We start from the raw sequence: 72089 nt of genomic DNA on the forward strand, positions 1-72089 counted from the left end.
TCAGGCCTTTCGGAGGATGTGCCCGGACGCGGCCCTGGAGGGGACTCCTTGCCCCCGGTTGGTGGGGGATTTGGTGACAGTCGATTGATGCCCCTTATCCAATCATCGGTAGCGGCTGCTACTTGGACAGGACACTGTAAGGCGTGGGGTGCTTGGTGGGGCCTGGTTGCTGGACGACCGGTTGAAGTCTGTGGGAGTCCCGCTTATCGGTAAGTTTTTATTTTAAACTTTTGGGTTGGGAAGATGTGACTAAGTGTTTTTTAATTCAGCAGGCGCTGAAGGGTTAGCAGAGGACCCACGTCCGGCGGGAGCGCAGTCGTCCGGTTTCCTATGCCTTGTTGGTGGCACTGCTGGCGGCAACGGGGGAGTGTTGTCCTTCTCAATTTGAGTCGTTGCTTTTTTCTGCTGCTTTTTGTGCCGCGTTTTTTGGCGCCTTTCGGGTCGGTGAGATGGTTCCTGCGTCCAAGTCGGGCTTGGGTGGTTTGTTTGAGGATGTCGTTTGCTCAAACGGCATCTTGCAGTTTCGTATCCGCAGGTCGAAAACGGATCAGATGGGCCAAGGGGCATGGGTTAGTTTGCGGTCCGTGGACGGGGAAGCGTGTCCTGTTCTGACGGTTCCCCTCTGACGCGCTACCAGTTCCAGGCAGTTTTTAAGCGGTGCCTTGGGGTTGTTGGTGCCCCAGTGGCTGAATTTGGCACACATTCCTTTCGGATTGGTGCGGCAACGGAGACGTCGCGTGCCGGGCTGGCCGTAGCGGACATTCAGCGCATTGGGAGATGGCGCTCGGTGTGTTATGCAGGATATTTTCGTCCGGAACTGCTTCTTTAAATTTTTTTCTGTTTCAGAGTCTCCGGTGGCTTCTGTGTTCTTCCTGGGGCATTCATATGTCCACCGGGCGGCCCAGAGGGCGAGTTGCCGTCCTGGCGGAAGATCGTTGGGTGTTCCGAACATCGATGCCCACTGGCGTGGTATTCCAGGCATGCGTTGGCAGCAAATTCTTTCAGAAGCGGTGGGCATTGCTGGAATGGTTCGATCTCCGGTGATCTTGGTCGTTCCATGACGGTGGGAACGACCTTTGTTTTACCCGTTTTCCAGAGCTCATCACCGTCATGAAAGTTGATGTGGAGAGGTTATCTGGCTTCTTTACGGAGCTGGTTTTGGTATGGTCTGAGATTGTACCTAGGGTCAAGTGGCAAGGGGCCAGGGACGCTGAGGCCATTGAGCGGTCTCGCCGCCTGGTCAATGCCAGAATGGCTCGTTTTGTTCGGTCCAAGGGTGGGGTGGTGGTCCGTCACCGCGAGCTGGAGGGTGACAATCTGCGATTCATGATCGCGGATGGGGTCCACCTCAATGATATTGGGCTGGACATTTTTCTATCGGGCCTGCAGGATGGTCTGGAGCAGGCCCTGTTCCTGGTGAGTGGCGGTCGGAGCTCCGTGTAGGGATACATGGGCTCCTAGTGGCATGGAAATGTTATGACCTGAGAAGATGGAAGATGCCGTGGGCAGTCATGCCCGTCGGGGATCCGACGGTTGGCACTCCTCTGCGGCTGTGGAACAGGTCAATATCACCGTTTTTGTTATCTGGTTACTGCTATGCAGTGTTGAGTTAGAGTTGCACGCTATAGTGCGGTTTATTACTATTAATAAATTTGGAGCTGTGACCACCACCTCAGCCCACTAAAAGAGAAGCACGGTGTCTGTCGTTATTTACTCAGCGGGGGGAGGGCAAAAGTTTGTAGAGGTAAGGTGTGTTCAATGCAGTCACGCTGAGATACACCGACAGTATTGCACACGACGGGCTTAAATACACCAGCTCGGCAGACCGTATCACACACACGACATGCTTAGATACATCCGCTCATCAGACCGTATCACACAGTATAGGTTTAGATACACCAGTGCTGCAGCATCTCTTCAGGTTAGATACGCTCTCTCGACAGGAGGAAAATACGTTAATAAATTGGGAAATCAGGCGGGAGAGATGCTTACACATTATACCAACAGGAAATGCTGGGACTTGTAGTTCCACGGTGTTTACCGTGCGCAGGTATATGTACGTATAATGATTTTATGGGGTCAAACTCCACAGCGTTGTATGGCAATAAGGAAGCGGCTGGGGGGTGAAGGAGCGGACGCTCTCCTCTCACTTCATCTCTGCTCCTATAGCCTGCGGGGTCTCCCTTTAGGTTTAACCCTTTCCTGACTCTCTCCCCCCTATAGCCATGTGTACGGGAGACTGTGCCAAGTTTATTGGGGCCTCGCTGTACCCCTTCTGCGCCCTTTGTATTATCTGTAACCTCTTACTGCTCTTCCCAGGCTGGACCACCGAGGCCGTCCAGGACCCCCAGGAGAAGCTGACCCCCGAGGTCCTGTATCTGGGGGGATTCTTCGGCAGTGGGCTTCTGGTAAGTACGGCGTTTGCCTCCAGCTGTTGCAAAACTACAACTCCCAGCATGCCCGGACAGCCGTTGGCTGTCCGGGCATGCTGGGAGTTGTAGTTTTGCAACAGCTGGAGGTGCGCTGGTGTGGACAACACCCAGCGTGCCAACAGCTGTGGCAGTTCCATGTGGGCTACGTATGGCAGAATTATATTGGCACTATATGGATTCTTCAGCAGGGCATTGTATATTGTTAGGGAACAATACTGCGGTGTTATGAGGGCTATTGATATATATATATGCAACAATTTCTTGGCACAATATGGCGGTACTATGTGGACTGTATATGCCAGCATTATCTTAGCACTATATGGCAGTATTATCAGAGCACTATATGGCAGTATTATGTGGACTGTATTTGGCAGTATTATTATAGCACTATATGGCAGTATTATGTGAACTGTATATGGCAGTACTATTATAGCACTATATGGCAGTATTATGTGAACTGTATATCGTGGTATAGTCATAGAACTATTATGTGGACTGTATATGGCAGCATTATCATAGCACTATATGGCAGTATTATGTGGACTGTATATGGTGGCATTACCATAGTACTATTATGTGGACTGTATATAGTAGCATTATCATAGCACCATATGGCAGTATTATGTGGACTGTATATGGTGGTATTATCATAGCACTTTATGGCAGTATTATGTGAACTGTATATCGTGGTATAATCATAGCACTATTATGTGGACTGTATATGGCAGCATTATCATAGCACTATATGGCAGTATTATGTGGACTGTATATGGTGGCATTACCATAGTACTATTATGTGGACTGTATATAGTAGCATTATCATAGCACCATATGGCAGTATTATGTGGACTGTATATGGTGGTATTATCATAGCACTATATGGCAGTATTACGTGGACTGTATATGGCAGTATTATCATAGCACTATTTGGCAGTATTACGTGGACTTTATATAGCAGCATTATCATAGCACTATATGGCAGTATTATGTGGACTGTATATAGCAGCATTATCATAGCACTTTATGGCAGTATTATCATAGCACTATATGGCAGTATTACGTGGACTGTATATGGCAGTATTATCATAGCACTATTTGGCAGTATTACGTGGACTGTATATAGCAGCATTATCATAGCACTTTATGGCAGTATTACGTGGACTGTATATGGCAGTATTATCATAGCACTATATGGCAGTATTACGTGGACTGTATATGGCAGTATTATCATAGCACTATTTGGCAGTATTATGTGGACTGTATATAGCAGCATTATCATAGCACTTTATGGCAGTATTACGTGGACTGTATATAGCAGCATTATCATAGCACTATATGGCAGTATTATGTGGACTGAATATGATGGTATTACCATAGTACTATTATGTGGACTGTATATGGCAGTATTATGTGGAATGTATATGGCGGTATTACCTTGCACTATATGGCAGTATTATGTGGACTGTATATGGCAGTATTATTTTAGAACTATATGGCAGTATTATGAGGACTGTATATGGTGGTATTATCTTAGCACTATATGGCAGTATTACGTGGACTGTATAAGGCAGTATTATTTTTGAACTATATGGCAGTATTATCTTAGCACTATATGGCAGTATTATGTGGACTGTCTATGGCAGTATTATCTTAGCACTATATGGCAGTATTATGTGGACTGTATATGGCAGTATTATCCTAGCAATATATGCAGTATTATATGGACGGTGTATGGCAGTATTATCTTAGCACTATATGGTGGTATTATGTGAATGCTTTAAGAAGATTTTCTTCGGACAGTGTATATCATTGGGGAACTATTGTTACGCCTAGCGCTCCGGGTCCCCGCTCCTCCCCGGAGCGCTCACGGCGTCTCTCTCCCCGCAGCGCCCCGGTCGGTCCCGCTGACCGGGAGCGCTGCACTGTCATGGCCGTCGGGGATGCGATTCGCACAGCGGGACGCGCCGCTCGCGAATCGCATCCCAGGTCACTTACCCGTCCCGGTCCCCTGCTGTCATGTGCTGGCGCGCGCGGCTCCGCTCTCTAGGGCGCGCGCGCGCCAGCTCTCTGAGACTTAAAGGGCCAGTGCACCAATGATTGGTGCCTGGCCCAATTAGCTTAATTGGCTCCCACCTGCTCCCAGACTATATCTGATCACTGCCCCTGCACTCCCTCGCCGGATCTTGTTGCCTTGTGCCAGTGAAAGCGTTTAGTGTGTCCAAAGCCTGTGTTACCTGAACCCTTGCTATCCATCTTGACTACGAACCTTGCCGCCTGCCCCCGACCTTCTGCTACGTCTGACCTTGCCTCTGCCTAGTCCTTCTGTCCCACGCCTTCTCAGCAGTCAGCGAGGTTGAGCCGTTGCTAGTGGATACGACCTGGTTGCTACTGCCGCAGCAAGACCATCCCGCTTTGCGGCGGGCTCTGGTGAAAACCAGTAGCCTCTTAGAACCGGTCCACTAGCACGGTCCACACCAATCCCTCGCTGACACAGAGGATCCACAACCTGTGAGCCGAATCGTGACAGTAGATCCGGCCATGGATCCCGCTGAGGTGCCGCTGCCAAGTCTCGCTGATCTTCCCACGGTGGTCGCTCAGCAATCGCAGCAGATTGCCCAACAAGGACAGCAGCTGTCGCAGTTGACCGCCATGTTACAGCAACTTCTGCCTCTGCTACAGCAGCAACCATCTCCTCCGCCAGCTCCTGCACCTCCTCCGCAGCGAGTGGCCGCTCCTAGCCTCCGCTTGTCCCTGCCGGACAAATTTGATGGAGACTCTAAACTCTGCCGTGGATTTCTGTCTCAGTGTTCCCTGCATATGGAGATGTTGTCGGACTTGTTTCCTTCAGAACGGTCTAAGGTGGCGTTCGTAGTAAGCCTTCTTTCAGGAAAGGCCTTGTCTTGGGCCACACCGCTCTGGGACCGCAATGATCCTGCCACAGCCACAGTCCAGTCCTTCTTCGCTGAAGTCCGTAGTGTCTTCGAGGAACCAGCCCGAGCTTCTTCTGCCGAGACTGCCCTGCTGAACCTGGTCCAGGGTAATTCTTCAGTGGGCGAGTACGCCATCCAATTTCGTACTCTTGCTTCCGAGTTATCATGGAATAACGAGGCTCTCTGCGCGACCTTTAAAAAAGGCCTATCCAGTCGCATCAAGGATGTGCTGGCCGCACGAGAGATTCCTGCCAACCTGCAAGAACTTATCCATTTGGCTACCCGCATTGACATGCGTTTTTCTGAGAGACACCAAGAGCTCCGCCAGGAAAAAGACTTAGATCTCTGGGCACCTCTCCCACAGCATCCTTTGCAGTCTACGCCTGGGCCTCCCGCCGAGGAGGCCATGCAAGTGGATCGGTCTCGCCTGACCCAGGAAGAGAGGAATCGCCGTAGGGAAGAAAATCTCTGTCTGTACTGTGCCAGTACCGAACATTTCTTGGTGGATTGCCCTATCCGTCCTCCACGTCTGGGAAACGCACGCACGCACCCAGCTCACGTGGGTGTAGCGTCTCTTGGTACAAAGTCTGCTTCTCCACGTCTCACGGTGCCCGTGCGGATTTCTCCTTCAGCCAACTCCTCCCTCTCAGCCGTGGCCTGCTTGGACTCCGGTGCCTCTGGGAATTTTATTTTGGAGTCGTTTGTGAATAAATTCCGCATCCCGGTGACCCGTCTCGTCAAGCCGCTCTACATTTCCGCGGTCAACGGAGTCAGATTGGATTGCACCGTGCGTTACCGCACAGAGCCCCTCCTGATGTATATTGGACCCCACCACGAAAGGATTGAGTTATTCGTCCTTCCCAACTGTACCTCTGAGGTCCTCCTCGGTCTGCCGTGGCTCCGGCTTCATTCTCCCACCCTTGATTGGACCACCGGGGAGATCAAGAACTGGGACTCTGCCTGCCATAGGAAGTGCCTCTCCCCCCCTCCCAGTCCCGTCAGGCAAGCCTCTGTGCCTCCTCATGGCCCCCGTCCTGGTGTCACACTGCCCCGTGCCAGGCTTCGCCCTCTGCCCTCCCTCCCCATTCCCACTCCTGCTGTGCTGCCTGCCGTTGAGGAAACCCTCCATTCTTTCCCGGTGTCCTCATCCCAGGGGAGGCAGTTACCGGACAAAGAAAAGGGGATACCTAAGGGGGGGGGGGGTACTGTTACGCCGAGCCCTCCGGGTCCCCGCTCCTCCCCGGAGCGCTCACGGCGTCTCTCTCCCCGCAGCGCCCCGGTCAGACCCGCTGACCGGGAGCGCTGCACTGTCATGGCCGTCGGGGATGCGATTCGCACAGCGGGACGCGCCCGCTCGCGAATCGCATCCCAGGTCACTTACCCGTCCCGGTCCCCTGCTGTCATGTGCTGGCGCGCGCGGCTCCGCTCTCTAGGGCGCGCGCGCGCCAGCTCTCTGAGACTTAAAGGGCCAGTGCACCAATGATTGGTGCCTGGCCCAATTAGCTTAATTGGCTCCCACCTGCTCCCAGACTATATCTTCTCACTTCCCCTGCACTCCCTGGCCGGATCTTGTTGCCTTGTGCCAGTGAAAGCGTTTAGTGTGTCCAAAGCCTGTGTTACCTGATCTTCTGCTATCCATCCTGACTACGAACCTTGCCGCCTGCCCCGACCTTCTGCTACGTCTGACCTTGTCTCTGCCTAGTCCTCCTGTCCCACGCCTTCTCAGCAGTCAGCGAGGTAGAGCCGTTGCTGGTGGATACGACCTGGTTGCTACTGCCGCAGCAAGACCATCCCGCTTTGCGGCGGGCTCTGGTGAACACCAGTAGCCTCTTAGAACCGGTCCACCAGCACGGTCCACGCCAATCCCTCGCTGACACAGAGGATCCACTACCTGTGAGCCGAATCGTGACAACTATATGGAAATATCATAGCACTATATGGTGGTATTATGTGGGTGCTTTATGAGAGTTTCATTTGGAGAGCGAATGCCAATCTGGAACTATATGGAGGCATTGCCATAGAACTATATGGAGGTATTATGTGGGTGCTTTCAGAGGGTTTTATTTGGGAAGTGTACATCATTTGGGCACTATATGGCAGTATTATCTTAGCACTATATGGTGGTATTATTTGCATGACTTCAGACAGTTTTATATGGATTGAGTATATCATTTGGGCACTATATGGAAGTATTATCTTAGCACTTTTATTTGGATAGAACATTTTAGGGAACTATATGGAAGTATTGCTTTAAGAGAGTTATATGGCAGTATCATAGTACTATATGACAGTACTATCTTAGCACTATGTAACAGTGTTATGTGGGTGCTTTAAGAGAGTTTTATTTGGATAGTGTATATAATCTGGGCACTATATGGCAGTGTAACCTTGTCATTATATGGCAGTATTATCTGGACTGTATATGGAAGAATTATCTTAGTACTATATGGTGTTATTATGTTGGTGCTTAAAGAGTTTTACTTGTATAGTGTACTTTTTTTTTAGCATTATATGGCAGTATTATGTGGGTACTTAAAGGCAGTTATATTTGGATGTTGTATATCATTTGGGAATGATATGGCAGTTTTATGTGGGTTCAATGAGGCAGAATTACCTTGGCACTAGATTATGGTATTTTGTAAACTGTATATAGAAGAATTATCACAGCACTATGTGGTGGTATTCTGTGAGCTGTATATGGCAGAACTATCTTAGCACTTTGTGGCGGTATTATGTGAGCTGTATATGGCAGAATTATCATAGCACTATGCGGTGGTATTCTGTAAGCTATATCTGGCAGAACTATCTTAGCACTATGTGGCTGTATTATGTGAGCTGTATATGGCAGAATTATCTTAGCACTATGTGGCTGTATAATGTGAACTGTATTTGGCAGTATTATCTTAGCACTATGTGGCTGTATTATGTGAACTGTACATGGCAGAATTATCTTAGCACTATGTGGCTGTATTATGTGAACTGTATATGGCAGAATTATCTTAGCACTATGTGGCTGTATTATGTGAACTGTATATGGCAGAAGTATCTTAGCACTATGTGGCTGTGTTATGTGGACTGTATATGGCAGAATTATCTTAGCACTATGTGGCTGTATTATGTGAACTGTATATGGCAGAATTATCTTAGCACTATGTGGCTGTATTATGTGAACTGTGTATGGCAGAAGTATCCTAGCACTATGTGGCTGTGTTATGCGGACTGTATATGGAAGAATTATCTTAGCACTATGTGGCTGTATTATGTGAACTGTACATGGCAGAATTATCTTAGCACTATGTGGCTGTGTTATGTGAACTGTACATGGTAGAATTATCTTAGCACTATGTGGCTGTATTATGTGAACTGTATATGGCAGAATTATCTTAGCACTATGTGGATGTATTATGTGAACTGTATATGGCAGAATTATCTTAGCACTATGTGGCTGTATTATGTGAACTGTATATGGCAGAATTATCTTAGCACTATGTGGCTGTATTATGTGAACTGTACATGGCAGAATTATCTTAGCACTATGTGGCTGTATTATGTGAACTGTACATGGCAGAATTATCTTAGCACTATGTGGCTGTATTATGTGAACTGTACATGGCAGAATTATCTTAGCACTATGTGGCTGTATTATGTGAACTGTACATGGCAGAATTATTTTAGCACTATGTGGCTGTATTATGTGAACTGTACATGGCAGAATTATCTTAGCACTATGTGGCTGTATTATGTGAACTGTACATGGCAGAATTATCTTAGCACTATGTGGCTGTATTATGTGAACTGTACATGGCAGAATTATCTTAGCACTATGTGGCTGTATTATGTGAACTGTATATGGCAGAATTATCTTAGCACTATGTGTCTGTATTATGTGAACTGTATATGGCAGAATTATCTTAGCACCATGTGGCTGTATTATGTGAACTGTATATGGCAGAATTATCTTAGCACTATGTGGCTGTATTTTGTGAGCTGTATATGGCAGAATTATTTTAGCACTATGTGGCTGTATTATGTGAACTATACATGGCAGAATTATCTTAGCACTATGTGGCTGTATTATGTGAACTGTACATGGCAGAAGTATCTTAGCACCATGTGGCTGTATTATGTGAACTGTATATGGCAGAATTATCTTAGCACTATGTGGCTGTATTTTGTGAGCTGTATATGGCAGAATTATTTTAGCACTATGTGGCTGTATTATGTGAACTATACATGGCAGAATTATCTTAGCACTATGTGGCTGTATTATGTGAGCTGTATATGGCAGAATTATCTTAGCACTATGTGGCTGTTATGTGAACTGTATATGGCAGAATTATCTTAGCACTATTTAGCTGTATTATGTGAACTGTACATGGCAGTATTATCTTAGCACTATGTGGCTGTATTATGTGAACTGTATATGGCAGAAGTATCTTAGCACTATGTGGCTGTGTTATGTGAACTGTACATGGTAGAATTATCTTAGCACTATGTGGCTGTATTATGTGAACTGTATATGGCAGAATTATCTTAGCACTATGTGGATGTATTATGTGAACTGTATATGGCAGAATTATCTTAGCACTATGTGGCTGTATTATGTGAACTGTATATGGCAGAATTATCTTAGCACTATGTGGCTGTATTATGTGAACTGTATATGGCAGAATTATCTTAGCACTATTTGGCTGTATTATGTGAACTGTTCATGGCAATATTATCTTAGCACTATGTGGCTGTATTATGTGAACTGTATATGGCAGTATTATCTTAGCACTATGTGGTTGTATTATGTGAACTGTAAATGGCAGAATTATCTTAGCACTATGTGGCTGTATTATGTGAACTGTATATGGCAGTATTATCTTAGCACTATGTGGTTGTATTATGTGAACTGTAAATGGCAGAATTATCATAGCACTATGTGGCTGTATTATGTGAACTGTACATGGCAGAATTATCTTAGCACTATGTGGCTGTATTATGTGAACTGTATATGGTAGAAGTATCTTAGCACTATGTGGCTGTGTTATGTGAACTGCACATGGCAGAATTATCTTAGCACTATGTGGCTGTATTATGTGAACTGTATATGGCAGAATTATCTTAGCACTATGTGGCTGTATTATGTGAACTGTATATGGCAGTATTATCTTAGCACTATGTGGCTGTATTATGTGACCTGTATATGGCAGTATTATCTTAGCACTATGTGGCTGTATTATGTGAACTGTATATGGCAGAATTATCTTAGCACTATGTGGCTGTATTATGTGAACTGTACATGGCAGAATTATCTTAGCACTATGTGGCTGTATTATGTGAACTGTATATGGCAGAATTATCTTAGCACTATGTGGCTGTATTATGTGAACTGTACATGGCAGAATTATCTTAGCACTATGTGGCTGTATTATGTGAACTGTATATGGCAGAATTATCTTAGCACTATGTGGCTGTATTATGTGAACTGTGTATGGCAGAATTATCTTAGCACTATGTGGCTGTATTATGTGAACTGTATATGGCAGAAGTATCTTAGCACTATGTGGCTGTGTTATGTGAACTGTACATGGCAGTATTATCTTAGCACTATGTGGCTGTATTATGTGAACTGTGTATGGCAGAATTATCTTAGCACTATGTGGCTGTATTATGTGAACTGTATATGGCAGAACTATCTTAGCACTATGTGGCTGTATTATGTGAGCTGTATATGGCAGAATTATCTTAGCACTATTTAGCTGTATTATGTGAACTGTACATGGCAGTATTATCTTAGCACTATGTGGCTGTATTATGTGAACTGTATATGGCAGTATAATCTTAGCACTATGTGGCTGTATTATGTGAACTGTACATGGCAGTATTATCTTAGCACTATGTGGCTGTATTATGTGAACTGTACATGGCAGAATTATCTTAGCACTATGTGGCTGTATTATGTGAACTGTATATGGCAGAACTATCTTAGCACTATGTGGCTGTATTATGTGAGCTGTATATGGCAGTATTATCTTAGCACTATGTGACTGTATTATGTGAACTGTATATGGCAGAATTATCTTAGCACTATGTGGTTGTATTATGTGAACTGTTCATGGCAATATTATCTTAGCACTATGTGGCTGTATTATGTGAACTGTATATGGCAGAATTATCTTAGCACTATGTGGCTGTATTATGTGAACTGTATATGGCAGAATTATCTTAGCACTATGTGGCTGTATTATGTGAACTGTATATGGCAGAATTATCTTAGCACTATGTGGCTGTATTATGTGAACTGTATATGGCAGAATTATCTTAGCACTATGTGGCTGTATTATGTGAACTGTATATGGCAGAATTATCTTAGCACTATGTGGCTGTATTATGTGAACTGTATATGGCAGAATTATCTTAGCACTATGTGGCTGTATTATGTGAACTGTACATGGCAGAATTATCTTAGCACTATGTGGCTGTATTATGTGAACTGTACATGGCAGAATTATCTTAGCACTATGTGGCTGTATTATGTGAACTGTATATGGCAGAACTATCTTAGCACTATGTGGCTGTATTATGTGAGCTGTATATGGCAGTATTATCTTAGCACTATGTGACTGTATTATGTGAACTGTATATGGCAGAATTATCTTAGCACTATGTGGTTGTATTATGTGAACTGTTCATGGCAATATTATCTTAGCACTATGTGGCTGTATTATGTGAACTGTATATGGCAGAATTATCTTAGCACTATGTGGCTGTATTATGTGAACTGTATATGGCAGAATTATCTTAGCACTATGTGGCTGTATTATGTGAACTGTATATGGCAGAATTATCTTAGCACTATGTGGCTGTATTATGTGAACTGTATATGGCAGAATTATCTTAGCACTATGTGGCTGTATTATGTGAACTGTATATGGCAGAATTATCTTAGCACTATGTGGCTGTATTATGTGAGCTGTATATGGCAGAACTATCTTAGCATCATATGGGGGTCCCCCAACCTAAAAACATGAATCTTTATAAGCACCAATATCATTTTACATTCTCCCCTTAAATTTTCAGTCCTGTCCTCGCTGCTGTTCCCTGCTGTCAGCCATTTCAATCTAATGTGCGATCTAAGGGTGGAGCCAGGGGTGTGTTCACCAATAGGCCAACAAGGCCCGGGCCTAGGGCAGCGGTTGTAGGGGGGCAGCAGAAATTAAACGTTGCTCAGAGGGTGAGGGAGGATCAGAGCCATGTTGTGTACACAGGTTCCGAGTCAGTAGAGGGCGCTACAAACTGTAAACTGACTCTAGGCCATCTCCTCAGCTGACACCATAGTATGTTCCATAGGCTCCGACCCTTATGTCTCATCTCTAAGGGGCCACTCCAGCCCCACTAACACGTCTTTTCCTTCTTCTAGGTCCTCATCCCTGCAATATGTATACAGTATACCGGTCGGCATGGAAAACTCAACAACCGAGTTGGGGTAAGATTATAAAGATACAACCAGAGCAGTGGTTTCCCAACCAGTGTGCCTCCAGCTGTTGAAAAACTACAACTCCCAGCATGCCCGGACAGCCAACGGCTGTCCGGTCATGCTGGGAGGTGTAGTTTTGCAACAGCTGGGAGCACCCTGGTTGAGAAACCCTGGCTGGGAGTTGTAGTTTTGCAAGGGTCCATAAAAGGGCTTGTACTTAACCCCTTAAGGACTCAGCCCATTTTGGCCTTAAGGACTTTTTCCTCCTCGCCTTCTAAAAATCATAACTCTTTTATATTTTCATCCACAGACTAGTATGAGGGCTTGTTTTTTGCGCGACCAGTTGTCCTTTTTAATGACATCACTCATTATATCATAAAATGTATGGCGCAACCAAAAAACACTATTTTTGTGGGGAAATTAAAACGAAAAACGCAATTTTGCTAATTTTGGAAGGTTTTGTTTTCACGCCGTACAATTTCTGGTAAAAATGACGTGTGTTCTTTATTCTGAGGGTCAATACGATTAAAATGATACCCATTATTATATACTTTTATATTATTGTTGCGCTTAAAAAAAATCACAAACTTTTTAACCAAATTAGTATGTTTATAATCCCTTTATTTTGATGACCTATAACTTTTTTATTTTTCCGTATAAGCGGCAGGATGGGGGCTCATTTTTTGTGCCATGATCTGTACTTTTTTTTGGTACCACATTTGCATATAAAAAACTTTTAATACATTTTTTATAATTTTTTTTTAAATAAAATGTATTAAAAAAGTAGGAATTTTGGACTTTTTTTTTCTTCGTTCACGCCGTTCACCGTACAGGATCATTAACATTTTATTTTAATAGTTCGGACATTTACGCACGCGGCGATACCAAATATGTCTATAAAAAAAATGTTTACGCTTTTTGGGGGTAAAATAGGAAAAAACGGACGTTTAACTTTTTTATTGGGGGAGGGGATTTTTCACTTTTTTTTTACTTTTACTTTGACATTTTTTTAAATTTTTTTTTACACTTGAATAGTCCCCATAGGGGACTATTCATAGCAATACCATGATTGCTAATACTGATCTGTTCTATGTATAGGACATAGAACAGATCAGTATTATCGGTCATCTTCTGCTCTGGTCTGCTCGATCACAGACCAGAGCAGGAGACGCCGGGAGACGCACGGAGGAAGGAGAGGGGACCTCCGTGCGGCGCTCTGAATGATCGGATCCCCGCAGCAGCGCTGCGGGCGATCCGATCATTCATTCAAATCACGCACTGCCGCAGATGCCGGGATCTGTATTGATCCCGGCACCTGAGGGGTTAATGGCGGACGCCCGAGAGATCGCGGGCGTCGGCCATTGCCGGCGGGTCCCTGGCTGCGATCAGCAGCCGGGATCAGCCGCGCATGACACGGGCATCGCTCCGATGCCCGCGGTTATGCACAGGACGTAAATGTACGTCCTGGTGCGTTAAGTACCACCTCACCAGGACGTACATTTACGTCCTGCGTCCTTAAGGGGTTAAAGGGGTACTCCAGTGGAAAACAATTATTATTATTATTTTTAATCAACTGGTGCCAGAAAGTTTAACAGATTTGTAAATTACTTCTATTTAAAAATCTTAATCCTTCCAGTACTTATCCGCTGCTGAAGTTCTTTTCTTTTTGAAATTCCTTTCTGTCTGACCACAGTGCTCTCTGCTGACACCTCTGTTCATGTCAGGAACTGTCCAGAGTAGGAGAGGTTTGCTATGGGGATTTGCTTGTACGCTGGACAGTTCCAGTTTGACTGGGGCGGTACACCTGTCAAACAGTAACGCAGGTGTCCTAAGGCGAGCTCAGGGAGGACAGACACCTCCCGTGGAGCAGAAGGGCAAATCTCCCCCAAAGTGCGAAATGTTGTCATGAGGAGAAAGTGATTTGACCTATAATCACACTTAAGGTGTTTTATAGGGATTTGAATTGTTGCTGCATTTTAGCTGTTATTTTTTTTATTTTATTTATTTTTTTGCAGCAATTTCTCAAAATTGAGGTAAAAATTACAAATGTTTACCACATTTTCACAATTTTGGTACAATATCTCTTTTTTTGCCATGATTTGGGGGGAAAAAAGCAGCAAGAAATGCAACATGAAAACAAAGCCTCAGGGAAGGTATATAACTACTATATATACTGATCCCATAGAGATAGCAGCAGTATACAGATAGAGCTGGAGGAGAGGTGTATAACTACTATATATACTGATCCCATAGAGATAGCAGCAGTATACAGATAGAGCTGGAGGAGAGGTGTATAACTACTATATATACTGATCCCATAGAGATAGTAGTAGTATACAGATTTAGCTGGAGGAGAGGTGTATAACTACTATATATACTGATCCCATAGAGATAGTAGTAGTATACAGATTTAGCTGGAGGGGAGGTGTATAATAACTATATATCTTGATCCCATAGAGATAACAGCAGTATACAGATAGAGCTGGAGGGGAGGTATATAATGACTATATATCTTGATCCCATAGAGATAACAGCAGTATACAGATAGAGCTGGAGGGGAGGTGTATAACTACTATATATCCTGATCCCATAGAGATAACAGCAGTATACAGATAGAGCTGGAGGGGAAGTGTATAACTACTATATATACTGATCCCATAGAGATAACAGCAGTACACAGATAGAGCTGGAGGGGAGGTGTATAACTACTATATACACTGATCCAATAGAGATAGCAGCAGTATACAAATAGAGCTGGAGGGGAGGAGTATAACTACTATATATTCTAATCCTATAGAGATAGCAGCAGTATACAGATAGAACTGGAGGGGAGATGTATAACTACTATAGAGATTGATCCCCTAGAGATAGCAGCAGTATACAGAAAGAGGTGGAGGGGAGGTGTATAACTACTATATATTCTAATCCTATAGAGATAGCAGCAGCAGTATACAGATAGAGCTGGAGGGGAGGTGTATAACTACTATATAGACTGATCCCATAGAGATAACAGAAGTATACAGATAGAGCTGGAGGGGAGGTGTGTAATTACTATATATATCCTGATCCCATAGAGATAACAGCAGTATACAGAGAGAGCTGGAGGGGAGGTGTATAACAACTACTATATATACTGATCCCATAGAGATAACAGCAGTATACAGATAGAGCTGGAGGGGAGGTGTATAACTACTATATACACTGATCCAATAGAGATAGCAGCAGTAGACAAATAGAACTGGAGGGGAGATGTATAACTACTATATAGATTGATCCCCTAGAGATAGCAGCAGTATACAGAAAGAGGTGGAGTGGAGGTGTATAACTACTATATATTCTAATCCTATAGAGATAGCAGCAGCAGTATACAGATAGAGCTGGAGGGGAGGTATATAACTACTACTACTACCCATAGAGATGGAGTTGGGAGGGTTCTGGGAGCTAGTAAGAGAAGAACTGATGGGTGATGTCATCCTGACATCCTGTTGTGTCCATTAGGCACTGGAAGATTTGGAGAGTCAGACTGGTGACCACATGACCAAATTACAATAATAAAACCCCGGATGAAGCTGTGCTGAAATAAAACAGATTACACAGAAGGACTAGTGAGGGTGAGTGCGCGTGATATAAGCTAGAAACCCAAAGAAACATTTCCTCTGGTGAACCCAAACTAGCCATAAAGCTTTATAAGTCATCGATATATCTCCAGGGCTTTAAACTCTCGGCAACCCAACTGATCACCTGATAAAAAGGGGGTGACCCATCAAAGGACTCAGGCAGTGGTCTCAAACTGTGGCCTTCCAAATGTTGCAAAACTTCAACTCCCAGCATGCCCGGGCAGCCAACGGCTGTCCGGGCATGCTGGGGGTTGAAGTTTTGCAACATCTGCAGGGCCACAGCTTGAGACCACTGGACTAGGGGATCTTCTGAGGAGACTTTGGTGTAGACCATCATCCACATAGGAGTAGACCATTTTTTGGGAACTTAATTTGCTACTATGGTCAGCTGCAAGTACATTGTGAGCATCACATCCACCTCCAGCTTCAAGGTCATCTCCAGCAATCATTGCAGCTCTGTTTTGCCGTCCAGCTCCCTCTCTGAGAGCAGCCCCCACCCTCCTGCTCTGAGCAGTAGAGAGAGGTTCAGTGTCTGATTGGCTGAGGCTGCACACACTTCCCAGTTCTCAGCACTAAAGAAAGCATGACTTATCAGTGCAGGGCAGAAACCACATGGTCTGTGTATCTTAGGAGGGTGGGGGCTGCTTTCAGAGAGGGATTTGGACAGAGACAGAGTGGATTTCTGGATGATGTCATTCCCTCACTGCCCTACATAGCCAATGGATGATATTTAAACAATTAAATAAGTTGATGAGTGGGAAAGGATGGGCTATGGGTTTAGTTCCCCGGAGTACCCCTTTAATGTTGATTACGGTATATATTCTTATGGTATAGAACCTGAATGAATCTCATTGACCTTGTCTTCTCTCCGTAGATGTTGGTCTCAATAGTCCTGGCGGCAGTCGCGGTTTGCGGATCCATCTATGGATTTGTCACGTCCTTGTTGGGTCTTCTCCACGGCCCTCAGTGTTATTACCAGTTCATCAGCGGAGACCGTCGCTGGACGTCCCCCTTTAAACGAGAATGGGAGTATCTAGAGTAAGTGTCAAGAAGGAAAAATTCTAAATTTCATAAAGCCATACCGAGATGGACCCTAATAAAAGGATGTGAGGTCATGTGATGATGTTCTCTCTTCACAGATTGGAGCGCAGCTACCTGTTCCACAGGGAGGTCTGGAGCCGTTGTACCATACCGGTAGGAGTGGTTGAGTTCAATGTCATCTTGTTCTCCACTATCATGGTGGCCAGCGCGGTTCAAGTCGTCCTCTGCACCATTCAGATGATTAATGGTTTGTTAGGCTTCCTCTGTGGGACCTGCCAAAGGAGACGCGGGACAGTATAAATGTGAGTAGATGTGTTATAGTTACTGCTGGGTATTAGGTGTTATTTTTATGAATCTACTAGCAGAGTACACAGTGTTACCTGGTCTTCCTACCTAAACCTTGTGGGAGAGGAAAAGTAACAATGATGCTCTTGTCCTCATATCTCGTCCTCATATCCCGTCCTCACATTCCAACCTCATTTCCCATCATCATATCTCGTCCTTATATCCCATCCTCATATCCCGACCTCATATCCCGACTTCAAATATCCCGACCTCATATCCCGACCTCATATCCCGACCTCATATCTCGTCCTCATATCCCATCCTCATATCCCGTCCTCATATCTCGTCCTCATATCCTGTCCTCATATCCCGTCCTCACATCCGGACTTCAAATATCCCGACCTCATATCCCGACCTCATATCCCGACCTCATATCCCGACCTCATATCCCGACCTCATATCCCGTCCTCATAGCCTTCCCTTACACTAACCATTCTCAGCATGATGTTTAAAACTCCCGGGCAATCTTTGCAGCCCAGGAGTAACGTGATAAGTAAATGAACCAGAAGTCCCATCGTATTGCATGGGACTTCAGACAAAAAAAAACACCCTCGCATAAGAAGGTGGGTTAAGGTTAATTTAACTCTTCTTACTTTTTAGTTAACATATAAGTAACATGTGTGCAAGGTTTTATCAAAATATCTCCAGCCATTTGCAAGCTATGCTGGAATATACATATATACATATATACATAAATAATTATATACAAACACACATATATACATACATAATTATATACAAACACACATATATACATACATAATTATATGCAAACACACATACATACATAAATAATTATATACAAACACACATACATACATAAATAATTATATACAAACACACATACATACATAAATAATTATATACAAACACACATACATACATAAATAATTATATACAAACACACATATACATATATAATAATATACAAACACACATACATACATACATAATTATATACAAACACACATACATACATAAATAATTATATACAAACACATATATACATAAATAATTATATACAAACACACATACATACATACATAAGTAATTATATACAAACACACATACATACATAAATAATTATATACAAACACACATAGATAAATAATTATATACAAACACACATATACATAAATACTTATATACAAACACACATACATACATAAATAATGATATACAAACATAAATATACATTAATAATTATATACAAACACACATATACATACATAAATAATTATATACAAACAAATTTACATAAATAATTATATACAAACATAAATATACATAAATAATTATATACAAACACACATACATACATAAATAATTATATACAAACACACATATATACATAAATAATTATATACAAACACACATATATACATACATAATTATATACAAACACACATACATACATACATAATTATATACAAACACACATATACATATATAATAATATACAAACACACATATATACATATATAATAATATACAAACACACATATATACATATATAATAATATACAAACACACATATATACATATATAATAATATACAAACACACATATATACATATATAATAATATACAAACACACATACATAAATAATTATATACAAACACACATTCATACATAAATAATTATATACAAACACACATACATAAATAATTATATACAAACACACATTCATACATACATAATTATATACAAACTCACATACATACATAAATAATTATATACAAACTCACATTCATACATACATAATTATATACAAACACACATATACATATATAATAATATACAAACACACATATACATATATAATAATATACAAACACACATATACATATATAATAATATACAAACACACATATACATATATAATAATATACAAACACACATACATAAATAAATTACCGTATTTATCGGCGTATCACACGCACTTTTTAGGCTAAAATTTTTAGCCTAAAGTCTATGTGCGTGTTATACGCCGATACACCCCCAGGAAAGGCAGGGGGAGAGAGGCCATCGCTGCCGGTTTCTCTCCCCCTGCCTTTCCTGGGGTCTAGAGCGCTGCTGCCGGCCCTTCTCACCCCCTGGCTATCGGCGCCGCTGCCCGTTCTGTCCCCCTGACTATCGGTGCCGGCGCCCCATTGCTGGCGCCGCTGCCCCGTTGCCTCCACCCATTCCCGGTGGCATAATTACCTGTTGCCGGGGTCGGGTCCGCGCTGCTTCAGGCCTCCAGCATGCGTCCCCTGCGTCGTTGCTATGCGCTGCACGACGCGGCGCATGACGTCAGTGCGCCGCGCCGTGCATAGCAACGACGCAGGGGACGCACGCCGGAGGCCTGAAGCAGCGCGGACCCGACCCCGGCAACAGGTAATTATGCCACCGGGGATGGGGGGAAGCAACGGGGCAGCGGCACCGGCAATGGGGCACCTGCACTGATAGTCAGGGGGACAGAACAGGCAGCGGCGCCGATAGCCAGCGGGAGAGAAGGGCCGGCAGCAGGGCTCTAGACCCCAGAAAAGGTAGGGGGAGAGAAGCGGGCAGCGACGGCCCCTCTCCCCCTGCCTTTCCTGGTGGTGTATCGGGGTATACACGCGCACACACGCACCCTCATTTTACCATGGATATTTGGGTAAAAAACTTTTTTTACCCAAATATCCTTGGTAAAATGAGGGTGCGTGTTATAGGCCGGTGCGTGGTATACTCCGATAAATACGGTATATACAAACAAATTTACATAAATAATTATATACAAACACACATTCATACATAAATAATTATATACAAACACACATACATAAATAATTATATACAAACACACATACATAAATAATTATATAAAAACATAAATACATACATAAATAATTATATACAAACATAAATACATAAATAATTATATACAAATACACATATACATACATAATTATATACAAACACACATATATACATACATAATTATATTCAAACATAAATACATAATTATATACAAACACACATACATATATAATCATATACAAACATAAATAATTATATACAAACACACATATATATATATGGTACATATATAATTGTATACAAATACACATATACACATATTTAATTATATACAAACACACATATATACATACAAAAATACTTATATACAAACACACATACATAAATAATTATATACAAACATAAATACATAAATAATTATATACAAACATAAATGCATAAATAATTATATACAAACACACACATATATACGGTACATATATAATTGTATACAAATACACATATATACATATATACTTATATACAAACACACATATATACATACAAAAATACTTATATACAAACACGCATACATACATACATAAATAATTATATACAAACACACACATATATACATACATAAATAATTATATACAAACACATATATACATAAATACTTATATACAAACACACATATATACATGCATACATTCTTATATACAAACATACATACATACATAAATAATTATATACAAACATAAATATACATAAATAATTATATACAAACACACATATACATACATAAATACTTATATACAAACACACATACATACATACATAATTATATACAAACACACATAGATAAATAATTATATACAAACACACATACATACATAGATAAATAAATACTTATATACAAACACACATACATACATACATAAATTCTTATATACAAACACACATATATGCATACATAAATACTTACATACAAACACACATATATACATACATAAATTCTTATATACAAACATACATATATACATACATAAATACTTATATACAAACACATATATACATACATACATAAATTCTCATATACAAAAACACACACACACACATATATATATATATATATATATATACATAAATTCTTATATACAAACACACATACATACAGATGTGAAGTTTTATACATATATAGATGAATAAATATATGCTAAGAGCACAGTGACCACTAGATGGCGATAAGATACACATTACAGAAACCAAAGTCCAGGGCTGCAATCTATTATGTAAATAAGCAATAAAATAGTCAGAGATACCCATAATGTATCATATGTTATGGAACATGTGGAATAACCCCCAAAAAAGCTTTGATGTACCCCAAAAATTTAGAATACAAGACGGGTAATTCTAATAGAGAACTGCTATACGCATTACCACCATTAGATGTCTCCACTTCTCTCTAATACAGACAGCTATGGACATATTGCTGCAGCCGCGAGATGCTACATGATCTTAAAGCATAATCTCAATGGGGGGAAATATTGTGTTGGGTGATTTGTGATGATATAGTTACAAAGTGTTTTCTAACCAGGGTGCCCCCGGCTGTTGCAAAACTACAACTCCCAGCATGCCCGGACAGCCGAAGGCTGTCCGGGCATGCTGGGAGTTGTAGTTTTGCAACAGCTACAAGCACCCTGGTTGGCCCCCAGTGCTATAACCTATGATTTTGCCACACTCACGGTCACCCCGTTTTCACACCCTTCTAGTGATTTCATTACAGCCTGCAATACACACATTGGCCACTAGGTGGTAATAAGGCAGAAAAGTCTCCCTCCCAGCAATATATCCCATTATACAAGGGGGTTTCCTAGCACCTAAATTATCTATAAAGTTATAATATTTAAATATAAGAATCTTTTTATTCTTTTTCTACTACAGGATGAAGCAGCAGAAGCTAAGTCTTTCGGATCCCTACTCCCATCGTCCTGACTTCTCGTAATGGGAGAACCGGAGAAAATGGTCATCACCAGTAGATATTGATGCATGAGAAACTGGAAATAAAATCCATCTCCTATCTGTAGCCAGGGGGCGCTATGTATAATACTAGTAATATAATCATTATACTGTATATCCTTATCCTCATTATTTTAAAAGAGTATATATCGTATTAGCTGAAAATGTTTTATTCATTTGTAAATATATGTAATCTCTCATATTGTACTGATCCTGAGTTATATCCTGTAACTCTTTTTATTATAAAAATGAAAAACACACCTGATACAAAACATAAAACAAAAACAAGCTTAACCAGCTATAACAAAAATAAAATTACAAAAACAAACTCTGCCTAACCGGCCAGCCCAAACTTACTAAAATACACTTTTTTTTTTCTTTTCCCCATACCAATACAACACACACAAACACTCATTCCAAAAAAAATGAACATAAAAATAGCCCAACTTGGCTTATAAAAATATATAAACATAAAATTCAGCACAACTTGGCTATAAAAACAAAACAAAAGAAAAGGAACATAAAAGTAGCACAACTTGGCTATAACTGAAAAATTACCCTTACCCAGGGGATAAAATAAATAAATAAAAAATAAATAAATAAAAAATGAATAAATAAATAAATAAATAAATAAAAAATAAAAAATTGCTCAGCACAACTTGCTAAAAAAACAACGCTCTGCCTCCCAGCCAGAGATCCACAGGTGAAAAAAGGGCAAGGAAAAGCAGCGCGGAGATGCGGCCGGAGAGAGGGCCCAAAGAGCCCAGCCCCACGCACCGCCCCCGCACGGCCGCAAGGCCCACGAAGCACGCCCAGCACGGCAAGGAGCAGAGGACGGCCAGAGAGGATCTGCGCGCGGCCCAGAAACCGGCGAGCGCCGGACCCAAAAATAGCAAGCCACAACCGAAGAAAAGGACAACACCGCCGAAAAGAGAGACCGCGAAGCCGGAGGCGAGGAGAGCAGAGACACCGGAGGGGAGCAGCCCCCCCAAGGAGGGAAAAAAATCAAAATACACAAACATGTGTACATGCATACAAGCATACACACATATATATATATATATATATATATATATATATACATATCCATACACATATGACACCGCTTTTTTACTGGCCCGACTGCCACTATACACTATATAATATAAATCAATATAAATACAAAACACAATATATACAAAAACCACAGAAAATGTATACAAAAATATAATAAATACACTACAGAAAACACCTACACTAAAACTGTCCCCTCACCCACACCACCCCTCCTGTACATGGGTCAGAGTCCATACCGTCCATACAGTTCTCAAAGTCCAGTCCTTAACTGACCCATGTCAGGACCCCAAAACACCACTCAAAAAAAAACACCACCCACAAATACACCCTCCCCACCTAACACTCCTCCCAACCAACTTATATACAAACTTATACACTCATAACCACAACCCCCTTTAGGCCCAAGTTTGGTTGCCTGTAAGCCCTTCATACCATGTCAACTGAAAACAAAACAAAAGCTTATGTGCACATGCATCAGCCCACCACCAGGGAGAAGGATGGCAGACCTGATACATAAATCATTTTATACTCTTTCCCTAACTCCCCCTACAATTCTCCCTAATTCTATCCCTACAATAAATCTGACCCTGCCCTCACCCTATCTCTACCCCTATAACACTGCCCCTAACCAAAATAAAAGGTACTCTACCCAAAAGGTTTAGTACCTAGGGCACATGAAATGAGAAACCTCTCCACAGGAGAGATGCCCTACTGGTACCAAGACTGCCATACTCCAAAGACCTGATCTTCCCGAGGTCACCAGTGATGTTCCTACAGACCTCCACCTCGGAGAGGATTTTCTGTTGGGTCGACACTAAGCACCGTGCGTTCCACGTGTAGTACCTAACCACTAAACTAACTAAGAATAAAGTGCCCCGATCTCGGCCACCCAGGTTCCTGAATGCCCCATAAGCCCACTCCGGATAGGTAAGGCCGGCAAGTTGACTCCAGCCGATGGAAGCGCCCACCCTGTTGTAGACCCCTATATTAAAGGGACAATGAAGCAGGAAGTGGTCCATGCTTTCCAGCATGTCCCCGCACTCTTCTCGGGGACACCCCCGGTCATCAGATCTCCTACACTTCAAATTGTCCCTCACATATAGCTTCCCCTGAAAGCAGCGCCAAGCCAAGTCCCAAAACTTCTGGGGGATCCTTTTCATGTTTAAAAGATACAACCCCACCCTCAGATCCTGACCTGGGCAGTCCCTGAGCGCCAGAGGCTTCTGGAAATGGGTCAACAGAACCCGTTTGTCAAGGAACTGCCTTGACTGGGTCCTGATCTCCCACACTCCCAGACCCCACCGACGTACCGCCTTCAGAGTCAGGGTAGCGTAAGCCGGAAGATATCCATGGGGCGTACGGAGGTCCTTCACTTGCCCTCCTGTCTCCAATTCCTAGAAGAAAGGCCGAAACCACTCCTTGCAGGAGATTACCCACGGAGGAGCCCTCTCTTTCCAGAGCTATGGGCCTCCAATTCTCAATCTGGCTAGGATCTTTACCCTTTGAGAGAAGAATCAGGGCTGACCTCCTCATTGACTTCGGCAGAGTGCCCGAGGAGAGACACTCATTGAATACCTCAGTCAAGAGGGGAGCTAAAGACTCCTTAAATGTCCTGTACCACTCGGATGTTAAGCCATCCGGACCTGACGACTTCTTAGGGGCAAGCCCCTCGATCGCCAGTCTCACTTCCTCTTCCCTGATTTCTTCTGCCAAAACCTCAAGAGAGGGGTCTACCCCTGGCTCAGGAATAGTTTCAGCCAGGAAAGCCGACATCCCGATCGATCTAGATCCTTCCTTCCCAAGAGGTGCGAGTAGAAGGATCTGACGACCTCCAGGATCCCCGATCTGGACCGATTCAGAGATCCCGTACTATCAATCAGTCCTGAAATGACTTTACTACTCACTGACATCTTACAGTTCTTGTAAGGGTCGGGCGAGCGGTACTTCCCGAAATCCCTCTCAAAAACCAAAGATGCGTGCCTATCGTACTGACACCTCATCAGCAAGGACTTCACTCTGGAGATATCCTCTCGGCTACCTCCAGTCGAGACAAGGAGCTTGAGTTTCCTCCTCAGACCCTGATACAAGCGATACCTGTTCAGGGACCTGAGGCTCGAGAGCTGGCGGAAGAACCCCGCAACCCGCTTCTTGAATATCTCCCACCACCCTGACTTACTACTACATAGGCCCAGTAAAGGTACCTGACTCTGAAGAAAATCCTCAAAGGACTGTCTTATCTCCGCTTCCTCCAGGAGGGACGAATTCAGCTTCCAATAACCTTTACCCATCCGAGGGGTCTCTGAAACATTCAAGGAAAACAAAATCATACAGTGATCGGAGAACTCCACCTCAACCACGGACACTGCGGAAGCTACGGCTTCCTCCTTTAAATAAAAGGATGATAGGTGAAACCCACGTGGCCTCAGGGGCGGATCCAGAGTGGAGTCTCGGGAGGGGCACTATTAGAGTATTTTGTGTTGGCGGACAGAAAACAAGGTGTTGCTTACGGAACTTACAATATTATTAAATGTATCATACAGTCCTAACCTTGTTTAAGACTCTTAGGCCATGTTCACATGTCAGAATAATTATCAAATATACCAATTGCCACAGAATGGGAAAGTGCTAAAGAAGTTTTTACCATTTAAAACTACAGTTTCCAGTATGACCTAAGCAGTGGTGAGGGGATGCTGGGAGTTGTTGCTTCACCCATCATTACTGCAGAACTTCTTCAGTGACTACAGCTCTGATGGGACACACACAGGAGGATACACAATGATATCAGTGACTACAGGTGACGTCTTCTCTATAGTCTTTCCTTATCTAATTCAGATGTACTTACCACGGGACTTGTTTCAGCTAAATGTTCTCCCTGCAGAACTTGACGCCCAGACGTCTCCTCACTATGTCAGCAGATTCTGATCCTCTATATGAAAACAATAATTATTATAATACTGCCACACACTGTATTCTTCGAATATAATACTGGTACATACCTTCTGAATATAATTCTGACACACTGTACCTCCTGAATATACAACACACTGTACCCTCTGAATATAATACCGCCACACACCGTACCCTCTGAATATAATACTATCACAGACCGTACCCTCTTAATATAATACTACCACACACTGTGCCCTCTGAATATAACACTACCACACACTGTGCCCTCTAAATTTAACACTAGCAAACACTGCACTCTCTGAATATAATACTACCACACACTGCACTCTCTGAATATAATACTACCACACTGTGCCCTCTAAATTTAATACTACCACACACTGCACTCTCTGAATAGAATACTACCACACACTGCACTCTCTGAATATAATACTACCACACACTGTGCCCTCTAAATTTAATACTAGCACACACTGCTCTCTCTGAATAGAATACTACCACACACTGCACTCTCTGTATATAATACTACCAAACACTGCACTCTCTGAATATAATACTACCACACACTGCACTCTCTGAATATAATACTACCACACACTGTGCCCTCTAAATTTAATACTACCACACACTGCACTCTCTGAAAATAATACTACCACACACTGTACCCTCTGTATATAATACTACCACACACTGCACTCTCTGAATATACTACCACACACTGTACCCTCTAAATTTAATACTACCACACACTGCACTCTCTGAATATAACTTGCTGTGCAGTGCACCCTCTGAATAAAATACCCAAATGTATTGTGGCCCATAAAAAAACGTACCACCCCAGAAATTCCTCATAATCTACAATATACTTCTGAAATGCAGAACACTCTGTGCCTTCACATATAGTAATAATGCCCCATCTTGTGCCCCTAAATATAATAATTATGACCCGTCCTGTTCCCCCCACATAATAATGCCCTGTGCCCCTAACATATATTGCCCCGTGCTGTGCCCTTCACATATAATTCCCCGTTCTTTGCCCCTCACATATAATGCCACCATCATGCGTCCCTCACATATAATGCCCCCTGTGCTGTGCCCCTCACATATAATGCCCCCCGTGCTGTGCCCTCACATATAATGTCCCCTGTGCTGTTCCCCTCACATATAATGCCCCCTGTGCTGTGCCCCTCACATATAATGCCCCCCATGCTGTGCCCCTCACATATAATGCTCCTGTTATATGCCCCACACATATAATGCCCCCTGTGCTGTGCCCTTCACATATAATGCCCCCGTTCTTTGCCCCTCACATATAATGCCCCCATCATGCACCACTCACATATAATGCCCCGTGCTGTGCCCTTCACATATAATGCCCCCGTTCTTTGCCCCTCACATATAATGCCCCCATCATGCGCCCCTCACATATAATGCCCCCTGTCCTGTCCAGTCAGGGGGCATTATATGTGAGGGGCACAGCACAGGGGGCATTATATGTTTGGGGCACATGACAGGAGCATTATATGTGAGGGGCACAGGACAGGGGGCATTATATGTGAGGGGCGCATGATGGCGCATTATATATGAGGGGCACAGGATGGGGGCATTGTATATGAGGGGCGCATGATGGGGCATTATTTGTGAGGGGCCCAGCACAGGGGGCATTATGTGTGGGGCACAGCACAGGGGGCATTATATGTGATGGGCACAGAACAAGGGGCATTATATGTGTGGGGCACAGCATGGGCATTATATGTGAGGAGAACAGCACAGGGGACATTATGTGTGGGGCACAGCACAGGGGGCATTATATGTGTGGGGCAAAGCACAGGGGGCATTATATGTGTGGGGCACAGCACAGGGGGAATTATGTGTGGGGCACAGCACAGGGGGAATTATATCATATAATGCCCCCTGTGCTGTGCCCCACACATATAATACCCCCTGTGCTGTGCCCCACACATATAATACCCCCTGTGCTGTGCCCCCCACACATATAATTTATATGTGTGGGCACAGCACAGGGGGCATTATATGTGAGGGGCACAGCACAGGGGGCATTATATGTGTGGGGCACAGCACAGGGGGCATTATATGTGTGGGGCACAGCACAGGGGGAATTATGTGTGGGGCACAGCACAGGGGGCATTATATCATATAATGCCCCCTGTGCTGTGCCCCACACATATAATACCCCCTGTGCTGTGCCCCACACATATAATGCCCCCTGTGCTGTGCCCCCCACACATATAATTTATATGTGTGGGCACAGCACAGGGGGCATTATATGTGAGGGGCACAGCACAGGGGGCCCCCCTGTCATGTGCTCTTAACATATAGTGCCCCCAGTGCTTTGCCCTGCAGCACCTCACATTAAAAATTCCCCTTTCTCTCCCCCCCCCCCCAAGTTTTTAAACCCCCCTCCCCCTTCGGTACAGTGCCCTTAACAGTGGCACATATTCTGTCCCCCAAATCCCCTGGGCCCTGAGCATACTCTTCTTACTTACTGTATGCTGGCCGCGGGGGCGGGATTTCCGGGCGCCGGCGCGATGATGTGATGTCGGCCTGCAGAGGATCGCGTCCCCGCAGCTCCCACGCTGTGTACTCACAGCGTGTGACTGCCTAGGTTAGTGAATGGTGGAGCGGAAGCTTACAGCTTCCGCTCCACCATTCTAGGGGGCGGGGGGCAGCAATCTCGGGGGGGGGGGGGCAATTGCCCCGTTGCCCCCCCCCCCTGGATCCGCTACTGCGTGGCCTGAGGGGCTCCGGATGTGGGCGTCCTTTAGGCGAGCTTCCCTAACTATATTATTGAGGGCCACGCTATCGTAAGCCAGCGGACCATTGGAGCCTCTCCTATCTTGGGACCTCGTGACATTATTGATGTCCCCTCCAAAAATCACTTGCCGGCTAGTAAAAAGGAAGGGCTTAATCCTCATAAAGAGATCTTTACGGCCTCGCTTAGTTTGCGGGGCGTAGATGTTAATGAGCCGGAGCTCTTGCCCCTTCATGAGGACATCTAAGATCAGGCACCTCCCCATTTCTAACTCAATAACCTATCGGTTATCGGTAAAAAGGACCGCCACCCCACTATACGGCTCAGCCGCAAGAGACCAGTGGGAGGGCCCGCGCCTCCACTCTCTTCTGGCTTTAACCAGAGAGGCTAGATCTGACAACCTGGTCTCCTGTAAAAAGAAAATGTCGGCTTCAACACGGCCGAGAAAATCAAAGGCTGCGAATCTAGCCGTATCTGATTTTATGCTGGCACAGTTAATGGATGCCAACGTCAGTGGGGTGAGTGCCGCCATCATGGGTGATTGAGTTAGACGGCCTCATCTTTATTTTTTCTTACCCTTGTTCTTCATCCCCTCATCCCCAGAAGAAGAAGAAAGGGCAGGACCGCTTTTGCCTCTTTTTTTGGACTCACTCTGGTCCATATGGTCCCCGTCTCCGTCTGACCCCGGTCTAGCCCTGCCCTCCGAGGAAGGTGCCTCAATAGGACAGGGCCCAGTTCCCCCCAGAGGCTCTTTCTCCCTAGGCACCTCGTTGTGGTGGTCTGCCTCCTGCTGTTGCATAACTACAGCTCCCAGCATGCCCTTTTTGCATGCTGGGAGCTGTTGCTAAGAAACAGCAGGAGGCTGTCACTCACCTCCAACGATCCACGCCGGAAAGTCAGTCCCTCGTAGTCGCCGCCGCCGCCGCTCCTGGGGCCCCGATCCCAACATTGACGCTGGGGATCGGGGTCCCCAGCACCCGGGGTGCACGTCCCGCACCCGCTCACGTCCTCCGGAAGAGGGGCGGAGCGGGTTGCGGGAGTGACACCCGCAGCAGGCGCCCTGATTGGTCGGCCGGTAATCCGGCCGATGAATCAGAGCGATCGTGAGGTGGCACCAGTGCCACCTCACCCCTGCAGGCTCTGGCTGTTCGGGGCCGTCAGAGACGGCCCCGATCAGCCAGTAATTCCGGGTCACCAGGTCACTGGAGACCCGATTGACCCGGAATCGCTGCAGATTTGAATTGTCCAGCGATCTGCGGCGATCGCCGACATGGGGGGGCATAATGACCCCCCTGGGCGATATGCCGGGATGCCTGCTGAACGATTTCAGCAGGCATCCGGCTCTGGTCCCCAACCGGCTAGCGGTGGGGACCGGAATTCCCACAGGCGTATGGATACGCCCTTGGTCCTTAAGGACTCGGAATGCAGGGCGTATCCATACGCCCTATGTCCTGAAGAGGTTAAAGAGACCGCTCCCCTCCAGTATCTCCGCTCTCCTCGCCTCCAGCTTCACAATCTCGCCTTTCAGCGATGTTATCCTTCTCTTCAGTTCTGGCTTGCTCTTTCTGGATCCGGCGCTCATCAGACTCTGGGCCGCACGCAGATCCTCTCTGGCCATCCTCAGTTCCCTGCCGCGCTGATCATACTCCGCAAACCTTGCGGCCATGCGGGAGCAGTACGAGGAGCTGGACTCTCCGGGCCCACTCTCTGACCACATCTCCACACTGCTTTTCCGTGCCCTTCTTCCACCTGTGGATCTCTGGCTGGCACCCGTAGCCTGGGAAGCAGAGCCTGCATTTCTGCAGACTCTGCCAGATCTTCTCCCGTCCGGAACAATGGCTGTCGAAGTTTTCACTCCTCTCCCCGCCAGCCTAGAACGGGAAGTGGAGCCATTAGGCTCCATTGCAGGAGGCTCTTCCCCAGGAATCTGCCACCTTCCTGGGAAAGCAGGTGGAAAAAATCAGCCTCTTTCCACTGGAAGTCTGGAGTCTCAGGAGCTCAGCAACAGATAGACACACCTAGTGACCATACCCTCCAGAGCTGTACTCACTATTCTGCTGGTGAGGTCACTGTGTACATACATTACATTACTTATCCTGTACTGATCCTGAGTTATATCCTGTAGATCTTTTATTAAAATTTCAAACATAACAATAAAAAAATTACAAAACATAAACATATCATATCCGACAGAACATATCAATATAACGATCATAAAACCAAACACCATAGCATAAAATACAACACCGGTCCACCCCACACTCATTCCTGCACACAAACAAATATATACAATATTTACAAAAGACATATTCCTATAATACCCATAATACCCATACCATACTAATAAACTATATACACTAATACTAAATGTGAATTTCCTGGCCCAGTTGCAATACCAAAAACCCAATACCAGTAATATACCAAAAAGAATAACAACAACAACAATAATAATATATACAAAATAATAAAAACCAACACAAACAAAATAACACCACTTTTTTTTTTTTTTGGCCCTGAGCTGGTCCCGCATCCCATGCCCCCAGTACATGTTACCAGATGTCCATGAACCAGTCCAGGATTTTCTGTATATATAAAAGTCCCATACAAACCCCCTCCCCCCTTTTTAACCCACCACCCAACCTAAACTAAACCCAAACCCCAGGTGGCATCACACAATATGTACAATATATACATTACATAAAATATACACAGACTAACAATATATACAATACATAAGTATACAAATAGACTACAACAATAAATACAATAACAAATACAATAACAAACACTATAAGCCAAACAACAAACCCCTAAAGCTCAAGTTCAGCGCCTGCAAGCCCTATATTACCATAAACCAACTGCTCAAAACAAAAAGACTAATGTGCCAGCATCAGCCCACCACCAGGGGGAGACAACAGGCTAAGGCACTTTAAAGGCAGAGCCCCTCCATAGACGAGAGGCCCTGCCAGCACCCAGCCTCTCGTACTCCAGAGAACGCACCTTCACCAGGTCACCGAGAATGTTCCTAACCACCACATCCACAGGGAGGATTTTACGCTGCGTCGACACTAAACACTGTGCGTTCCACGTGTAGTACCTAACCACTGAGCTGACTAGGAATAAAGTGCACCGGTCCCAGCCTCCAAGGTTTCTGAATGCCCCATAGGCCCATTCCGCATAGGAGAGACTGGCCAGCCAAGGCCAACCAATGGAAGCGCCCACCCTGGTGTAAACCTCTGTGTTAAAGGGACAATGAAGCAGAAAATGCTCCATACTTTCCAGCATGCCTCCACACTCTTCGCGGGGACATCCCCGGTCATCAGAGCTCCTGCACTTCAGATTGTCCCTCACACACAGTTTCCCGTGGAAGCAGCGCCAAGTCAAGTCCCAAAACTTCAAGGGGATCCTGATAGAATTCAAAAGCTCTAAACCCACCTCCAGATCCCGACTTGGGCAGTCCTTGAGCGCCAATGGCCTCTGGAAATGAGAAGACAGGACCCTCTTGTCAAGGAATTTCCTCGACAGAGTCCTAATCTCCCCCATCCCCAGACCCCACCGACGAATAACCTTCAGAACCGGGGTAGTGTAAGCCGGGAGATGCCCGTTTGGTGTGCGAAGATCCTTCACTTGCCCTCCTGTCTCCCATTCCTGGAAGAAAGGCCAAAACCATCCCCTACAGGAGGATACCCACGGAGGAGCCCTCTCTGACCAGAGGTTTGCTATATTGGTCTTAAGAAAGGTATTCACTAGGAACACCACAGGGTTGACCATACACAACCCCCCTAGTCTCCTCGTACGGTAAGTAACCTCCCTCTTCACTAGGTTCAGTCTGTTCCCCCATAACATCTGGAAGAACACACTGTAGACCCGGGTCCAAAGAGGTTCTGGCAACATGCATACACTGCCCAGATATATCAGTAAAGGGAGCAGGAATGTTTTGATCAGGTTAACCCTTTCCCCGAGGGTCAAAGACCAACCCTTCCACTGATCCACCTTCTGAGCGGCGATCTTAAGCCTGCTGTCCCAGTTTTGTTTGGGGTAATCCCCTTGGCCAAATTCGATGCCGAGAACTTTTGCAGATTCCTGGGGCTCTGGAAGGGCGTCCGGGAGATCAAAACCAGGATCTCCCCCTCCCAGCCAGAGACTCTCGCACTTATCCCGGTTGATCTTGGACCCGGATGCCTCCGAGTAGCGGTCCACCTCTGACATCACCCATTGGCCTTCCTCTTGTGAAGAGACAAACACGGTGACATCATCAGCATACGCTACCGCCCTCAGAGCCAAATCCGGCACCGCCAGGTCCATTCTCACCCCCGCCAACGGTCCACAATCAATCCTCCTAAGGAAAGGATCAATTGCAAACACGTACAGCAACGGGCTCAAAGGACAACCCTGACGGACGCCAGACCCAACCTCAAAAGAGCGGCCAATCCAACCATTCACAAGCGGGAAACTCTCTGCCCCTGCGTACAAGGTCTTAAGCCAATCAACAAACCCCCCCGGCAGGCCATATCTCAGAAGAACAGACCAGAGGTATTCATGGTTAACCCGATCAAACGCTTTTGCCTGATCCAAGGACAGCAAGTACCCCTTCCAGTGGCCAGCCCTACCCTGCTCCACAGCCTCTCGGACACTGAGCACAGCACTAAATGTACTGCGGCCCGGAACAGAGCAATGCTGAGCCCCCGAAAGGAGCCGGGGTGCAAACTCCACCAGCCGGTTAAACAGCACTTTTGCCAGAATCTTTCGGTCCACATTGAGAAGCGCTATGGGACGCCAATTCTCAATGTGGGACGGGTCTTTACCCTTTGACAGGATGATCAGCGCTGACCTCCTCATTGACTTTGGCAGAGTGCCCGAGGATAGACACTCATTAAAAACCCCAGTCAAGAGGGGAACCAAAGTGTCCTTAAAGGTCTTATAGAACTCAGATGTTAAGCCATCCGGACCGGGTGACTTCTTGAGGGCAAGCCCATCAATAGCCATCCTGACTTCCTCTTCCTGGATCATCTCTGTCAAAACGTCAAGAGAGGAGTCTACTCCTGGTTCAGGGACGGTTTCAGCCAAGAAAGCTGATACCTTATCTCGATCTAGATCCTTCCTTCCCAAGAGGTGCGAGTAGAAGGATCTGACGACCTCCAGGATCCCTGATCTGGACCTTTTCAAGGATCCCGTACTATCAATCAGTCCTGAGACTATTTTACTATTCACTGACATCTTGCAGTTTCTGTAAGGGTCGGGCGAGCGGTACTTCCCGTAATCCCTCTCAAAAACCAAAGATGCGTGTCTGTCATACTGGCACTTCATCAACAAGGACTTCACTCTGGAGATATCGTCACGACTACTTCCAGTCGAGACAAGGTTCTCAAGTTTCTTCCTCAGGCCCTGGTACAAGCGGTACCTGTTTAGGCTTCTGAGGCCCGAGAGCTGGCGGAAGAATCTCGCAACCCTTTCCTTGAAGATCTCCCACCACTCTGACTTACTGCTACAAAGGCCCAGCAATGGTACCTGGCTCTGAAGAAAATCCTCAAAGGACTGTCTTATCTCCGCTTCTTCCAAGAGAGACGAATTCAGCTTCCAATAGCCTCTGCCCATCCGGGGGGTCTCTGTGACATTCAGAGAAAACAAAATTAAACAGTGATCGGAGAACTCCACCTCAACAACAGACACTGCTGAAGAGACGGCCTCCTCCTTTAAAAAAAACCTATCTATCCTAGACCTACAACTACCCCTATGATAGGTGAATCCCGCGTGGCCTGGGGTGTGCCGGATGTGGACATCCACCAGGCGAGCCTCACTCGCTATGCTATTAAGGGCGACGCTATCATAAGTCAGCTTGTCTCTGGCACCTCCCCTGTCTTGGGGCCTCGTGACAGCATTAAAGTCCCCTCCAAAGACCACCTGCCGACTTGTAAAAAGATAGGGCTTGATCCTCATAAAGAGACACTTCCGGTCCCACTTAGACTGTGGGCCGTAGATGTTAATAAGGCGAAGTTCTTGTCCCTTCATGAGGACATCTAAGATCAGGCACCTCCCCATTTCTAACTCGATAACCCGTCGGCATTCTACCGCTGCGGTAAAAAGGACCGCCACTCCGCTATACGGCTCGGCCCCAAGAGACCAGTAGGAGGGCCCATTCCTCCACTCTCTTTTAGCCTTGTAGATAGATGACATATCTGTTAGCCTGGTCTCTTGCAAAAATAAAATATCAGCATTAATATGGGCAAAAAAATCATAGGCCGCAAATCGAGCCGTATCTGACTTTATGCTGGCAACATTAATGGATGCCAGAGTCAACGGAGAGGGTGCCGCCATCAAGGGTGATTGAGTTAGACAGCTTTCTTTTTCCCACCATCCTTCCCATCCACCCCACCACCCTCCTCATCAGATGATGGTTTACCCCTTTTTAGTGAGATGGATGTGTCCATTTTCCCTTTATTTACATTTTCCTCGTCCCCTGACTCTGAGCCAGTCCCCCCCCCTGAAGACATAGGTTCCCCAGGGAGAGAGGACTCAGGGTCCCCTGTGGGCCCCACCGCAACATCCGGAACCTCACCCCCAGCCTCCTCCTCCGAAGAGGAAATGTCGCGGAGGGCTCGGAACCGGTTGGAGAGACCAATCAGAGGGGGGTCAGTTGTACCTTCCTTTGGCATCTGGCGGGTGGGAGAAGATTTTAAATCTCCCTTTTTCTTATTCCTCCGAGTACTCCGCTTTGTTTCTGCCCATCTCCCTCTGTCCTCATCCGCGCTCTCACCATGGGAGGACAGCGAGGAGACAGTATCCTCCTCTTTGTGGATCCTTCCAGTCTCCTCATCCAGTTCACTATCCCCCAGGGCTTCAGCAGTAACACTGGTCGCAGGGACAGGATCAGAAGCCACCTCAGCTGGCTGATGCTCCTGTGACTCCCGAATCTCCCTATCCCTTTGACGCTTCTTGAGACGCCTCAGTTGGGCAGGCGTCTTCTGCTTACTTTTCTTCCCTGGCCCCTGCACCCCTTCATCCCCGCCAGCCATCCCCCCAGCAGAGTTCACCTCATGGCTTACCCCCACTGGGGCAACAACCGCGTTGACAAAGGAACGAGGGCAGCGACTGAATGGGTGACCTAAGTCACCACACAGGTGACACCTAATCTCTGCACAAGATGCAGCGAGATGGCCTATTTCCCCAGAGTGCACTTCTGCACAGTGCAATTGGCACTAAAATGTGTGGGGTCACCACATCTGTGACAGAGCTTCGGCTGACCCTGGTAGAAGATCTGGATACGATTCCTTCCGAGGAAGGTTGCAGATGGTATATGGGTAACGGTGTTTCCTGAAAGCTTAAGCTTGACCATAAACGTCCAGGCCCCTGACCAGATGCCATATTCATCCCTGTTCTTTTTTGGGACCTCCACCACCTCTCCATACCGACCTAGCCACGTCATGATGTCAATACAAGAAAGTGATTCGTTACGGGTTAAAACGGTCACTTTCTTGACATTGTTTTGGCGAGACACCGCCTGAATGGCAAAGTCTCGCCAGCCGGGCTCATTCTTTACCAGCTCATAATTCGACCAGAAGAGCTCAAGCCCCTCCGGCCGAACAAAGCTGATATCGAACTCAGGGGTACCATAAGGATGTATCAAGGCGTAGATGTCAGCTGCCTTAAAGCCCAACTTCAGCAGAAGCTCAACAACTTTAGATCTTGGAGGACATGTATCACTGCCTCTCCACCTCAGCCGGACCACATTCCTTCGGAGACCACCTGGCCCGGCTGTTGGGAGGGACCACACAGTATCCCCCCCTCTTTCCTCTCGGAAGGCTGAAAGACCATGTCTTTCTATCCAAAAGGATAGATCAACCTCCCTACCCTCTACATTGATTGATCTCTCCCCTCTCCTTAAGGCCCCCAGGAGACGCTGCTGCAAATTGCCCCCCCCAGAGCCAGAAGACGAGGAAGGTGCCCCCCTCACCCCAGCGGTGACATTTGCGTAGCTGCGTACCGGTGCTGCCACCGCTGGGGGTGCAACTGGACCAGGCCCTACATCCCCACCACTAATCTGTGCCCCTTCACCACCCTCCTCCACATAATCCATACTCACACCATTATTGCCTGTTTTAGCTGATGTGCCCCCCATACCTCCACCCGTGCTACAGCCCATACTACAATTCACTCCAACATTAACCTCCTCATTCATACTGGCTGGACCGGTGCGTTCTGGTGCAGATAGTGTACCATCAGCATCACTGGGTACCAGAGCTGGAGCCACCACCACAGGACAGGTCACCAGTCCTTTATACAAGGACCGGGAAGCCTGCCTAGCCTGTTTATTAGCGGCCCCAGCCCTGTTTTTACTGGTACCCTCCGCCTCATCAGTACTGGAGTTTTCTGCTCCTGGGCGCCGCTGTTCTGGATTAGCGGCGCCAATACAAAATAAAGGTTTTAGTCCAGTCTTTCTGGGAGGCGAAGACATCTTGGCCCCAGCAGCTCTTTCACGACGACACCGCTGCTCCAAAGGAACAGCAGTGTCAACGTTCAGAGCCACCGGAGCTCCCGCAGCTGACTCTGGCACAAAGCCGCCCCCCCCTCCCGTTAGGGTGCAGCCCAATGTGCCAGAGCCATCCATGCCCATCGCTGGGAAAATATCACTGTCCGACCTCACAGCCGATACATTGTCTGCTCCACCACTGTTACTACAAACAGCGATGGAGCTCACCGCCACACTAGACTCCATACTCTCCCCACTCTCCTGCACTGAGTCCACAGCAGAACTCAGGCTGGGCTGAGAAATGGGGTTCACACAGTGAGCTGACCCTGCGGCCAGTCCGGGGGGCTCAGGGAGGGGGGTATATACAAATGTTACCTGCTCCTGGAGCTTGGTCTTCTTTAGCTTCTTTTTCCTTCCCCCAGGTGCCTCCTCTGGTAACTCATCCCCAAACGTGAAGTCCTGGAGGCGACCTGGGGACTCCAGGAGCTGGATCTGGGCCATCAGCGCCCCTCCCTGGTGACTGGTGCTGCTCTCATCCCCCGAACCGCCAGAGCCACGGCCAGATGACATCGCCACTTGCCCTGCAGGGAGCCCACTGTATGGGGTCAGATGTTGCAGACCCCCGGGTGGATTTGGCTCAACATTATCGGCCTCCGCAGCGTCTCCTTCCTCCTCCACCCGTGGCTGAAGCCCCCTCAGCCGTCTCTGCTTCTCTCTCTCCATTGTATGAAAGCGGTCTTCATTTAAAAGTTTTTCCCTAAATGGCCCGCTGTTCTCTAAAATAAAAATTCTCTTCTTCTCCAGTATCCTTATTTCATTTTTCAGCTGTTTAATCCGGGCTGACAGCTCAGCGTTCTGTAGTTTCGCCTCAGTTTCCATCAGGGCTTTTGCTTCCCGTACCTCCTCCTGGAGCCTATACAAGCTGCCCCTTGCTTCCTCATATCCACGGATGTGTTCTGCCACACGAGAGTTATGGGGGACTCCAGACTCCCGGGCCCTAGGCATCCCCCAATCCTCCTCCACACATCCGTGGGCATTTAGCTTTGCTCCAGGAGGAGTATCACAGTCCACATTGTCAGGCCTTGTTGTCACAGTACCTGTGCTTCCGGAACTTCTTGCACTTGTAGTCCCACAACTTGCAGGGCCAGCCTTGCGGCTGCTCTTTGTCTCTACGGGTTCAGGGGTGGCTGGAGATGCATCGCTGCACCTCCTGGCAGAGCGCCTCAACCCGGAGACCTCTGATGCACTTCCTGACGCTGGTCCCTCCACACCTGGTCGCTGGCTCCCCCTGCCCCCCGCGGACCTGATTCGGGGGGCAGGTGTTGGGGTTCTCCTCTCCTCGCTCATGCCTGAACACACGCTCTCCCTCTGGGGAAGGAAGAACGTTGTCCGACACAGATGACACGGCAGAGCTCAGAGCGCACACACACCAAACAATCCAGCAAACGACTTCCTCCACACTCAGCAGACTCACAGGAAGATGCTCCCTCTAGTGACCATACCCTCCAGAGCTGTACTCACTATTCTGCTGGTGAGGTCACTGTGTACATACATTACATTACTTATCCTGTACTGATCCTGAGTTATATCCTGTATTATACTCCAGAGCTGCACATATTATTCTGCTGGTGAGGTCAATGTGTACATACATTACATTACTTATCCTGTACTGATCCTGAGTTATATCCTGTATTATACTCCAGAGCTGTACTCACTATTCTGCTGGTGAGGTCACTGTATACATACATTACATTACTTATCCTGTACTGATCCTGAGTTATATCCTATATTATACTCCAGAGCTGTACTCACTATTCTGCTGGTGAGGTCACTGTGTACATTACATTACTTATCCTGTACTGATCCTGAGTTATATCCTGTATTATACTCCAGAGCTGCACTCACTATTCTGCTGGTGAGGTCACTGTGTACATACATTACATTACTTATCCTGTACAGATCCTGAGTATAATATTATACTGTTCTTTCCTCCTCCTTTTCTCTCCTCCTCAGCCCCCATGTCCTCCTCCTCTCCTCAGCCCCTTATCCTCCTCTATCCTCAGCCCCTATGTCCTCCTCTCTCCTCCTCAGCCCCTATGTCCTCCTGTCTCCTCCTCAGCCCCCATGTCCTCCTCTCTTCTGCTCAGCCCCCATGTCCTCCTCTCTCCTCCTTAGCCCCCATGTCCTCCTCTCTCCTCAGTCCCATGTCCCTTTCTCTCCTCCTCAGCCCCCATGTCCTCCTCTCTCCTCCTCAGCCCCCATGTCCTCCTCTCTCCTCCTCAGCCCCCATGTCCTCCTCTCTCCTCCTCAGCCCCCATGTCCTCCTCAGCCCCCATGTCCTCCTCTCTCCTCCTCAGCCCCCATGTCCTTTTCTCTCCTCCTCAGCCCCCATGTCCTCCTCTCTCCTCCTCAGCCCCATGTCCTCCTCTCTCCTCCTCAGCCCCATGTCCTCTTCTCTCCTCCTCAGCCCCCATGTCCTCCTCTCTCCTCCTCAGCCCCCATGTCCTCCTCTCTCCTCCTCAGCCCCCATGTCCTCCTCTCTCCTCCTCAGCCCCCATGTCCTCCTCTCTCCTCCTCAGCCCCCATGTCCTTTTCTCTCCTCCTCAACCCCCATGTCCTTCTCTCTTCCTCAGCCCCCATGTCCTCCTCTCTTCTGCTCAGCCCCCATGTCCTCCTCTCTCCTCAGCCCCATGTCCCTTTCTCTCTTCCTCAGCCCCCATGTCCTCCTCTCTCCTCCTCAGCCCCTATGTCCTCCTCTCTCCTCCTCAGCCCCATGTCCTCCTCTCTCCTCCTCAGCCCCATGTCCTCCTCTCTCCTCCTCAGCCCCCATGTCCTTCTCTCTCCTCCTCAACCCCCATGTCCTTCTCTCTACTCAGCCCCATGTCCTCCTCTCTTCTGCTCAGCCCCCATGTCCTCCTCTCTCCTCCTCAGCCCCCATGTCCTCCTCTCTCCTCCTCAGCCCCCATGTCCTTTTCTCTCCTCCTCAACCCCCATGTCCTTCTCTCTACTCAGCCCCATGTCCTCCTCTTTTCTGCTCAGCTCCCATGTCCTCCTCTCTCCTCAGCCCCATGTCCCTTTCTCTCTTCCTCAGCCTCCATGTCCTCCTCTCTCCTCCTCAGCCCTATGTCCTCCTCTCTCCTCCTCAGCCCCTATGTCCTCCTCTCTCCTCCTCAGCCCCATGTCCTCCTCTCTCCTCCTCAGCCCCTATGTCCTCCTCTCTCCTCCTCAGCCCCATGTCCTCCTCTCTCCTCCTCAGCCCCATGTCCTCCTCTCTCCTCCTCAGCCCCCATGTCCTCCTCTCTCCTCCTCAGCCCCATGTCCTCCTTTCTCCTCCTCAGCCCCCATGTCCTTTTCTCTCCTCCTCAGCCCCCATGTCCTTTTCTCTCCTCCTCAGCCCCCATGTCCTTTTCTCTCCTCCTCAGCCCCCATGTCCTTTTCTCTCCTCCTCAGCCCCATGTCCTTTTCTCTCCTCCTCAGCCCCTATGTCCTCCTCTCTCTCCTCCTCAGCCCCCATGTCCTCCTTCTCCTCCTCAGCCCCTATGTCCTCCTCTCTCTCCTCCTCAGCCCCCATGTCCTCCTTCTCCTCCTCAGCCCCTATGTCCTCCTCTCTCCTCCTCAGCCCCCATGTCCTCCTTCTCCTCCTCAGCCCCTATGTCCTCCTCTCTCTCCTCCTCAGCCCCCATGTCCTCCTTCTCCTCCTCAGCCCCTATGTCCTCCTCTCTCCTCCTCAGCCCCCATGTCCTCCTCTCTCCTCCTCAGCCCCCATGTCCTCCTCTCTCCTCCTCAGCCCCCATGTCCTCCTTCTCCTCCTTAGCCCGTATGTCCTCCTCTCTCCTCCTCAGCCCCCATGTCCTCCTCTCTCCTCCTCAGCCCCCATGTCCTCCTCTCTCCTCCTCAGCCCCCATGTCCTCCTCTCTCCTCCTCAGCCCCCATGTCCTCCTTCTCCTCCTCAGCCCCCATGTCCTCCTTCTCCTCCTCAGCCCCTATGTCCTCTTCATTCCCAACCTCCATCTTCCCCCAATCTCAATCTCAATCTCAAAGTGTTAGTCGTAATATAATCTGCAGGATTCCACATCGTACAAATCCATCTTCCACGTGTCGAGGAAATAAATCAGGAAGTTAACAGACCGTGCAGAATCCTGGAGAAGGCAGCGCCGGCTGTATACTTGGTAGGAAAATGAACTTTACTGTATGGGGTATTGTATATGGTGTGGTGATATCATTAGGACCCCATATGAGGTATTATATATGGTGTGGTGATATCATTAGGACCCCATATGGGGTATTATATATGGTGTGGTGATATCATTAGGACCCCATATGGGGGTATTATATATGGTGTGGTGATATCATTAGGACCTCATATGGGGGTATTATATATGGTGTAGTGATATCATTAGGACCCCATATGGGGGTATTATATATGGTGTGGTGATATCATTAGGACCTCATATGGGGTATTATATATGGTGTGGTGATATCATTAGGACCCCATATGGGGTATTATATATGGTGTGGTGATATCATTAGGACCCCATATGGGGTATTATATATGGTGTGGTGATATCATTAGGACCCCATATGGGGTATTATATATGGTGTGGTGATATCATTAGGACCCCATATGGGGTATTATATATGGTGTGGTGATATCATTAGGACCCCATATGGGGTATTATATATGGTGTGGTGATATCATTAGGACCCCATATGGGGTATTATATATGGTGTGGTGATATCATTAGGACCTCATATGGGGGGTATTATATATGGTGTGGTGATATCATTAGGACCTCATATGGGGGTATTATATATGGTGTGGTGATATCATTAGGACCTCATATGTGGTATTATATATGGTGTGGTGATATCATTAGGACCTCATATGGGGTATTATATATGGTTTGGTGATATCATTAGGACCTCATATGGGGTATTATATATGGTGTGGTGATATCATTAGGACCTCATATGGGGTATTATATATGGTGTGGTGATATCATTAGGACCTCATATGGGGGTATTATATATGGTGTGGTGATATCATTAGGACCCCATATGGGGGGTATTATATATGGTGTGGTGATATCATTAGGACCTCATATGGGGGTATTATATATAGTGTGGTGATATCATTAGGACCTCATATGGGGGTATTATATATGGTGTGGTGATATCATTAGGACCTCATATGGGGGTATTATATATGGTGTGGTGATATCATTAGGACCTCATATGTGGTATTATACATGGTGTGGTGATATCATTAGGACCTCATATGGGGTATTATATATGGTGTGGTGATATCATTAGGACCCCATATGGGGGGTATTATATATGGTGTGGTGATATCATTAGGACCCCATATGGGGTATTATATATGGTGTGGTGATATCATTAGGACCCCATATGGGGTATTATATATGGTGTGGTGATATCATTAGGACCTCATATGGGGGGTATTATATATGGTGTGGTGATATCATTAGGACCTCATATGGGGGCATTATATATGGTGTGGTGATATCATTAGGACCTCATATGGGGTATTATATATGGTGTGGTGATATCATTAGGACCCCATATGGGGGTATTATATATGGTGTGGTGATATCATTAGGACCCCATATGGGGGTATTATATATGGTGTGGTGATATCATTAGGACCTCATATGGGGTATTATATATGGTGTGGTGATATCATTAGGACCTCATATGGGGTATTATATATGGTGTGGTGATATCATTAGGACCCCATATGGGGTATTATATATGGTGTGGTGATATCATTAGGACCCCATATGGGGGGTATTATATATGGTGTGGTGATGTCATTAGGACCTCATATGGGGTATTATATATGGTGTGGTGATATCATTAGGACCTCATATGGGGTATTATATATGGTGTGGTGATATCATTAGGACCTCATATGGGGTATTATATATGGTGTGGTGATATCATTAGGACCCCATATGGGGTATTATATATGGTGTGGTGATATCATCAGGACCTCATATGGGGTATTATATATGGTGTGGTGATATCATTAGGACCATACATTGGGGTATTATATATGGTGTGGTGATATCATTAGAACCCCATATGGGGTATTATACATGGTGTGGTGATATCATTAGGACCTCATATGGGGTATTATATATATGGTGTGGTGATATCATTAGGACCCCATATGGGGTATTATATATGGTGTGGTGATATCATTAGGACCTCATATGGGTGTATTATATATGGTGTGGTGATATCATTAGGACCCCATATGGGGGTATTATATATGGTGTGGTGATATCATTAGGACCTCATATGGGGGTATTATATATGGTGTGGTGATATCATTAGGACCCCATATGGGGTATTATATATGGTGTGGTGATATCATTAGGACCTCATATTGGGGTATTATATATGGTGTGGTGATATCATTAGGACCTCATATGGGGTATTATATATGGTGTGGTGATATCATTAGGACCCCATATGGGGTATTATATATGGTGTGGTGATATCATTAGGACCTCATATGGGGGTATTATATATGGTGTGGTGATATCATTAGGACCCCATATGGGGTATTATATATGGTGTGGTGATATCATTAGGACCTCATATGGGGGTATTATATATGGTGTGGTGATATCATTAGGACCCCATATGGGGTATTATATATGGTGTGGTGATATCATTAGGACCCCATATGGGGTATTATATATGGTGTGGTGATATCATTAGGACCTCATATGGGGTATTATATATGGTGTGGTGATATCATTAGGACCTCATATGGGGGTATTATATATGGTGTGGTGATATCATTAGGACCCCATATGGGGGTATTATATATGGTGTGGTGATATCATTAGGACCCCATATGTGGTATTATATATGGTGTGGTGATATCATTAGGACCTCATATGGGGTATTATATATGGTGTGGTGATATCATTAGGACCTCATATGGGGTATTATATATGGTGTGGTGATATCATTAGGACCTCATATGGGGTATTATATATGGTGTGGTGATATCATTAGGACCTCATATGGGGTATTATATATGGTGTGGTGATATCATTAGGACCTCATATGGGGTATTATATATGGTGTGGTGATATCATTAGGACCCCATATGGGGGGTATTATATATGGTGTGGTGATATCATTAGGACCTCATATGGGGTATTATATATGGTGTGGTGATATCATTAGGACCTCATATGGGGGTATTATATATGGTGTGGTGATATCATTTGGACCTCATATGGGGTATTATATATGGTGTGGTGATATCATTAGGACCCCATATGGGGTATTATATATGGTGTGGTGATATCATTTGGACCTCATATGGGGTATTATATATGGTGTGGTGATATCATTAGGACCCCATATGGGGTATTATATATGGTGTGGTGATATCATTAGGACCTCATATGTGGTATTATATATGGTGTGGTGATATCATTAGGACCCCATATGGGGGGTATTATATATGGTGTGGTGATATCATTAGGACCCCATATGAAGGTATTATATATGGTGTGGTGATATCATTAGGACCTCATATGGGGTATTATATATGGTGTGGTGATATCATTAGGACCCCATATGGGGTATTATATATGGTGTGGTGATATCATTAGGACCCCATATGGGGTATTATATATGGTGTGGTGATATCATTTGGACCTCATATGGGGTATTATATATGGTGTGGTGATATCATTAGGACCCCATATGGGGTATTATACATGGTGTGGTGATATCATTAGGACCTCATATGGGGTATTATATATGGTGTGGTGATATCATTAGGACCTCATATGGGGGGTATTATATATGGTGTGGTGATATCATTAGGACCCCATATGGGGTATTATATATGGTGTGGTGATATCATTAGGACCCCATATGGGGTATTATATATGGTGTGGTGATATCATTAGGACCCCATATGGGGTATTATATATGGTGTGGTGATATCATTAGGACCCCATATGGGGTATTATATATGGTGTGGTGATATCATTAGGACCCCATATGGGGTATTATATATGGTGTGGTGATATCATTAGGACCTCATATGGGGTATTATATATGGTGTGGTGATATCATTAGGACCCCATATGGGGTATTATATATGGTGTGGTGATATCATTTGGACCTCATATGGGGTATTATATATGGTGTGGTGATATCATTAGGACCCCATATGGGGGTATTATATATGGTGTGGTGATATCATTAGGACCCCATATGGGGTATTATATATGGTGTGGTGATATCATTAGGACCCCATATGGGGGTATTATATATGGTGTGGTGATATCATTAGGACCTCATATGGGGTATTATATATGGTGTGGTGATATCATTAGGACCCCATATGGGGGTATTATATATGGTGTGGTGATATCATTAGGACCCCATATGGGGGTATTATATATGGTGTGGTGATATCATTAGGACCCCATATGGGGTATTATATATGGTGTGGTGATATCATTAGGACCCCATATGGGGTATTATATATGGTGTGGTGATATCATTAGGACCCCATATGGGGGGTATTATATATGGTGTGGTGATATCATTAGGACCCCATACAGGGGTATTATTTGGGTAACATATCTCAGCAGCACACAGACTCTTTTGGATAATATTAGAGACGCAGTATGATACTGTATAGGACTTGTGTGACATTGTATTGGTGGTATTATTTGCACACGGATTGTATTATTACTGTGCTGCTATTATGCTAGTATTGTATGGGGTTATTATTTCTATATAACAGTATAGTAAACGAAAAAGTGCCGCATGATGTCTGTAAGGGTATATGTCCAAGGTAACATGGATGGGCATTCAGCACATTAGCAGCAGGGGTAATAGTAGATCAGAAGCATCCTTCCTGACAGCTTAAACTTGTTGTACAGCAGTGGTCTCAAACTGTGGCCCTCCAGAGTCATGCTCTCTTTAGTGCTGAGAACTGTGAGGTGTGTGAATCCTTAGCCAATCAGACACTGAACCTCTCTCGGCTGCTCAGAGCAGGAAGGTGGGGGCTGCTCTCAGAGAGTGAGCTGTCTGGCATAGCAGAGTTGGAATGATTCCTGGGAAATGACCTTGAAGCTGGAGGTGGATGTGATGCTTACATTGTACTTGTAGCTGACCATAAATCATGACCACAGTGCTCTCTGCTGACACCTCTGTCCATGTCAGAAACTGTCAGGAGTAGGAGCATATCCCCATAGCAAACCTATCCTGCTCTGGACAGTTCCTGACGTAGACAGAGGTGTAAGCAGAAAGCACTGGGGTCAGACAGAAAGGAAATTCAAAAAGAAAAGAACTTCCTCTGTATTAAACAGCAGCTGATAAGTATGGGAAGGATTAAGATTTTTATATAGAAGTCATTTAAAAATCGGGTAAACTTTCTGGAGCCAGTTGATTTAGAAAGAATAGTTTTGCACCGGAGTACCCCTTTAAGCAGGAGCCGAGATTCGTCTTGCTGCCTTCCCCTACTGATCCTGCCTCTGCTCCCTATTGACCTGTTCTCCTTGCAGCAGTCTTCACCTTGAGGTCCATTGATGCCCTCCACCCCTGACTTTGGTTTCTGGCGGCTTTATGGCACCTGATTTATCCTTCTGGATACTGCTAGAGAGGAACACCCAATAATACCTACAGCTCCAGTCCCATTTCCCTCTATCATCGATGACGTGACAGATGCAGAGGCCATGGTAGATGCCTTCACCAGGCCTGCACACCAAGGATCGCAGTAAACTGATATCTTGTTCCTCATCCTCCTCATAGTTTCCTTATCTCAGACCACAGACTTTGGCTCCTGAATTTTTCTTCTTAAAGGGGAACTGGACAGTTCCTGACATGGACAGAGGTGTCAGGTCAGACAGAAAGGAAATTCAAAAAGAAAATAACTTCTTGTGGAGCATACAGCAGCTGATAAGTACTGGAAGGATTAAGATACTTAAATAGATGTGGTATAGCGGGGTGTGATGAGGGCAGATGTTGTTGCCCTAGGGGCATATGGTATTAACCCCTTGTGTTCGTGACGCCAGGGTGTGGTTTAGCCTTAACCACCCAAAGGTATACCGCTGGATCCTGGGCTAGGCACAGGGGCAATGAAGACTCCAACGCCAAGTTACGGACAATGGTAGCTTTACTGAGGGTAGACAGTTGTTACAGTCTATGTAGTATAGTCAGGGCCCAAGGAGGTGACCAGTGACACAGAGACATTGCAGGTTTGCTGGCACTTGGCGTAGACAGGAAAATTTAGTGCAGGCCACGATGGATAGACAGAAGAATTGACTGACAGGACTGTGACTTAAGCTTTCAGGACTTGACTTGTAGCTGCAGAACTTGATGTGTGGCTGCAGGACTTGACTTGTGGCTGCAGGACTTGTAGCTGCAGGACTTGACTTGTAGCTGCAGGACGTGACTTGTGGCTGCAGGACTTGACCTGAGGCTGCAGGACTTGACTTGAGGCTGCAGGACTTGACTTGAAGCTGCAGGACTTGACTTGAGGCTGCAGGACTTGATTTGTAGCTGCAGGACTTGACTTGTGGCTGCAGGACTTGACTTGTGGCTGCAGGACTTGACTTGTAGCTGCAGGACTTGACTTGAAGCTGCAGGACTTGACTTGTAGCTGCAGGACTTGACTTGTAGCTGCAGGACTTGACTTGAAGCTGCAGGACTTGACTTGTAGCTGCAGGACTTGACTTGTGGCTGCAGGACTTGACTTGTGGCTGCAGGACTTGACTTGTAGCTGCAGGACTTGACTTGTAGCTGCAGGACTTGACTTAAGGCTGCAGGACTTGACTTGTGGCTGCAGGACTTGACTTGAGGCTGCAGGACTTGACTTGGAGCTGCAGGACTTGACTTGGAGCTGCAGGACTTGACTTGTGGCTGCAGGACTTGACTTGGAGCTGCAGGACTTGACTTGTGGCTTCAGGACTTAACTTGTAGCTGAGGACTTGACTTGAGGCTGCAGGACTTGACTTGAGGCTGCAGGACTTGACTTGAGGCTTCAGGACTTGACTTGTGGCTGCAGGACTTGACTTGAGGCTGCAGGACTTGAGGCTTCAGGACTTGATTTGAGGCTGAGGACTTGAGGCTGAGGACTTGACTTGAGGCTGCAGGACTTGACTTGAGGCTGAGGACTTGAGGCTGAGGACTTGACTTGTGGCTGCAGGACTTGACTTGAGGCTGCAGGACTTGAGGCTTCAGGACTTGATTTGAGGCTGAGGACTTGAGGCTGAGGACTTGACTTGTGGCTGCAGGACTTGACTTGAGGCTGAGGACTTGAGGCTGAGGACTTGACTTGAGGCTGCAGGACTTGACTTGAGGCTGCAGGACTTGACTTGAGGCTGAGGACTTGAGGCTGAGGACTTGACTTGAGGCTGCAGGACTTGACTTGAGGCTGCAGGACTTGACTTGAGGCCTCCAATGCTCTGGACACACACACTAAGACGACTTGACTGCACTGGACCTCAGGAACAAGAGTGATGAGCTCCACCCAGGGCTTATATGGGGGAGACGAGCAGGGAGCCCATAGGTCACTCTCGGGGTCAGCTGATCACTGGCATTTCCTGGGTAAAAATCACATGGTACATTTATTAAAGATACAACACACAATATAATACACAACATTTTTACATGGGGGAAACAACTGCAGGGGGCCCTGGGGACACTGAGGGACACTGCCTGACAGGACAGGAAAGGTACGGGGAAACACCATCCTGTACTGGGCCACCACATAGAAATAATTTACTAATCTGTTTAATGTTCTGGCACCAGTTGATTAAAAAATTTTTTTCCTGGGGAGTACCCCTTTAAGACTAAAACTTATTGCCTATCATCAGGATGTGATAAGTATATGATCAGCAGGGGTCTGATCACTGGACCCCCATGGATCAAGAGAATGGGAGGTTAGATGTCCTGTGGTGTGAGGACACAGAAGACACAGAGGACACAGAAGACACAGAGGACACAGAGGACACAGAAGACACAGAGGACACAAAAGACACAGAGGACATAGGACACAGAGAACACAGGACACAGAGGACACAGAAGACACAGAGGACATAGGACACAGAGGTCACAGAGGACAGAGAGGACACAGAAGACACAGAGGACACAGAAGACACAGAGGACACAGGACACAGAGGACACAGAAGACACAGAGGACACAGAAGACACAGAGGACACAGAAAACACAGAGGACACAGAAGACACAGAGGACACAGAGGCCTCAGCCCGGGAGAGGAGGGAAGGTAAGTAGGATTTTTATTATTTTTTGGAGGACATTATTCAATGGGGGCATCTGCCTAATAGGGGGATTCCCTACCTAACAACTGGGGACTTCTCCCTAATGGTGGATTCCCAACTTACTGGGGGCTTCTACCCTATTTACCTGCCTACCAACTAAGGGCTTCTACCTAATAGAGGGGATTCCCTACCTACCAACTAGGGACTTCTACCTAATAGGGGATTCCCAACCTATTGGGGGCTTCTACTCTATTTACCTGCCTACCAACTAAGGACTTCTACCTAATAGGGGGGATTCCCTACCTATCAACTGGGGACTTCTAAATAATGGGGGATTCCCAACCTATTGGGGGCTTCTACCGTATTTACCTGCCTACCAACTAAGGGCTTCTATCTAATAGGGGGGGAATTCCCTACGTACCAACTAAGGACTTCTACCTAATAGGGGGGATTCCCTACCTACCGAACAGGGGACTTCTACATAATGGGCAATTTCCAACCTATTGGGGGCTTCTACCCTATTTACAAGCCTACCAATTGGGGACTTCTACCTAATTGTGGATTCCAAACTTATTGGGGGTTTCTACCCTATTTACCTGCCTACCAACTAAGGTCTTCTACCTAATAGGGGGGATTCCCTAACTACCAATTGGGGTCTTCTACCTAATGGGGGACTCCCAACCTATTGGGGGCTTCTACCCTATTTACCTGCCTAATTGCCTAGGATTTTTATTATTTTTTGGAGGACATTATTCAATGGGGGCATCTGCCTAATATGGGGGATTCCCTACCTAACAACTGGGGACTTCTCCCTAATGGTGGATTCCCAACTTATTGGGGGCTTCTACCCTATTTACCTGCCTACCAACTAAGGGCTTCTACCTAATAGAGGGGATTCCCTACCTATCAACTGGGGACTTCTACCTAATAGGGGATTCCCAACCTATTGGGGGCTTCTACCCTATTAATCTGCCTACCAACTAAGGTCTTCTACCTAATAGGGGGGATTCCCTACCTACCAACTGGGGACTTCTACCTAATGGGGGATTCCCAACCTATTGGGGGCTTCAACCTAAAAGGGCAGATTACCTACCCACCACCCAATCCCCCTACCCTTCCACCAACACCCCTACGGACTCACACATACTATGTGGGGCACCTCGGGGAATTGATTTGGGCAACAAGGGTAGGGGTACATTGTAGAACGTGCTGGAAAAGTGCGGAGCCTAAAGTGTTTGGCAGATTCTGCGGAGACGAGTCATGTTGGAAGAAGTCTTCATGGTGGTCAGAGATATAGAATAAAAGGTTTAGATACACAGCTCAGCAGATAGCATCACATCAATGAGGCTTAGATACACAGCTCAGCAGATAGTATCACATGTGAGAGGCTTAGATACACAACTCAGCAGATAGCATCACATGTGAGAGGCTTAGACACACAGCTCAGCAGATAGTATCACATGTGAGAGGCTTAGATACACAGCTCAGCAGATAGTATCACATGTGAGAGGCTTAGACACACAGCTCAGCAGATAGTATCACATGTGAGAGGCTTAGATACACAGCTCAGCATATAGTATCACATGTGAGAGGCTTAGACACACAGCTCAGCAGATAGTATCACATGTGAGAGGCTTAGATACACAGCTCAGCATATAGTATCACATGTGAGAGGCTTAGATACACAGCTCAGCAGATAGCATCACATGTGAGAGGCTTTGATACACAGCTCAGCAGATAGTATCACATGTGAGAGGCTTAGATACACAGATCAGCAGATAGTATCATATGTGAGAGGCTTAGATACACAGCTCAGCAGATAGCATCATATGTAAAAATGCTTAGATACCACAGCTCAGCAGATAGCATCACATGTGAGAGGATTAGATACACAGCTCAGCAGATAGCATCACATGTGAGAGGATTAGATACACAGCTCAGCATATAGCATCACATGTGAGAGGATTAGATACACAGCTCAGCAGAAAGCATCACATGTGAGAGGCTGAGATACACAGCTAAGCAGATAGTATCACATGTGAGAGGCTTAGATACACAGCTAAGCAGATAGTATCACATGTGAGAGGCTTAGATACACAGCTCAGCAGATAGCATCACATGTGAGAGGCTTAGATACACAGCTCAGAAGATAGTATCACATGTGAGAGGCTTTGATACACAGCTCAGCAGATAGTATCATATGTGAGAGGCTTAGATACACCGCTCAGCAGATAGTATCACATGTGAGAGAATTAGATACACAGCTCAGCAGATAGCATCACATGTGAGAGGCTTAGATACACAGCTAAGCAGATAGTATCACATGTGAGAGGCTTAGATACACAGCTAAGAAGATAGTATCACATGTGAGAGGCTTAGATACACAACTCAGCAGATATTATCACATGTGAGAGGCTTAGATACACAGCTCAGCAGATAATATCACATGTGAGAGGCTTTGATACACAGCTCAGCAGATAGTATCACATGTGAGAGGCTTAGATACACAGATCAGCAGATAGTATCATATGTGAGAGACTTAGATACACAGCTCAGCAGATAGCATCATATGTAAAAATGCTTAGATACCACAGCTCAGCAGATAGCATCACATGTGAGAGGATTAGATACACAGCTCAGCAGATAGCATCACATGTGAGAGGATTAGATACACAGCTAAGCAGATAGCATCACATGTGAGAGGCTGAGATACACAGCTAAGCAGATAGTATCACATGTGAGAGGCTTAGATACACAGCTAAGCAGATAGTATCACATGTGAGAGGCTTAGATACACAGCTCAGCAGATAGCATCACATGTGAGAGGCTTAGATACACAGCTCAGCAGATAGTATCACATGTGAGAGGCTTTGATACACAGCTCAGCAGATAGTATCACATGTGAGAGGCTTAGATACACAGCTCAGCAGATAGTATCACATGTGAGAGGCTTAGATACACAGCTCAGCAGATAGTATCACATGTGAGAGGATTAGATACACAGCTCAGCAGATAGCATCACATGTGAGAGGCTTAGATACACAGCTCAGCAGATAGTATCACATGTGAGAGGATTAGATACACAGCTCAGCAGATAGCATCACATGTGAGAGGCTTAGATACACAGCTAAGCAGATAGTATCACATGTGAGAGGCTTAGATACACAACTAAGAAGATAGTATCACATGTGAGAGGCTTAGATACACAGCTCAGCAGATAATATCACATGTGAGAGGCTTTGATACACAGCTCAGCAGATAGTATCACATGTGAGAGGCTTAGATACACAGATCAGCAGATAGTATCATATGTGAGAGGCTTAGATACACAGCTCAGCAGATAGCATCATATGTAAAAATGCTTAGATACCACAGCTCAGCAGATAGCATCACATGTGAGAGGATTAGATACACAGCTCAGCAGATAGCATCACATGTGAGAGGCTTAGATACACAGCTAAGCAGATAGTATCACATGTGAGAGGCTTAGATACACAGCTAAGAAGATAGTATCACATGTGAGAGGCTTAGATACACAACTCAGCAGATATTATCACATGTGAGAGGCTTAGATACACAGCTCAGCAGATAGTATCACATGTGAGAGGCTTAGATACACCGCTCAGCAGATAGTATCACATGTGAGAGGATTAGATACACAGCTCAGCAGATAGCATCACATGTGAGAGGATTAGATACACAGCTCAGCAGATAGCATCACATGTGAGAGGCTTAGATACACAGCTAAGCAGATAGTATCACATGTGAGAGGCTTAGATACACAGCTAAGAAGATAGTATCACATGTGAGAGGCTTAGATACACAACTCAGCAGATATCACATGTGAGAGGCTTAGATACACAGCTCAGCAGATAGTATCACATGTGAGAGGCTTAGATACACCGCTCAGCAGATAGTATCACATGTGAGAGGATTAGATACACAGCTCAGCAGATAGCATCACATGTGAGAGGCTTAGATACACAGCTAAGCAGATAGTATCACATGTGAGAGGCTTAGATACACAGCTAAGAAGATAGTATCACATGTGAGAGGCTTAGATACACAACTCAGCAGATATTATCACATGTGAGAGGCTTAGATACACAGCTCAGCATATAATATCACATGTGAGAGGCTTTGATACACAGCTCAGCAGATAGTATCACATGTGAGAGGCTTAGATACACAGATCAGCAGATAGTATCATATGTGAGAGGCTTAGATACACAGCTCAGCAGATAGCATCATATGTAAAAATGCTTAGATACCACAGCTCAGCAGATAGCATCACATGTGAGAGGATTAGATACACAGCTCAGCAGATAGCATCACATGTGAGAGGATTAGATACACAGCTCAGCAGATAGCATCACATGTGAGAGGATTAGATACACAGCTCAGCAGATAGCATCACATGTGAGAGGCTGAGATACACAGCTAAGCAGATAGTATCACATGTGAGAGGCTTAGATACACAGCTAAGCAGATAGTATCACATGTGAGAGGCTTAGATACACAGCTCAGCAGATAGCATCACATGTGAGAGGCTTAGATACACAGCTCAGCAGATAGTATCACATGTGAGAGGCTTTGATACACAGCTCAGCAGATAGTATCACATGTGAGAGGATTAGATACACAACTCAGCAGATATTATCACATGTGAGAGAATTAGATACACAGCTCAGCAGATAGCATCACATGTGAGAGGCTTAGATACACAGCTAAGCAGATAGTATCACATGTGAGAGGCTTAGATACACAGCTAAGAAGATAGTATCACATGTGAGAGGCTTAGATACACAACTCAGCAGATATTATCACATGTGAGAGGCTTAGATACACAGCTCAGCAGATAATATCACATGTGAGAGGCTTTGATACACAGCTCAGCAGATAGTATCACATGTGAGAGGCTTAGATACACAGATCAGCAGATAGTATCATATGTGAGAGACTTAGATACACAGCTCAGCAGATAGCATCATATGTAAAAATGCTTAGATACCACAGCTCAGCAGATAGCATCACATGTGAGAGGATTAGATACACAGCTCAGCAGATAGCATCACATGTGAGAGGATTAGATACACAGCTAAGCAGATAGCATCACATGTGAGAGGCTGAGATACACAGCTAAGCAGATAGTATCACATGTGAGAGGCTTAGATACACAGCTAAGCAGATAGTATCACATGTGAGAAGCTTAGATACACAGCTCAGCAGATAGCATCACATGTGAGAGGCTTAGATACACAGCTCAGCAGATAGTATCACATGTGAGAGGCTTTGATACACAGCTCAGCAGATAGTATCACATGTGAGAGGCTTAGATACACAGCTCAGCAGATAGTATCACATGTGAGAGGCTTAGATACACAGCTCAGCAGATAGTATCACATGTGAGAGGATTAGATACACAGCTCAGCAGATAGCATCACATGTGAGAGGCTTAGATACACAGCTCAGCAGATAGTATCACATGTGAGAGGATTAGATACACAGCTCAGCAGATAGCATCACATGTGAGAGGCTTAGATACACAGCTAAGCAGATAGTATCACATGTGAGAGGCTTAGATACACAACTAAGAAGATAGTATCACATGTGAGAGGCTTAGATACACAGCTCAGCAGATAATATCACATGTGAGAGGCTTTGATACACAGCTCAGCAGATAGTATCACATGTGAGAGGCTTAGATACACAGATCAGCAGATAGTATCATATGTGAGAGGCTTAGATACACAGCTCAGCAGATAGCATCATATGTAAAAATGCTTAGATACCACAGCTCAGCAGATAGCATCACATGTGAGAGGATTAGATACACAGCTCAGCAGATAGCATCACATGTGAGAGGATTAGATACACAGCTCAGCAGATAGCATCACATGTGAGAGGATTAGATACACAGCTCAGCAGATAGCATCACATGTGAGAGGCTTAGATACACAGCTAAGCAGATAGTATCACATGTGAGAGGCTTAGATACACAGCTAAGAAGATAGTATCACATGTGAGAGGCTTAGATACACAACTCAGCAGATATTATCACATGTGAGAGGCTTAGATACACAGCTCAGCAGATAGTATCACATGTGAGAGGCTTAGATACACCGCTCAGCAGATAGTATCACATGTGAGAGGATTAGATACACAGCTCAGCAGATAGCATCACATGTGAGAGGATTAGATACACAGCTCAGCAGATAGCATCACATGTGAGAGGCTTAGATACACAGCTAAGCAGATAGTATCACATGTGAGAGGCTTAGATACACAGCTAAGAAGATAGTATCACATGTGAGAGGCTTAGATACACAACTCAGCAGATATTATCACATGTGAGAGGCTTAGATACACAGCTCAGCAGATAGTATCACATGTGAGAGGCTTAGATACACCGCTCAGCAGATAGTATCACATGTGAGAGGATTAGATACACAGCTCAGCAGATAGCATCACATGTGAGAGGCTTAGATACACAGCTAAGCAGATAGTATCACATGTGAGAGGCTTAGATACACAGCTAAGAAGATAGTATCACATGTGAGAGGCTTAGATACACAACTCAGCAGATATTATCACATGTGAGAGGCTTAGATACACAGCTCAGCATATAATATCACATGTGAGAGGCTTTGATACACAGCTCAGCAGATAGTATCACATGTGAGAGGCTTAGATACACAGATCAGCAGATAGTATCATATGTGAGAGGCTTAGATACACAGCTCAGCAGATAGCATCATATGTAAAAATGCTTAGATACCACAGCTCAGCAGATAGCATCACATGTGAGAGGATTAGATACACAGCTCAGCAGATAGCATCACATGTGAGAGGATTAGATACACAGCTCAGCAGATAGCATCACATGTGAGAGGATTAGATACACAGCTCAGCAGATAGCATCACATGTGAGAGGCTGAGATACACAGCTAAGCAGATAGTATCACATGTGAGAGGCTTAGATACACAGCTAAGCAGATAGTATCACATGTGAGAGGCTTAGATACACAGCTCAGCAGATAGCATCACATGTGAGAGGCTTAGATACACAGCTCAGCAGATAGTATCACATGTGAGAGGCTTTGATACACAGCTCAGCAGATAGTATCACATGTGAGAGGATTAGATACACAACTCAGCAGATATTATCACATGTGAGAGGCTTAGATACACAGCTCAGCAGATAATATCACATGTGAGAGGCTTTGATACACAGCTCAGCAGATAGTATCACATGTGAGAGGCTTAGATACACAGCTCAGCAGATAGTATCATATGTGAGAGGCTTAGATACACAGCTCAGCAGATATTATCACATGTGAGAGGCTTTGATACACAGCTCAGCAGATAGTATCATATGTGAGAGGCTTAGATACACAGCTCAGCAGATAGTATCACATGTGAGAGGCTTAGATACACAGCTCAGCAGATAGTATCACATGTGAAAGGCTTAGATACACAGCTAAGCAGATAGTATCACATGTGAGAGGCTTAGATACACAGCTAAGCAGATAGTATCACATGTGAGAGGCTTAGATACACAGCTCAGCATATACTGTCCCATGTGAGAGGCTTAGATACACAGATCAGCAGATAGTATCACATGTGAGAGGCTTAGATACACAGCTCAGCAGATATTATCACATGTGAGAGGCTTAGATACACAGATCAGCAGATAGTATCACATGTGAGAGGCTTAGATACACAGATCAGCAGATAGTATCACATGTGAGAGGCTTAGATACACAGCTAAGCAGATAGTATCACATGTGAGAGGCTTAGATACACAGCTAAGAAGATAGTATCACATGTGAGAGGCTTAGATACACAACTCAGCAGATATTATCACATGTGAGAGGCTTAGATACACAGTTCAGCAGATAATATCACATGTGAGAGGCTTTGATACACAGCTCAGCAGATAGTATCACATGTGAGAGGCTTAGATACACAGATCAGCAGATAGTATCATATGTGAGAGGCTTAGATACACAGCTCAGCAGATAGCATCATATGTAAAAATGCTTAGATACCACAGCTCAGCAGATAGCATCACATGTGAGAGGATTAGATACACAGCTCAGCAGATAGCATCACATGTGAGAGGATTAGATACACAGCTCAGCAGATAGCATCACATGTGAGAGGATTAGATACACAGCTCAGCAGATAGCATCACATGTGAGAGGCTTAGATACACAGATCAGCAGATAGTATCACATGTGAGAGGCTTAGATACACAGATCAGCAGATAGTATCACATGTGAGAGGCTTAGATACACAGCTCAGCAGACAGTATCACAAATAACAAGCTTGGTTGCACTGCCTCAGTTGACAGTATCACATGAGAGGCTTAGATACATCAGCCCAGCAGTGCAGTAGAGATGTATGATAGTTGTCAGTAGATGATTGGGGGAGTAGTTGTGTATCAGTCCTTATCTCTTTCCTGCCCCGTCACTTGTATAGCGGAAGTTTATATCAGATGATGATGATCTTGTGGTTATTTATTGCTTCAGTCTCACAGTTATATCCAGTCCCACCAGTTCTCCGCGCTCTGTGTTTCTTCTGGGTCCAGTGAGTATTCAAGCTTCTAATAGTGATGTTATATTAATGTGATAGCCTGGGGGAGTTGGGTGTAGGGAGTGTAGCTGTGCAGTGACTAAAGGGTGTTTGCTTAACCCTTGCTATTCGTGATGCCAGGGTGAGGGCTCCTCTGTAATGCTTGTCCTACCTCCACCCTTCCCAAGAGCAATAGGGAGGTATAGAATAATTGAATGTCCACAACCGGAGAGTTTGCTGAAAATAGTTGGAACTTTTACTGAAGATTTTCTGCAAGCTTCATAACCGGCACAGTCTCTACAAATGCAAATTCTCATGGAGATTGACAAAGGTTGGGACCTTAAGCAATTTTGAGTCCTTAGACTGATAGGCGCTGTTCCACTGGCTTTAGGGGAATTAGTTGCGGTCCAGTAGTCATGCTAGCTTTAGCGGGGATTAGTTTAGAACTCACGGTTTTGGTTCAGCTGAGGCCGGTAGGTTTTCTAGCCTAGCACGTCTTTGAAAGTTGTGCAGATCCATCCTGCTAGTCCGGCATCCACGAGAGCAGCAACCCAAGAGAGTGATAATTGGCTACAACTCCCTTATATGGGCAGGGGCTGGACTAGTGCTGATTGGTCCATACGGATGTCAATCACCTTCACATAGAATTATGGGTAACATGTGACCCAAGGGCCCCCAAAGGTCCTCTAATATACCATAGAGGATTTAACATGGTCACATGACCGAAGGTCCTGCGACGCTAACAAGGTAAGTACTATATATTATATCAAATATACATTATTATTAATAAATATGTACAACAATATGTAAACACTACAGAATTAGAATAGAAGAGAGGCGACTAGGGGCTGTCCCTCCTGGGGGACCCTACCTGAGCGTAGTTACTCTGACTTTGGGGACCACCATGCAAGGTACGGTATGCAATACGGTACCGGGACACCACATTAATATCTCCAGGTGGTTCTGGGTCCAGTTACCAAAAGACACCGGACAAAAATGAATGGGTCAGGTTTTAGTTTTTAGATTATTTGTCAGGGTTTTTGCCTCATACATAACATAGGATGATCTCTCAGAGCAAATGTTCCATAGAGGCCGACTATATGGGACCCTTGTAGAGAGCGGGGCCAGTCCTAGTTGGACCCATCTCCACTGGTATCCCCGCCAGTCCCCATGGCTACCAAGAGGTGTGAAATTGCCCCAAGGGTCCTGCATGAAGAAGCCAAGATTGAACTTTACTATAAATCCTACTGATTTATAGGATGGGAACTTTCTATATAGGTATATAATATAGTCCACTGTACAGTCCTTCAGGTGCCATCAGTTGCTTCCACAGTCCTATATCAGGTGGTGGGGCACGACATTGGGTGGACCGCCCCATCTGTCCTCACCCTGGAGAATTTATGACATCTATGAACCCAGGCCCTTATAGCACAGATATGTCCTAAAGGGGTACTCCAGTAGAAAAAAAATGTTTTTAAATCAACTGGTGCCAAAAAGTTTAACAGATTTGTAAATTACTTCTATTTAAGAATCTTAATCCTTCCAGTACTTATCGCCTGCTGTATGCTCCACAGGAAGTTGAGTTGTTCTTTTCTGTCTGACCACAGTGCTCTCTGCTGACATCTCTGTCCGTGTCAGGAACTGTCCCGAGCAGGACCAAATCCACATAGCAAACCTCTCCTGCTCTGGACAGTTCCTGACACGGACAGAGGTGTCAGCGGAGAGCAATCAGGTCAGGCAGAAAAGAACTATACAACTTCCTGTGAAGCATACAGCAGCTGATAAGTACTAGAATGATAAAGATTTTTAAATAAAAGTAATTAACAAATCTGTTTAACTTTTTGGCAATGAAATTTTTTTTCCCCAACGGAGGAAAAATATGGCCGCCACTTGATCCAACCAAGATATTTTAGAAGGTCTATTACCCCTTAAACATGCAAGTCTGGTTTGGTTTTGTCCATATGTACAAGAGTAGATGGAGTATAAACACCTCTGGGGCCACTAATGCCAAAAATGACCACAAAAACACAAAAACATTGGGCTAAGTTTATAACTCTATGACATGGCTATTGAAATGGTGTAAGCCAAACACCGCCAAAAACACACCAGTGGTGTCAGCATCACGGTATGGAAAATACAAGGAAAACCTCTCTGTAGACTGCAGGAGAAGATTACAGAACTATTGGCAACCAGATCGATTTAAAGGGGTACTCCGCCCCTAGACATCTTATCCCTTATCCGAAGGATAGGGGATAAGATGTCTGATCGCGGGGGTCCTGTCGCTGGGGACCCCTGCAATCTCGGCTGCAGCACCCCAGACATACGGTGCATGGAGCGAACTTCGCTCCGTGCCAGATGACTGGCGATGCAGGGCGGAGGCTCGTGACGTCACGACCACGCCCCCTCAATGCAAGTCTATGGGAGGGGGCGTGACTCCGTCACGCCCCCTCCCATAGACTTGCATTGAGGGGGTGTGGCCGTGACGTCACGAGCCTCCGGCGCTGCACCCAACGCTCTAAACAAACGCCGGGTGCAGCAGGGAGATCATGGGGGTCCCCAGCGGTGGATAGGGGATAAGATGTCTAGGGGCGGAGAACCACTTTAAATACAGTGGTCCCTCAACATACAATGGTAATCCGTTCCATATGGACCATCGTTTGTTGAAACCATCGTACGTTGAGGGATCTGTGCAATGTAAAGTATAGGAAGTTATACTCACCTGTCCCCGCCGCTTCCGGACCATCCCCGCTTGTCACTGCCCTGGATGTCGCCCTCCATCGCCGTCGCCGCGTTCCTGTGGTTTCCCCGCCGCTCTGGACGTCTCTGCTGCCCGGGATCCTCGCTCTCCGTCGCCGCCATCACGTCACTACGCACGCCGCTCCTATTGGATGACGGGACGGATTGCTCGGCGACGTGATGACGACAATGGAGAGCGCCGGCGATGCAGGGGATCGTGAAGAAGACGCTCCAGAGCCCCGAGGACAGGTAAGTGATCATCAGCGGACCACACGAGGCACCGTAAACGGCTATCCGGTGGTAGCTGAAGCAGTCTGCGCTGCCAGAAAGCCGTTTATGCGATGGCCCTGACATACAAAAGCATCGTATGTTGATGTTGAAATTATCATATGTCGGGGCCATCGTAGGTCGGGGGGGGGGGGGGGGGGTCACTGTACATGAAAAGTTCAAGAAAGAAGGGGGGGGGTGTAAATACTTTGTATAGAACCCTTGCAAAGACCAATATGACACAATACTGACACATCCATGACGTTAGCTCTTTGTGCCCCCCCCCCCCCCCCCTACACAGGTTCTCTGAGTGTATAGCAGCAGGTCCCATAAGAGGTTCTTTAGCCGGTGACATGGACGGTGCTGACAACCCCCGGACCCCTCTGCTGAGCATCGTTCAGAAGTCATTCTTGCCAAAGACCGTTTCAAGTAAGTTGGTAGAACCGTTCACATCGAGAACCATTGGGCCACATAGGGAAAGGATAGCAGTGGTAACCTCACGATATAAGGCAGGACAAACACGTAAGACAGATGTTTGGCCAACAGCCTTCTCTCACATTCCTCCACCCCATATAATGGAGAGATGGGATGGGTGGGCTGCTGCCCTACTCCTCTGGTGGGGGCCTATCTCCACAAGAACGAAAGGATAGGCATTTAAAATCCCACACACTGTTAGAAGAAGGTCAGGAGGCCCCCATAAACATTAGAAGGTCGGTGGGTTTGGATGACCCTTACCTAACGTAAATGTATCACGGGGAGTAGTCATTAAAGGGGTTCTCCGCCCCTAGACATCTTATCCCCTATCCAAAGGAAAGGGAATAAGATGTCAGATCGCGGGGGTCCCATTGTGGGGGACCCCTGCGATCTCGGCTGCGACACCCCAGACATCCGGTGCACGGAGCAAACTTCGCTCCGGATGACTGACAATGTGGGCCTGAATCTTGTGACATCACAGCCACGCCCCGCTCATGACGCCACGGCCATGCCCCCTCAATGCAAGTCTATGGGAGGGGGCGTGACGGCCGTCACGCCCCCTCCCATAGACTTGCATTGAGGGGGCATGGCTGTGGCGTCACGAGCGTGGCGTGGCCATGACATCACGAGCGGTGCATGGCCATGACACCACGAGCCTCCGATGCTCTAAACGAACGCTGGGTGCAGCAGGGAGACCACTGGGGTCCCCAGCGTTGGGACCCCCACGATCAAACATCTTATCCCCTATCCTTTGGATAGGGAATAAGATGTCTAGGGGCGGAGTACCCCTTTAAGGAGTACCAGTCGGGGATGGAGATACATATGGAAGTGTGTGTATTATCAAAGTCAAGGTTAATCAAAGATTATGGTATAGACAGAACAGGCACTAGAGAGGTACCCAGATAACAAATAATAGAAAAAAAGCCATACTTACCTAGCCATGGTCCTTTGCTGGCCCACCTCAGCTCCTGTTCTGCTCCGTATGGTTCCCTCCCCCCCTCCTTTTTCTCTCTTCTTCCTGATTTCGAGACAAGCACTAAATGAAGTACCTGCTGTCTCAGCCAATCACTGGCTGCAGTGATGTCCCGTCTTGGGCAGTGATTGGCTGAGCCGGCAGGTCCTGCACCAAAGGCCCATCTCAACAGCAGGAAAAAGACAGAAGATCAGGGACCAGAAGCTGCGGGGGACCAGAGAGGGAGTGGGGCATATTACATTTTGTAAAACTCCTTTGATTACCTCAGTGATTTAAGGAGTCCTCAGAGACCGTAGCCATAGTCCTCAGAGACCGTAGGCCCCAGAAGCTTATGCGTGACCCCTGTTTCTTCTTCCTGCAGTCACTCTGAAGTGCATCCTGGTGGGAATAAACATTACCAGCATTACTATTGGTGAGTCCTTTATGTTATCATCTCCCTTCTGTCCTTGTTCCCCAAAAAAGTCAGTCTTGACTCAATTTTGAGATAATGTATTGTTTCGTCTCTACTTTAAAAGCCATCAACAGATAACTCATTTGTATCATACTTACCTATTTAGTATAATTGGTACACAGCAGTATACTATTGTAAATGGGCCGTGAGACCATCGTAGGTTGGGTTCACACTCGGTCAAGGCCTTCAAGGGTTTACGTCCGTGTATGGGATGTACAGAGGGACTCATTCCAGCTTTACCTGGTACTTACTGAAATCAGTAGGTTGACCATGTAATGTAGGACAGAACAGGTTGTCCATTGAGGAAGATGTTTTTTGTAGCTGCTCTACAATTTGGCTTACGATGAAGATCCCAAGCTGAGATGTCCTATTACACGGCATGTATACATGCCACAGTTAAAGGGGTACTCCAATGCTCAGCATTTGGAACAAACTGTTCAGAATGCAGTAGCCGGCATCGGGAGCTCGTGACCTCATAGCCCCGCCCTCATCACGTCACTCTCCTCCCCCTCAATGCAAGTCTATGGGAGGGGGCGTGACGGCCGTCACGCCCCCTCCCATAGACTTGCATTGAGGGGGCAGGGTGTGACATCATGAGGGGGCGTGGCTATGACGTCACAATCTCCCGATGCCGGCTACTGCATTCTGAACAGTTTGTTCCAACGCTGAGCAGCAGAGTACCCCTTTAAAACATAGAACCATAATAACCATTTAATGCCCATCATGGACTCCCATGGATGTTGACCCTGGTCCTCCTGGTTTGCAAGCACCTTCTGTTATCTCCATTCTACCCTATGCCCCTATTTCCTTCGTCTTTCCATCTTAATTTGTCTAGATTAGGAGACATAACTATAGGAAGGGTGGGCATAGGTTGTCATGGCCGCAACTTGGCCATATGGTGCCCACAGGGCCGGTCCTGCCTATAGGCAAAATAGGCAGCCGCCTGGAGCGCCCTCTTGATGGGGGCATGGCTCTGCCCGAGGCAAGAAAGTTAATATCCAGCCTGAATCCAAAGCACTTGCCGATCATCCGAAGCACCAGACCAGCCAGTATACCGGTCGCACCCCCCTCTCCCCGGTACCATAATAATCTGCATTCTTCAGCCTGCTGGAGGAGCGTAGTGCCACCTCCGAGGCCAGACAGACAGGTCAGGTCTATCCAGCATCCTGATATTGTGAGCACCTCCATACATTCGCCCTATGAGGAGGAGGTTTGTTACAGTGTGTCACCCCAGTAGTAAGGTGGGGCGTGTCAAGGGGCGGCAAAATTAGCTTTCGCCTACGGTGGCAAAAATCCTTGCACAAGCTCTGGGTGCCCATACACTTCAAAGTTGGACAAACCTACTGCCACAGTCTAAGGTGTATGGAGGCTTCATTATCGGCCGGTGGATAGAAGGAATGGGTGTTCTAGATTTTTACCGCCCAACCCTTTTGTTCTAGGAGGGATATGCTGGCACCAGAACTGTCTCTGGCTGCAGCTTACCCCTTCCCGAACTGTAAGGCTATGTTCACACCACAGAATGTCTGAACGAAAAATCCCTTTCTGCAGACCGCGGGCGAACGGGAATGCACCATCTCGTAGACGGCTATGCATTCAGTGAGGAGTCCGCAGAAAGAATGGACAGGTTCATTCTTTCTGGGGACACGGAAATTGGAATTTCCGTGACAGAAATCTCTGGCACAGAAATTCCGTTGTGTGCACAGCAAAGCAGAATCCCATTGAATACAATGGGACGCTGCTGCTGCGGAATCTCTGTGCGGAACTCCAATGGGGTATTCTCCATGGAAATTGCGACTTAAGGGAAGGACGGGCCATATTGAAAATAAAAACACCCAAAACCCCCCTCAGTCCCATATGAGGAAAACAGTGCTAGAAATAATGACTGATAGATTTCGCACTATGGCGCGGGAGTCTCCAGTCAAAAACTGAATCTTTTTACTTAAATTTTATACTTGGGTACAACAGAGCCAATATCATCCCATGTGGGCAAAGAGGGTACACGTACCACCATTCACCCAACATTGTATTTTATTAAAATGCTAAAGATTTTTACCACCCTACCCGTTTGTTCAGGGAGGAATATCCTGGCACCAAAACTGTTAGGCTGCGGTTTACCCCTCCCCGAACGCTAAAGGAAGGTTGGACCATATTGAAAATGAAAACACCCAAAATCCCCCCGTGTCCCATATGAGATAAACAGTACTAGAAATACTGATTGACACTTAGGGGCTCTGATAGATTTAGCAAAAAAAACTGTGACCTGTAGCCGAATGTGACCTGAGCTCCTGAGCTCAGAGCTCTCAGATCTTCTCAGTGCTGATCACTGTTAGGGGTTAAGATTAGGGGTTTGGGTTAGAATTAGGGGTAAGGGATATGATTAGATATTAGGATTAGGGTTAGGATTATGGGTAAGGGATAATATTAGGGATTAGGGGTAAGGTGAAGGGGTTAGGATTAGGTTTAGGATTAGGGGTTAGGATTAGGGTTAGGATTAGGGGTTAGGATTAGGGGTTAGGATTGGGGTTAGGATTAGGGGTTAGGAAAAAGGGTTAGGATTGGGATTAGGATTAGGGGTTAGGATTAGGGGTTAGGATTAGGGGTTAGGATTGGGGGTTAGGATTAGGGGTTAGGATTAGGGGCTAGGATTGGGGTTAGGATTAGGGGTTAGGATTAGGGGTAGGGGTTAGGATTAGGGGTTAGGATTGGGGTTAGGATTAGGGTTAGGATTAGGATTAGGGTTAGGATTGGAAGTAGGGGTTAGGATTAGATGTTAGGATTAGGGGTGAGGATTAGAGGTTAGGATTAGAGGTTAGGATTAGGGGTTAGGATTAGAGGTTAGGATGTGAGAGGGAGCTGTCTGTAAAGCAGAAAAGTGTGTCCCTGTACAGAGGGTCACATTCTGCTTCAGGGACACAGTTTTCTTCATTACACCCGGAGTTTTCTAACCAAAAACAGAATCTATGAAGATTTTACATTAATCTTAGATTTTGTATTTGCCAACAACACAGCCGATGTCACCTCATGTGGGCAGAGAGGGTACACAGACTACCATTTACCCAACGAGACACTGATGTACCTTATTGGAATGCTAAATACATGCCAAGACAGCGACACACTTAAAGCAGTGATCTTAAAACTGTTGCAAAACTACAACTCCCAGCATGCCCGGGCAGCCAACGGCTGTCCGGGCATGCTGGGAGTTGTAGTTTGCAACAGCTATGGATCCAGTATAGAGACAGGGAAGACAGAACCTTTGTCTCTCCTGCACTTTACAACTGTAAAAATTTTGAAAAATACCTAAAAAATTGTGAATTCGACCAGGAAAGTGATGATCTCTACTATAGGAACCAGATGCACTTTAGCTTTATCCATTCACATTGTTGTGTTATTTATTTATTTATTTTTTAATTATATTCTCAGGAGTGTTCTATATAAATGGCTGCCCCGGGCAGTACCTCATCCCGTACTATCTCATCATAACGGGGTTGGCATGTCTCCTGTACCTCTCCATGACCTGCCTGCCATGTATAGATGAAGATCAGGTCACCTGGGTCAATTTTGCCAGTCTTTGTGCTCAGGGTGTAATTCTCCTGTTCCTCTTCGCTTTCTTCATAGCAGGTAAATATGGAAGCCCTGGAGGGATATCCTGTACAAGTGCACCTCTTTACAGCAGGTAGTGCAGGAGTTCCTGGAAGGATAGAAGGAGGAGATACAGCAGGCAGTGAAAGCGGTGTATAGGAGGATAGAAGGAGGAGATACAGCAGGTAGTGCAGGAGCTCCTGGAAGGATAGAATGAGGAGATACAGCAGGCAGTGAAAGCGGTGTATAGGAGGATAGTAGAGGGAGTTACAGCAGGCAGTGAAAGCGGTGTATAGGAGGATAGTAGAGGGAGTTACAGCAGGCAGTACAGGCAGTGTATAGGAGGATAGTAGAGGGAGTTACAGCAGGCAGTGCTGGCAGTGTATAGGAGGATAGTAGAGGGAGTTACAGCAGGTAGTACAGGCAGTGTATAGGAGGATAGTAGAGGGAATTACAGCAGGTAGTGCTGGCAGTGTATAGGAGGATAGTAGAGGGAGTTACAGCAGGTAGTGCTGGCAGTGTATGGGAGGATAGTAGAGGGAGTTACAGCAGGTAGTGAAGACAGTGTATAGGAGGATAGCAGAGGGAGTTACAGCAGGTAGTGCTGGAAGTGTATAGGAGGATAGTAGAGGGAGTTACAGCAGCTAGTGCTGGCAGTGTATGGGAGGATAGTAGAGGGAGTTACAGCAGGCAGTACAGGCAGTGTATAGGAGGATAGTAGAGGGAGTTACAGCAGGTAGTGCTGGCAGTGTATAGGAGGATAGTAGAGGGAGTTACAGCAGCTAGTGCTGGCAATGTATGGGAGGATAGTAGAGGGAGTTACAGCAGGTAGTGAAGGCAGTGTATAGGAGGATAGTATAGGGAGTTACAGCAGGTAGTGCTGGCAGTGTATAGGAGGATAGTAGAGGGAGTTACAGCAGCTAGTGCTGGCAGTGTATGGGAGGATAGTAGAGGGAGTTACAGCAGGTAGTGCTGGCAGTGTATAGGAGTAGAGGAGTTACAGCAGGTAGTGCTGGCAGTGTATAGGAGGATAGTAGAGGGAGTTACAGCAGGTAGTGCTGGCAGTGTATGGGAGGATAGTAGAGGGAGTTACAGCAGGCAGTACAGGCAGTGTGTAGGAGGATAGTAGAGGGAGTTACAGCAGATAGTGAAGGAAGTGCATAGGAGGATAGTATAGGGAGTTACAGCAGCTAGTGAAGACAGTATATAGGAGGATAGTAGAGGGAGTTCAGCAGGTAGTGCTGGAAGTGTATAGGAGGATACTAGAGGGAGTTCAGCAGGTAGTGCTGGCAGTGTAGATGAAGATCAGGTCACCTGGGGTCAATTTTGCCAGTCTTTGTGCTCAGGGTGTAATTCTCCTATTCCTCTTCGCTTTCTTCATAGCAGGTAAATATGGAAGCCCTGGAGGGATATCCTGTACAAGTGCACCTCTTTACAGCAGGTAGTGCAGGAGTTCCTGGAAGGATAGAAGGAGGAGATACAGCAGGCAGTGAAAGCGGGTGTATAGGAGGATAGTAGAGGGAGTTACAGCAGGTAGTGCTGGCAGTGTATAGGAGGATAGTAGAGGGAGTTACAGCAGGTAGTGAAAGCAGTGGTATAGGAGGATAGTAGAGGGAGTTACAGCAGGTAGTGCTGGCAGTGTATAAGAGGATAGTAGAGGGAGTTACAGCAGGTAGTGCTGGCAGTGTATGGGAGGATAGCAGAGGGAGTTACAGCAGGTAGTGCTGGCAGTGTATAGGAGGATAGTAGAGGGAGTTACAGCAGGTAGTGAAAGCAGTGTATAGGAGGATAGTAGAGGGAGTTACAGCAGGTAGTGAAAGCGGTGTATAGGAGGATAGTAGAGGGAGTTACAGCAGGTAGTGCTGGCAGTGTATAGGAGGATAGTAGAGGGAGTTACAGCAGGTAGTGAAGGCAGTGTATAGGAGGATAGTAGAGGGAGTTACAGCAGGTAGTGCTGGCAGTGTATAGGAGGATAGTAGAGGGAGTTACAGCAGCTAGTGCTGGCAGTGTATAGGAGGATAGTAGAGGAGTTACAGCAGGTAGTGCTGGCAGTGTATAGGAGGATAGTAGAGGGAGTTACAGCAGGTAGTGCTGGCAGTGTATAGGAGGATAGTAGAGGGAGTTACAGCAGCTAGTGCTGGCAGTGTATGGGAGGATAGTAGAGGGAGTTACAGCAGGTAGTGCTGGCAGTGTATAGGAGGATAGTAGAGGGAGTTACAGGCAGGTAAGTGCTGGCAGTGTATAGGAGGATAGTAGAGGGAGTTACAGCAGGTAGTGCTGGCAGTGTATGGGAGGATAGTAGAGGGAGTTACAGCAGGCAGTACAGGCAGTGTGTAGGAGGATAGTAGAGGGAGTTACAGCAGATAGTGAAGGAAGTGCATAGGAGGATAGTATAGGGAGTTACAGCAGCTAGTGAAGACAGTATATAGGAGGATAGTAGAGGGAGTTCAGCAGGTAGTGCTGGAAGTGTATAGGAGGATACTAGAGGGAGTTCAGCAGGTAGTGCTGGCAGTGTAGATGAAGATCAGGTCACCTGGGGTCAATTTTGCCAGTCTTTGTGCTCAGGGTGTAATTCTCCTATTCCTCTTCGCTTTCTTCATAGCAGGTAAATATGGAAGCCCTGGAGGGATATCCTGTACAAGTGCACCTCTTTACAGCAGGTAGTGCAGGAGTTCCTGGAAGGATAGAAGGAGGAGATACAGCAGGCAGTGAAAGCAGTGTATAGGAGGATAGTAGAGGGAGTTACAGCAGGTAGTGCTGGCAGTGTATAGGAGGATAGTAGAGGGAGTTACAGCAGGTAGTGAAAGCAGTGTATAGGAGGATAGTAAGAGGGAGTTACAGCAGGTAGTGCTGGCAGTGTATAAGAGGATAGTAGAGGGAGTTACAGCAGGTAGTGCTGGCAGTGTATGGGAGGATAGCAGAGGGAGTTACAGCAGGTAGTGCTGGCAGTGTATAGGAGGATAGTAGAGGGAGTTACAGCAGGTAGTGAAAGCAGTGTATAGGAGGATAGTAGAGGGAGTTACAGCAGGTAGTGAAAGCGGTGTATAGGAGGATAGTAGAGGGAGTTACAGCAGGTAGTGCTGGCAGTGTATAGGAGGATAGTAGAGGGAGTTACAGCAGGTAGTGAAGGCAGTGTATAGGAGGATAGTAGAGGGAGTTACAGCAGGTAGTGCTGGCAGTGTATAGGAGGATAGTAGAGGGAGTTACAGCAGCTAGTGCTGGCAGTGTATAGGAGGATAGTAGAGGGAGTTACAGCAGGTAGTGCTGGCAGTGTATAGGAGGATAGTAGAGGGAGTTACAGCAGGTAGTGCTGGCAGTGTATAGGAGGATAGTAGAGGGAGTTACAGCAGCTAGTGCTGGCAGTGTATGGGAGGATAGTAGAGGGAGTTACAGCAGGTAGTGCTGGCAGTGTATAGGAGGATAGTAGAGGGAGTTACAGCAGGTAGTGCTGGCAGTGTATAGGAGGATAGTAGAGGGAGTTACAGCAGGTAGTGCTGGCAGTGTATGGGAGGATAGTAGAGGGAGTTACAGCAGGCAGTACAGGCAGTGTGTAGGAGGATAGTAGAGGGAGTTACAGCAGATAGTGAAGGAAGTGCATAGGAGGATAGTATAGGGAGTTACAGCAGCTAGTGAAGACAGTATATAGGAGGATAGTAGAGGGAGTTCAGCAGGTAGTGCTGGAAGTGTATAGGAGGATACTAGAGGGAGTTCAGCAGGTAGTGCTGGCAGTGTATAGGGGGGACAGTAGAGGGAGTTACAGCAGGAAGTGCAGACAGTGTATAGGAGGATAGTAGAGGGAGTTACAGCAGGCAGTACAGGCAGTGTATCAGAGGATAGTAGAGGGCGTTCAGCAGGTAGTACAGGCAGTGTATAGGAGGATAGTAGAGGGAGTTCAGCAGGTAGTACAGGCAGTGCATAGGAGGAGAGTAAAGGGAGTAACAGCAGATAGTGAAGACAGTGTATAGGAGGATAGTAGAGGAAGTTACAGCAGGCAGTGCTGGCAGTGTATAGGAAGATAGTAGAGGGAGTTAGAGCAGGTAGTGCTGGCAGTGTATAGGAGGATAGTAGAGGGAGTTACAGCAGGCAGCACAGGCAGTGTATAGGAGGATAGTAGAGGGAGTTACAGCAGGAAGTAAAGGCAGTGTGTAGGAGGATAGTAGAGGGAGTTCAGCAGGTAGTACAGGCAGTGTATAGGAGGATAGTAGCGGGAGTTACAACAGGTAGTGCAGGCAGTGTATAGGAGGAGAGTAGAGGGAGTTACAGCAGATAGTGAAGACAGTGTATAGGAGGATAGTAGAGGAAGTTATAGCAGGCAGTGCTGGCAGTGTATAGGGAGATAGTAGAGGGAGTTCAGCAGGTAGTGCTGGAAGTGTATAGGAGGATACTAGAGGGAGTTCAGCAGGTAGTGCTGGTAGTGTATAGGAGGATACTAGAGGGAGTTACAGCAGGTAGTGAAGACAGTGTATAGGAGGATAGTAGAGGGAGTTACAGCAGGCAGTACAGGCAGTGTATCAGAGGATAGTAGAGGGAGTTCAGCAGGTAGTACAGGCAGTGTGTAGGAGGATAGTAGAGGGAGTTACAGCAGTCAGTACAGGAAGTGTATCAGAGGATAGTAGAGGGAGTTCAGCAGGTAGTACAGGCAGTGTATAGGAGGATAGTAGAGGGAGTTACAACAGGTAGTGCAGGCAGTGTATAGGAGGAGAGTAGAGGGAGTTACAGCAGATAGTGAAGACAGTGTATAGGAGGATAGTAGAGGAAGTTACAGCAGGCAGTGCTGGCAGTGTATAGGGAGATAGTTGAGGGAATTAGAGCAGGTAGTGCTGGCAGTGTGTAGGAGGATGGTAGAGGGAGTTACAGCAGATAGTGAAGGCAGTGTATAGGAGGACAGTAGAGGAAGTTACAGCAGGCAGTTCTGGCAG

At 46.0% G+C, this 72089-nt stretch overlaps 2 protein-coding genes across 2 annotated transcripts in view; both read left to right on the forward strand.

The window, feature by feature from the left end:
* Positions 1 to 620: 620 nt before the first annotated feature.
* On the forward strand, positions 621 to 22817 carry LOC130367631 (transmembrane 4 L6 family member 5-like). The gene is made up of 5 exons (XM_056570196.1): positions 621 to 2408; positions 12771 to 12836; positions 17319 to 17482; positions 17584 to 17787; positions 22539 to 22817. The coding sequence occupies exons 1-4, from the start codon at positions 2226 to 2228 to the stop codon at positions 17783 to 17785; spliced, it is 615 nt and encodes a 204-aa protein (XP_056426171.1). The 5' UTR covers positions 621 to 2225; the 3' UTR covers positions 17786 to 17787; positions 22539 to 22817.
* Positions 22818 to 58647: 35830 nt separating this feature from the next.
* LOC130367633 (transmembrane protein 272-like) overlaps positions 58648 to 72089 on the forward strand; it is a 15929-nt gene continuing 2487 nt past the window's right edge. Inside the window, exons 1-4 of the mRNA XM_056570198.1 lie at positions 58648 to 58705; positions 61995 to 62122; positions 63502 to 63552; positions 67012 to 67209. Coding sequence (XP_056426173.1) covers positions 62047 to 62122; positions 63502 to 63552; positions 67012 to 67209 — 325 coding nt within the window. The 5' untranslated portion in view covers positions 58648 to 58705; positions 61995 to 62046. The remainder of the gene's footprint in view (positions 58706 to 61994; positions 62123 to 63501; positions 63553 to 67011; positions 67210 to 72089) is intronic.

The sequence above is a fragment of the Hyla sarda genome, chromosome 4 (assembly GCF_029499605.1).
Source record: "Hyla sarda isolate aHylSar1 chromosome 4, aHylSar1.hap1, whole genome shotgun sequence".
Taxonomy (NCBI): Eukaryota; Metazoa; Chordata; class Amphibia; order Anura; family Hylidae; genus Hyla; species Hyla sarda.

Bases quoted from the DNA above. Each gene is read 5' to 3' on its own strand.
- LOC130367631 (XM_056570196.1), top strand. From the start codon at position 2,226: ATGTGTACGGGAGACTGTGCCAAGTTTATTGGGGCCTCGCTGTACCCC. The intron at 2,409-12,770 runs GTAAGTACGGCG...TCCTTCTTCTAG, and splicing joins TCTTCGGCAGTGGGCTTCTG to GTCCTCATCCCTGCAATATG. The intron at 12,837-17,318 runs GTAAGATTATAA...TTCTCTCCGTAG, and splicing joins AACTCAACAACCGAGTTGGG to ATGTTGGTCTCAATAGTCCT.